Below are 72,089 nucleotides of genomic sequence, written 5' to 3' on the forward strand. Positions count from 1 at the left end.
TGGATGTGGATCATTTGGGTATATGCCTAAGAGGGGGATTTCCGGGTACTGTGGTAAGCTAATTCTCATTTTCCTGAGGAACCACCATACTGATCTCTGAAATGGCTGTATGAGTTTGCACTCCCACAGCAGTGGAGGAGTGTTCCCATTTCTCCATATCCTCTCCAAAATGAGTCATCATTGGTGTTTCTAATTTTAGCCATTCTGGCAGGGGTAAGATGGTATCTCAAAGTTGTTTTGATTTGCATTTCCCTGATAGCTAAGGATGAGGAGCACTTTAAGTGTCTTTCAGCCTTGTTGATTTCCTCTGTTGAGAATTCTTTCTTCAGTTCTCTACCCCTTCTTTTAATGGGGTTAGTAGGTGTTTTCTTGACTAGTTTCTTGAGTTCTTTGTATATTTTGGAGATCAGAACTTTGTCAGATATAGGATTAGTGAAAATCATTTCCCAGTCTGTGGGCTGCCGTTTGGTCTTATCCACTGTGTCCTTGGCCTTACAGAAGCTTCTAAGTTTGAAGACGTCCCATTTATTAATTGCTGCTCTCAGTGTCTGTGCCGCTGGAGTTATGTTAATGAAGCAGTCTCCTATACTAATTTGTAAAAGGGTACCTCCTACTTTCTCTTTTAAGAGGTTCAGTGTGGCTGGATTGATGTTGAGGTCTTTGATCCATTTGGACCTGAGTTTTGTGCAAGGCGACAGACATGCGTCTATCTGCAGTCTTCTACACAACCTCATCCAATTGTGCCAGCACCATTTGTTGAAGATCCTGTCTGTCCTTGCCCCGTTGTATAATTTTAGCTGTTTTGTCGAAAATCAGGTGTTCATAGGTGTGTGGGGTAATATCAGGATTTTCAATTTGATTCCATTGGTCTACCTGTCTATTTTTATGCCAATACCAGGCTTTTTTCAGAACTAGAGCTCTGTAGTAGAGCTTAAAGTCAGGAATGGTGATGGCTCCTGAAGTTCTTTTATTGTATAGGGTTGTTTTGGCTATCCTGGGTCTTTTGTTTTTCCATATAAAGTTGATTATTATCCTTTCAAGATCGGTGAGGAATTGTGGTGGATTTTAATGGGGATTGAATTGAATCTGTAGATTGCTTTTGGCATGATTACCAATTTTACCATGTTTATCCTACCTATCCAAGAGCATGGGAGATCTTTCCATTTTCTGGTATCTTCTTTAATTTCTTTCTTAGAGCCACAAAGTTCTTATTATATAGGTCTTTTATTTGTTTGGTAAGCATTACACCAAGTTATTTTATGTTGCTTGTGGCTATTGTAAAGGGTGATGTTTCTCTGATTTCTTTCTCTGTCTCTTTGTCGTCTGAAAAAAAGTAGGGCTACTGATTTTTTTGAGTTTATCTTGTATCCTGCTAGTTTGCTGAAGGTGTTTATCAGCTGTAGGAGTTCCCTGGTAGAGTTTATTGGGTCGCTTATGTAAACTAACATATCATCTGCAAATAGAGACAGTTTGACTTCTTCCTTTCTGGTTTGGATCCCCTTGATCTATTTTTGTTTTCTTATAGCATTAGCTAGAACTTCTGGTATGATATTGAAGAGATATGGAGACAGAGAGCAGCATTGTCTTGTTCCTGATTTTAGAGGAATTGGCTTAAGTTTCTCTCCATTCAGTTTGATGTTGGCAGTTGCTTTGCTGTATATTGCTCTTATTATGTTTAGGTATGTTCCTGTTATCCCTGACCTCTTCAAGTCCTTTATCATGAAAGGGTGTTGAATTTTGCCGAACGCTGTTTCAGCATCTAGGAAGATAATCATATCTTTTCATTTTTTCTTTATCAGTTTTTTTATATGGTGGATCACGTTGATAGATTCTCGTATGTTAAACCATCCCTGTATTCCAGGGATGAAGCCTATTTGGGCATGGTGGATGATTTCTCTCATGTATACTTGAATTCAGTTTGCCAGTATTTTATTGAATATTTTAGGCATTGATCTTCATCAGGCATAATGGTCTGTAGTTTTCTTTCTTAGTTGTGTCTTTGTGAGGCTTGTATACCAAGATTATTGCATAATATGACTCTTTTTTAAGTATATACAGGAAAAAATTATAGCATGTCTAATTGATTAAAAAATTCCAGAGCAATTATCATTCTAAATACAAAAAGTGGACAGGGAAAGGCTTGCAAGGCCTCAATCTTACACAAAAACTACCGGCAACTAAGAAATGCTGAGAGTAGAAGAATCATGCTCCCCAGGCAAGAGCACACCTACTGGTTATTCAATACCATATGACCAGTTCTGAAAATATACATACATGTAGCATTAAGGACACTAAGCAGGATGTGTGTGAGTGTGTGTGTGTAAATATATGCATATAATAACAATTAATGAAAGAATTCCACAAATTTGAAAGATTCCTATCGATGGTATAGGAGATGGCTTAGAGGGAGAAAAGAGAAGGGGAAATGATATAATTATAGTATCTCAAAACTAAAGAAAAATACATAAAAGCTGCAGATAAAATTTCTGAAAGTAAGTAGATGTTAGTGACTTACAAATAGTAGAGAGAACTATTTTAGGCTAGTTATTAGAAAAAAATATGTAAAACAGATAAGAATGGAAATAAATGAGTCTAGAAAAATATGTAAGTGACAAAGGAGACCTGTCTATCCACGGGGGACCACCGGTAATTTCCATCTGCTTGGTCTCTGACCCTGCCTCCAGTCCTCTGCTGGAGTTCCGGGTCCCTCCCAGAGATCTGCCTAACTCTGCAGGTCCACTCTTAGTTCCTGCTGGCAAGATCCTTGACCCCCAAATCTGGGCCTCTGCTAAAGAAAGAGGCCTCAGCTGTAGAGTTCCAGTTTCCAGTGAAATCCAACTATCCTGCAAAACCTTCCCAAGTCCCAGCTCAGCCCTTGTCCTCTTCTGCCAGCTATTGGCCAGAGGTGATTCTGGGCCCAATCAGGGCTGCCTGTCCCCTAAATCCTCTTTCCCCTCCCTCTCCAGACGGAACTCCCTGAGTTGGCCCCTGATCCTGGTGCTCTTGTCTCAGTTCCCCATCAAGAGCACCCTTGGAGCTCTGATAAACCCACACCCATCCCCACCACCAGCCTACCCCCATACCCTGTGCCCTACCCTACCCACGATCCTGCTGATCTGGTTGAGCACTGGGACAGAGGATGGAGCCAACAGTCCACCCTACTTCGGAGACTTCTTAGAGCAACTCTGAACAAAGGAGACCTGACAATCCACACGGGACCACCTGAAATTTCCACCTGCTTGGTCTCTGACACCACCTCCAGTCCTCTGCTGGAGTCCTGGGCCCCTCCCAGAGATCTGCCTATCTCTGCGGGACGACTGTGAGTACCTGCTGGCATCTTCTACTGGATCCTCATCCTTTATCCCATTGCTGGTTCCCTGTCTGCAGAGAAACCTCCTAGAAAGCTTGGACCACACGGAGCTACAGTTATTGAATCTCAGACACACATAAACACTTCAGGGAAGTACCATAGAGAGAGGGGGAGACCCCACCAATACCTACTGGAAGAAGCTATGGGAAGAAGGCAATACAAGAGAACACCTAACAACAGAAACACAAGCATGGCACCACCTGAATCTAGGGAATCTACACCAAATAGAATGGAACACAACAACAAAGCAGAGGAAGCAGAAGGGAACGACTTAAAAATTACCATCATAAAAATGATAGAGGCCCTCAAAGAAGATGTGAGAAAATCCCTTAAAGAAATGGAGGAAAAAACAAACAAAAAAGTGGAAGAAATGAACAAATTCCTTAAGGAAATTACAGAAAGCCAAGAAAAAACAATTAAGCAGGTGAAGGAAACAGTTCAAGACTTGAAAACTGAAATAGCTAAAATAAAGGCAACACAAACTGAAGGAATGCTGGAAATAGAAAAGCTGGGCAACAAATCGGAAACTACAGACACAAGCATAACCAACCGAATTCAAGAGATGGAAGAGAGAATCTCAGGAGCAGAAGATAAACTAGAAGAAATAGATTCATCGACCAAAGAAAATCATATATCCAACAAATCCTTAACACAAAACATCCAGGAAATGTGGGACACCATGAAAAGGCCAAACCTAAGAATAATAGGCATAGGCGAAGGTGAGGAAGCCCAGCTCAAAGGTGCCGAAAACATATTCAACAAAATCATCGAGGAAAACTTTCCAAATCTGATGAAGGACATGCCTATGAAAATACAAGAAGCGTACAGAACCCCAAATAGGCTGGACCAAAGAAAAAAGACCCCTCAACATATAATAATCAAAACACCTAGCATACAGAATAAAGAAAGAATATTAAGAGCAGCGAAGGAAAAAGGACAGGTAACATATAAAGGCAGACCTATAAAAATTACACCTGACTTCTCCATGGAAACCCTCAAGGCCAGAAGGTCCTGGATAGATGTTCTAAAAGTATTAAGAGAACACGAATGCCAGCCTAGGCTACTATGTCCAGCAAAACTCTCAATCAATATAGATGGAGAGAACAAGATATTTAATGACAAAACCAGATTTTCGCAATATGTATCTACAAATCCAGCCCTACAGAAAGTATTGGAAGGAAAACTCCAACCCAAGGAGGGTAACTACACCCACAAAAATGTAGGCAACAGATAATCCAACTACACCAGAAACCAAGGGTGAAGCAGAACAAATATATTCACAATACCACTGCCAACAACAAACCTAAATCAAACAAGCATCAACAATCAATGGTCCTTACTCACCCTCAATATTAATGGTCTTAACTCACCTATAAAAAGACACAGGCTAACAGAATGGATACGAAGACAGAATCCATCCTTCTGCTGCATACAAGAAACACACCTTAGCTTCAAAGATAGACATTACCTCAGGGTAAAGGGTTGGGAAGAGATTTTCCAATCAAATGGAAATTAGAAGCAAGCGGCATAGCTATCCTAATATCTAACAAGTTAGACTTCAAACCAAAATTAGTCAAAAGAGATGCAGACAGTCATTTCATATTCATCTCTGGAGAAATCCATCAACACAAATTCTCAGTTCTGAACATGTATGCCCCTAATACAAAGGCACCCACATTCGTAAAAGAAACACTACTAAAACTCAAAGCTCATATAAAACCTCAAACATTTATAGTGGGAGACTTCAATACACCACTCTCAACACTAGACAGGACCACAAATCAGAAACACAACAAAGAAACAAAAGAATTAACAGAAGTTATATCTCACCTGGGGTTAACAGACATCTATAGAACATTCCACCCAAAGACAAAAGAATATACATTCTTCTCTGTTCCACATGGAACCTTCTCTAAAATCGACCACATACTAGGTGACATAACAAACCTCAACAGATACAAGAGAATAGGAATAGTCCCCTTTGTCTTATCCGACCACCATGCTTTACAGTTGGAGTTCAACAACAACACAAATAGCAGAAAACCTGAAAACACTTGGAAACTGAACAATGTGCAATTGCACCATTCCTGGGTCAAAGAAGAAATAAAGAAAGAAATTAAAGACTTTCTAATATTCAACGAGAATGAGGATACAACATACCCGAATTTATGGGACACCTTGAAAGAAGTGCTACGAGGGAAGTTCATTGCACTAAGTGCCCATATGAAGAAAACAGATGATAGTCACATAAGAGAATTAACAGCCCAACTGAAAACCTTAGAACAGAGAGAAGCGAATTCACCCCACAGGAGTAGATGCCAGGAAATAATCAACTTGAGGGCTGAAATCAACAAAATAGAAACCAGCAAAACAATACAAAAATCAATGCAACAAAGAGTTGGTGTTTTGAGAAAATCAACAAGATAGAAAAATCTTTATGCAAATTAACGAAAAAGCAGAGAAAGAACATGCAAATTAACAAAATCAGAAACGAAATGGGGAACATAACAACGGTCATAGAGGAAATCCAGACAATTTTCAGGTCATTCTTTGAAAATCTGTATTCCTCAAAAATTGAAAATTCAAAGGAAATGCAAAATTTTCTGGATAACTATCACTTACCAAAATTAAATCAAGAACAGACAAACAACGGAAATAAACCTATAACCCGCAATGAAATAGAAGCAGTCATCGAAAGCCTTCCAACCAAAAAAAGCCCAGGGCCAGATGGATTCAGAGCAGAATTCTACCAGACATTCAAGGAACAACTAATAGCACTACTCCTCAAACTGTTCCACAAGATAGAAACAGAAGGTTCATTGCCAAACTCTTTTTATGAGGCCACAATAAATTTGGTGCCCAAACCTCACAAAGATACAACTAAGAAAGAAAACTACAGACCAATATCCCTGATGAACATCTATGCAAAAATACTCAATAAAATACTGTCAAACCAAATTCATGAATACATCAGAGAAATCATCCACCATGCCAAAGTAGGCTTCATATCTGGAATGCAGGGATGGTTTAACATATGAAAATCTATCAATGTGATCCAGCATATAAACAAACAGAAAAAGAAACCATATGATTATCTCCCTAGATGCTGAAAAAGCCTTCGACAAAATTCAACACCCTTTCATGATAGAGGTATTGGAGAGGTCAGGGATAACAGGAACATACCTAAACATAGTAAGAGCAATATACAGCAAACCAACTGCCAACATCAAACTGAATGGAGAGAAACTTAAGCCAATTCCTCTAAAATCAGGAACAAGACAATGCTGTTCTCTGTCTCCATATCTCTTCAATATCATACCAGAAGTTCTAGCTAATGCTATAAGACAACAAAAATATATCAAGGGGATCCAAAACAGAAAGGAAGAAGTCAAACTGTCTCTATTTGCAGATGATATGTTAGTTTACATAAGCGACCCAATAAACTCTACCAGGGAACTCCTACAGCTGATAAACACCTTCAGCAAACTAGCAGGATACAAGATAAACTCAAAAAAATCAGTAGCCCTACTTTTTTCAGACGACAAAGAGACAGAGAAAGAAATCAGAGAAACATCACCCTTTACAATAGCCACAAGCAACATAAAATAACTTGGTGTAATGCTTACCAAACAAGTAAAAGACCCATATAATAAGAACTTTGTGGCTCTAAATAAAGAAATTAAAGAAGATACCAGAAAATGGAAAGATCTCCCATGCTCTTGGATAGGTAGGATAAACATGGTAAAATTGGTAATCATGCCAAAAGCAATCTACAGTTTCAATGCAATGCCCATTAAAATCTCACCTCAGTTCTCACTGATCTTGAAAGGATAATAATCAACTTTATATGGAAAAACAAAAGACCCAGGATAGCCAAAACAACCCTATACAATAAAAGAACTTCAGGAGCCATCACCATTCCTGACTTTAAGCTCTACTACAGAGCTCTAGTTCTGAAAAACGCCTGGTATTGGCATAAAAATAGACAGGTAGACCAATGGAATCAAATTGAAAATCCTGATATTAACCCACACACCTATGAACACCTGATTTTCGACAAAACAGCTAAAATTATACAATGGGACAAGGACAGACAGCATCTTCAACAAATGGTGCTGGCACAATTGGATGAGGGTATGTAGAAGACTGCAGATAGATCCATGTCTGTCGCCTTGCACAAAACTCAGGTCCAAATGGATCAAAGACCTCAACATCAATCCAGCCACATTGAACCTCTTAGAAGAGAAAGTAGGAGGTACCCTTGAACAAATTGGTATAGGAGACTGCTTCATGAACATAACTAATGCTGCACAGACACTGAGAGCAGCAATTAATAAATGGGACGTCTTCAAACTTAGAAGCTTCTGTAAGGCCAAGGACACAGTGGATAAGACCAAATGGGAGCCCACAGACTGGAAAAAGATTTTCACTAATCCTATACCCAACAAAGGGCTGATCTCCAAAATATACAAAAACTCAAGAAACTAGTCAAGAAAACACCTACTAACCCCATTAAAAGAAGGGGTAGAGAATTGAAGAAAGAATTCTCAACAGAGGGAATCAACAAGGCTGAAAGACACTTAAAGTGCTCCTCATCCTTAGCTATCAGGGAAATGCAAATCAACATAACTTTGAGATACCATCTTACCCCTGCCAGAATGGCTAAAATTAGAAACACCAATGGTGACTTACATTGGAGCAGATGTGGAGAAAGGGGAATACTCCTCCACTGCTGGTGGGAGTGCAATCTCATACAGCCATTTCAGAGATCAGTATGGCTGTTCCTCAGGAAAATGGGAATTAGTTTATCACAGGAACCGGAAATCCCCCTCTTAGGCATATACCCAAAGGATTCACATCCATGCAACAAAGACATCTGTTCAACTATGTTCATAGCAGTACTATTTGTAATAGCAAGAACCTGGAAGTAACCTAGATGTCCCTCAATTGAAGAATGGTTAATGAAGATGTGGCATATCTATACAATGGAATACTACTCTGCAGAAAAAAATAATGGTATCTTGAAATTCGCAGGCAAGTGGATGGCACTTGAAGAAACCATCCTGAAAGAGGTAACCCAGTCACAAAAATCGGAACACAGTATGTACTCACTCTTATATGGATTTTAGAAATAGATCAAAATATCACCAACCTATAATTCACACCACCAGAGTTACTAGGATACAGGGTGTATTCTAAGAGATTCATATAAAGTCCCTCACAGAACTGGGAAGGGACAAGTCCCCCAGAGATCAGGGGAAGTGGGGGAGCAGCGAGTGGAGAGAGAAGTAGGAGTAATGAGGGGGAGGAAAGGAAAACATGTGCGACCAGGAAGATTGAGCCTGATTAGGAATAGAATACAGGAGAGAGAGAGAGAGAGAGAGAGAGAACATAAAAGTGGGAGCCAATATTGGTTTGAAGATAAAATTTAACACAAAGAAAGGTCTAGAGAACTACAAGTCTTCTGCCAACTAACAATTTTTGCTTCCATGGAAAGGCTATCATAAATTCCCTTCCCAGAGAGTGAGATCAACAACTAACTTATCTGTGGAGGCCTCAGCTAATGCCTGTTGGATAGGATCAAACACGCATACATAAACACTGAGTAGAAGTGGAACCCAGATGCAGATGTTGAGGATAAGACCATGCGGCAGAAACACATACTGTCAACTTACCTGAACATGGAGGAGCTAATTGCCACTAGACTGATAGCTGGGAAGCCAGCATGTGACTGACTCAGGCACCCCTGTATATGGTTCTCAGGCAGAAGGACTGAGCAGTGTAAGGGAACTCAGATGTGGATCCAGGATGTATCTCTCATGCACAAAAGGACTTTGCAAACACATCCCCCATGGAGGGATAACTGCCTTAATCTAGAGACAGGAGAGAAGCCCTAGTCCTTACTTCACATGATCTGTGAGACCTACATGACCCCAACTGGATGGCATTCCCCTACATATGGAATTGGGGTGGGGGATGGGAGGGGAGGGTGTTTAGGGTGCATGTGAGAGGGCAGAGAGTGTAAATGGGAGGGAGTTAGAGAAGGAGGGAGGGAGAGGGAACTGGGATCGACATATAAAATAATAAATTAAATAAAAAAATGCTTTGGCTCCAAAATTTAAGTTCAAGGACAAGTTACTGGGGGAAAGGATTTCTATTTTTGTTTCCACAGAAAATGATAAGCTGTGCATTCCTTCCAGACTAATGTGGTTTGATCAATCCAGACCTCCTGAAACAGAGTATGTTGTGATCCTACATTCAAAACAGCTGGACAAAGCAGCCTTACAGACTACAGCCAGGATTTCTGAATCTTCTTCGAATCCTCCATGACAGTTCCCCTTACCAGCAGGAAGTAGTTTGGAAAGAACGACGCCCAAATTCCCAAATATTGTCTATAAATATTTGTTTTCATTTAAATGGGATTTGTTATATAAAATAAATTTAAAAAATTAAAAAAAAGAAAAATACATACGTTTTCAACATAGAAACATTTAGAAAGTAATTAGGAAATATTTGAAATATTATTAATATAGTAAAACAATAAATGATAATCAGTATAAAGACTCTACCTACAGAATTTCAGGCAACAAACTGAAATCATAAAATTCTCAGTTTGTAGTCAGAAGAGACTAATGACAATACTGTATCTTGAAAATAATTTAATGACCAATAATCAAGGAAAGAAAATTTATACGAACTTGAAAAATGTCCCAGACAAGGCAAATTGAACTACACAGTATACCAAATGTGAACAAAGGGCTGACCATTTCCAGAAAATTCTCCCAAATCTTACACCAACATTAGAAATTACTTCTCTATTTTAATAGGTGCAAACAACAGATGAGCATACACTAACTTAAAAACAACTATTTGAAACTACTTACTTAAGAGACAGAATATCTTCTGAAAATGTATCGTACATATAATGCATCAGTACATTAATGAAAATGGGTTGTATCCAAGGAATAAAATTAAGTTAACATTTTGGAAAACACTTTTTATTGGTAATGACTGTCATAAAAATGTTGAAAATTCATTTGTCCATGTATAGTAATCATTTTTTTTACATATTTTCAAATTCTGAAAACAAATTCATGATAAAACACTTAAAATCTTTTATTAGGAGGCAATTTTCATTTCAGAAATATACAATGAATGTATTACAAAATAAAACACTGCATACATGCTGAATACATTCAGAAATGATTCATGTATAACTTCAACTTAATTATTGATAAGTAAAGAAAATGAACAATTCGTAGTAAAATAGCACAAGTATGTAAAAGTAAAGAAGATATCAATATAATGAAAAAAGGTAGTAATAATAACAATGCAATCTCCTATTTGTTTAAATAAAAGAATTGATATGACTTCTGGTGCTTTAGAGAACTGATAAAAACATAAATTTGAAAACAAAATATCTTTAAAAACCATTGCCGGTCTGGCCAGTAGTGGCACAGGCCTTTAACTTGGGAGTCAGAGGCAGGCTGATCTCTATGAGTTCAATGCCCGCCCGGTCTACAAAGTGAATTTCAGGAGAGCCAGGACTGTTTCACAGAGAAACCCTGTCTGAGGATTGGTGCTGGGAAATCTGGATACTCACATGTAGAATATTGAATCTAAATCCCTATTTCAAACATTGTGCAAAAATTAACTCCAACTAGGTCAGTGACCTTAATGTGACACATTATATCTTGTAATTGCTAGAAAAATAATCTTAGCAAAACCAATTAAAGAAATAGGTATTGGAAACACATTTCTGGGAGAAAAGTATAAAAGCTGTGGAAATAATAGCATGCATCACTAAGGGATGCTATTAGATATAAAAACGATTGTAATAAAGGAAAAAGATTACAAGGCTGATGAGAACACAAAATGGGAGAAAATATTTGCCAGATATTTATATATCTGAAAAGGAATTAATCTGTCAAATACATAAGTAGTCAGAAAAAGCATCCCCAGTCTACATCCATACCACCCTGAATGTACTCAGTCACATAAGCTAAGTAGGGTCGGGCCTGGTTAGTACTTGGATGGGAGAAAAAGCAAGTAATAAATTTCCCCAAATGGAAAAATAAATAAAAAATAATACAATAAATAAATAGACTAAATTGAATAGACACTCAAGAAAAAGTTGTAAATGCTAATAAAAAGTTCTATATTTACATCATTGAGAAAAAGAGGAACAACATTAAAATTTGAGTTTATTTCACCCTTGACAAAATATCTATTATCATAGAACTAGACATAACAATTTCTGACAAAAAGAATAAAATCATGCACTGTTGGTGGTAATGAAAATCAGTCTAGTCTGTTTGAAAATCAGGACAGCATTTTCTCAAAATCTTTCTGTAGGGATCAGAATTATTTCAGGTATACCAAGAAAGAGTATATATACACAAATCTAAGTAAGCATACAATAAAGATACCATCTTAAACTTCTTTGTCATTGCACTTCCCACGATACCACAAAATGAAGAAGCAACTTGTGTGCCCATCAAAAAAGGAATGGAAAAATCAAAATATTCTATGGTGAACTTTTAGAAGAAATTCACACTCTTTTCCTAATGAAGCATATATTCTTTAGATTCTTACTTAGTACCATGTGAATACATGTTGAAAGTAGTATGCTAAGTTAATGTATATAATCATGAAAAAAATACATATTGTATGACTCATTTTATTTTTGTGAAAAATGTCCAGAGCAGGCAAATCTATAAAAGGTAGAGAAGAATACTGATTGCTTAGACATAAAGTAGATGAACATGCATGGCTGCTAATGATTACGGTTTTCATATGGGATTGGTTAAATAGCTTTATTTTGATATTGGTATGAATATATGACATTATGTTTTGTAAAAACAATGTCTTTATACTTTGTAAAAAACACTCTGTTGTATATTTTTATACTTGAATAATATGACTTTTAGGTAAATAAAGCTGTTAAAAATAAAAAAAAAACTTATCTTTTTCCCATTTTTAGAAATGCATTATGTAGTTTTATTCATCTATCAAGAAGATGACTATACAATTGGCAGGAAATTGTACATAACAAGATCAACATGTTAACTAAAATAAATAAGACTCAAAATACAAGTACAATATATTTTCTCTCATGGAAAATTTGAAAATAACGAAGGAATTGAAAGAAAAAGAATACTGTGAGAAGTCTAAGTTCAAGGTAGGGGAGAGATATGATGAAAATAGATTATACTCATGTATAAAAACATCAAAATGAAATTCATTATTTGTATAATTAATACTTGCTGCTAATGCTAAAGTTAATGTATAGTCACAAAAATGTAACTGGTTCCAAAAACAATTTGATAGCATTGTTTAGAAATCTGCCATACAATGTTTCCTTCAGGGATGTCAGAAGCTTAAATAAAATAAACATGTAATTGTAATATGTAATATACAGTATAGCTATAATGCATCATCAATGTCCAAAATATACTTAATAGAAAGCCAAACATAAAGGTACACACTTGAGAGTTATCTGTTAAAATCTTACTAGTAGACTGTAAAATGAGTTTCCAATAGAAATATATAGTTCATTCATCACAGAAGAAATGATAATAAAAATATTATTTACCTTAAATTCTTAGTTTTAAAAAATACTTTTGTATAACAGTGATTTTTCTGTATGTATGTCTGTATACCATGTTTGTTCAGTGTCACCAAAAGCCAAAAAAGACTGTCAGATTCACTGGGAATGAAAAAAAATGGTGGTTATAAACAGACTTGGGTGCTGGGAATGGGTCAAACCCAGGTCCTCTGGAATAGCAGCTAGTGCTCATAACCACTGAACTATCTTTTCCACCCCAATTACCTAAAATTAATTACTCATCTGTTGCCTTACACATTGCTGTGAAAATTAAAACCAAACTCGCCCTGTGGTTTCCCATGATTGAAATCTACCAGGAATAAGGAGACAAATTAAAATAGTATGAACAATAAGAGCAAGACCTCTATATCTGTATAGAACTAGAATATGTGTTTGAATCCACCTGAAGAAAGGCAGGTCAAAGAGAGAATTGTCTGTAGGAAATTTTGAAATGTGGCTTGTTTTCCCCAATATGCAATATAGAGGACAGTGCATTTTAAAGTAATATCTGAAACCAGTAGAAATTCATTGCTAAAAATTTTGAACATATTCTTATATCTGTCACAGGATATAGACATAATTGTTAAAATAATGATTTCCCTTCACACCTCTAATTACAAAGTACCTCACAGTCTCCTATGCTACCTTCACTGTGACTCTATGTTAGAACTAACTATCATATAAAGCATACCAAGATTTCTTGAAAACAATCTCATGGATTAAAATATTCATCTGAATGTCCAGGCTCAAAAAGATATATGGAAATTTACTGAGTATCTTCAAATAATCAAAGTAAGAATTATTTTAATTCTAGCAAGGTGGCACAGGTCTGTAACTCCAGCACTCAAGAAACAGGCAGTTGGTACTCTAAGGTACATCATGAGTTTTCCAGAGCAGCCTGAGCTACATAATGAGTTGTTGTTCCCCCACAAACAACAGAAGATATAATATTCAATCAGGAAATGATGACATACGGGGACACTGAGGCAGGAAAGTCACAAAAGCTCATTAGTTCTAGTGAAATCTAAGATTCATAGAAAGACAATTCTCCAAGATAAAAGAGTAAAGGGAAAGAGGTGAGGATTGAGAAAAGGGGTGGTGGAAGGGGACAGGAAAAGAAAGGGAAGGAAAAGGGAAAGACTGAAGAGGAGAAAGGAGAACTGAGAGAGAAGGTTGTAAATAGCTGCCTAGGGCAGTGCAGGAGTGAGAGAGGAGTCATGAATCACAGTAAATATTCAGGGTTCCAAGTACAAAATAGCAAAGGCAGCACAGAGTCCTTTCAATGTTTTATGGTTAAGACATGAACAAGGATCGTATAATCCAAATTGTTTTATTTTACTTTCTTCTCAGGATTCTGATGAACATAAGATTTTTCTGGAGACCTTGCTTATGTTAAGATAGCCCAGCTTCACAGACAAAGTCAACATGAATTGATGTGAGTTATCTGGGGACTTTATTCTCCTGGAACAAAAAAGGATGAGAACAGTTCCTCCTATGGAGTTCTATTCAGAGAACAAGGTGGGCGGGTGCACGGGGGGGGGGGGTCGGGTGTGTGTGTGTGACAGAGAATCGGAAGTGAGGGACCCTAACTTCCGGTTAACTGGCCTGTTGGTGTACACTTGTTTAAGCTTGGTGTACGCGCCTCCTATCAGGTAAAAGGATCTCCGCTGATGTTATATATTGTTTGGAGGGAATTTTCTAGGTCAAAACTATGACAACTATAAACCTATTGTGAAGCCCCTAAACCATAGCTCACCCTTGCCCATGAAAAGGAAGCCAGCCACACAGGCCTGCTTCTGCTATGGTTTCCAGAGTTCAGGACATGGCAGTTAGGCCACGATACCAGTCACTTTCCGCTCATTTCTTGGAGAGTGAAGGCCTCTTTCAGAGGCTGGAGCACTAAGTAAATATAGAAATATAGAAGTTATGGTTTATGAGGCGGGAGGCCAATCATGAAAATTGGGAAGATTGACCCATGCTGTATGGAGGAACTGATGAACAGAATCGTTCCCTTGTATGGTGGGTCAGACAAGCTTAAAGTCTGCGAGGTTAACTCACTTGTCATTTGGAGAACAGCCAAGTGGGAAAATTATGGAGTGTATTTTAGGATGTTCTCAGTGAGGAGAATCTGGGAAAGAAATGGGGGCTTCACAGAAGCATAGGTATATTTGGTGTCTGCTGAATGGCATCAGATATCATGGGTGAAGCTTGTCTTATTTTCTTCCTGTGTGCTACTAGTGAAGTTCATAGAGTTAAGTTTAAAGAGGCAGTGGAAAGTGGGGACCCAGACATAGTTAAAAATGTGCATAAGGGTTCTGAATGTAAACAAAAAGGTTTCTGATATTTATCAAATGGGGCTCTAGTGAAAACACGTTTCTCTCACTAGGATGATATAACCTGGGGTTCAATGCAGTGGGCTAATAGACTCTGATTTCCTCCATAGGTTTCTTAGGAAGTGGACTGACCAGGACAAACAGCACTGTGAGCACTCAAAAAGAAGCCCCCAGGGAGCATTCATTCATTAAAGGGAAGTTTCTCACTACCTAGTGATGGTATGCCACTCACAGTGTTATTCTATTCCCTCCAGATTTTTTCAGCACTCCTGCCTGCTGTCCCTGAGACAACTCATCATGCCTAGAGGCAACAAGAGCAAGGGCCGCTCCAGGGCCAAAAGGCAGCAGGCCCGAGGAGAGAGCCAGAGTATCCAGGATACTCAGCCCTCTGCAGAGGAGGAAGCAGCAGCGCCCCCTCTTGGCCAAGGAGATGCCCCCAGCTGCCCTGATGTATGCATTCCTCAGGGGTCCCAGGAGGCTGCACCCCATGGATCTCCTGAGTTAGATGTCCTTTGCTCAGGCTATGATGTTGGTGCTGAAGGTTCTGATGTTGGTGCTGAGGCTTCTGTTGCAGGTGCTGAGGAGAGAAGTGATGTCGGTGCTGAGGCATCTGTTGCAGATGATGATGAAAAAAGTGCACGTGCCACCAAGATAGCAGCCGCCATTCAGTCTGCACGCAGAGATCCACTTACCAGGAAGGCCAATGTGTTGATAGAGTTCATGTTGGAGAAATTTAAGGTGAAAAAGCCCTTCACACAGGCAGATATGCTAAGGGTGATCAGCAAGAAGTACAAGGCACATTTTCCTGAGATCCTTAGGAGAATCTCTGTGCGCCTGGAGCTGGTCTTTGGCCTTGAGTTAAAGGAAGTTGATCCCAGTTCTCAGTCATATATGCTTGTGGGCAAGCTGGGTCTCTCCACCGAGGGAAGCCTGAGTGGCAGTAGTGGGTTGCCCAAGACAGGGCTCCTGATGACCCTCCTGGGTGTGATTTTCATGAAGGGGAACCGTGCTACTGAGGAAGATGTTTGGGAATTCCTGAAAGTTGTTGGGATATATCCTGGGAAGAGTCATGTAATCTTTGGGGAGCCCCGGGAATTTATCACCAAAGATTTGGTGGAGGAAAATTATGTGATATACAGCCAGGTTCCTGGCAGTAATCCCCCAAGCTATGAGTTCAGATGGGGTCCCAGAGCCTATGCTGAAACCACCAAGATGAAAGTCCTGGAAGTTGTAGCTAAGATCAATAATACTTCCCCCAGTTTCTTTCCTAGTATGTATGAAGAGGCTATGCTTGATGAGGCTAATAGAGCAGCAAGGAGATTTACAGATGTGCCTGGCAATGCTGTTGATTCCAGGGATATCAGGGATGTTAGGGCTCATCGCAGGTGCATGGCTCACAGTTCCTGCCACATTTAGTTCGATTGAGATACAGTTTTCACTGTACTGAAGAGTAGACAGTCTTCTCAGTAATGGAATATTCTATGGGCTAGAAATAATAAAGTTTGTATCTTATTATTCTGTAATACATGAGTAAAGTATATATATTTTCCTTTGCTATTTGGCAAATGTTTCTTTAATTGAGGGTTAGCTTACTTCATTATCTGCTTTGTAACATTGTACCTGACATACTTGTTGTTTTCATGTTTAAGACTAAGAGTTTGGCTATTTTCAAACAAACTGGTAAATCTTCAAATGCAAATGTGTTATTGGAACAATAATTATCCTGGAAATGTGGAATTGCTTTATGGTGAAACAGAAGTCACAAGGTTAATTCAAATTGGTTGTATTTTGCCTTTTCTTGTAATGCTAAATGAAATAAACTTGGATTCAAAATATATTAGAAAATACATTGTAATAGATATCGCAGGAAAAAAGGCTGGGGGACAAGGATATCACAAGAAATCTCACAGAAACAACTAATCTGGGCTCATAGAACTTCCATAGTCTGAACAAACAACCAGAGAACCTGGATTGGTCAGCCTGCCAGCTTCACTCCCCTGTTGTCACTCCCACCCTTACAAGCTCCCCAGTGCTGCCTCAGGCTGCCCACCTAATGCAGGCTGTTCTGCTCTCAGGCTCTCAGGTCTAGCTCACTCACACTCACACTCACAACACCAGGGTTAGCGCCACTCTGTTGCCCAGGAGAGGTGCAGGGCCCTCCCTTCCATTTGCTGTAGGAGTCATAGGAGCTGTGTTAGCAAGAACACAAGAATAGTTTTTCTGTTCTTATACCCTAAGGACTGGCTCACCTATGACCCTGACAACAGGATTAGCTCTAGTGTGGTTCCCTGGTGAGTTACAGTGTCTGTTCTCCTTTGTGCTGAAGTTGTTTAGGGGCAGAACTAGTTCTCCCACTCTAGTAATCCTGGGGCCAGTTCTCTCAACTAATACAGGGAGCAAGTGTGTGTGTGTGTGTGTGGGGTGGGTATTTTTCTGTCACCCAGGTCACCACAAGGCAGACAAGGGGGAGGAAGGGTCAGCTCTCCTACTCTCATGCCCTTAGGGTGGGCTTGCCTGCATCATTGCCAACAGGGTTAGCTCTAATGCCCAGGAGGAATGCAAGGCCTGTTCTCCCTTGTGCTGTAGGCAGTGATGTTTTGCTTTGGTGGAGATGTTGCAAAGGTGGAGGGGTAGGGGAACATGGGTGGGATTGGGATGATGTGAAAAACCACAAAGAATCAATAAAAGTTAATAAAATAAAAAAGACAGTTCAGCAGGTTTTTAAAATAAAAGTAAGTTAATAAAAAGCTAGTTGTAAGGTGGGACATGGAACTAATATTTTTTTCTAAAAGAATACTGATGAATATTTAAAAAAATACTCACCATCTTTAGCCACCAGGGAAATGAACATTAAAACAAATTGAGATTTCATCTAACCCCAGTTAGATTGTCAAAGGATGAAAAGTGGAGATACTCATTAACTTTCTAAAGTATGAACTGAAGACACTATAGAAATCAGAGTAAAGGGTCCACAAAACAACGAGAAATAAATTGCCATAGTATTCATCTATACCAATCCTAGGGACACACACACACACACACACACACACACACACACACACACACACTCACACACACACACACTCAAATATTAAAAGGATCCTAATTTTAATACAGAGATAACTTGCTCATTCATGTTCATTGTTGCTCTAGTCATAATAGTAAGAAAATAGAAATAGCCTAGGTGTCCATCAACTGATGAATAGAAAATAAAAATGTACCATATATATATATATATATGTGGTACATATACATACATATATGTGTGTGTGTGTGTGTGTGAATTATATTCCTCTATAAAGAAAAAAATGAAATTAAGAAATTAGCAGGTATACTGGAGCTAGAAATAAATATTCTGAGTGAGGTAAACCAGACCCAGAATGGCCAACATGGTATGTTTTCTATCAGATGTGGATGCTTTGGATCTTAAGTATATTTGTTTAAATTAGAATGCTCATAGAAGTCAGGAAACTAGTAAGGGAATATGTAGGGGATATCAAGAGAAAGGAATAGAACACAGGTGGTATAAAAGGAGAGAAGTGGGTAATGGAACAGGAAAGGCTAAATGGGGTGGAGAGGAGAGGGCAGGGTAGAGAAGGGAGTATGCACAGTGATAACTAACACTAAAGATCTTTGAAAAAATCATATGGAAGCCTACTGTAGTAACTTCTTAAAATATAGCTATATGCATCTATAAATATAATTTATCTTAAGTTACCACCAGAAGAGGCACAATGCTTTCCCCAGACAAAAATAAAGAGGATAGTATACTCATAATATACCATGTTGTTAGACAATGAGGTCATAGAGACCTCTACAAATTCACCAGACTTCTGTGACTGTTTTTGTTTGCCCTCCAGAACTCAATTAAATCATGGCACAAGGAGAAATCAAGCTGGCAATAACTTGGAAATTTCATCACTACCAACTATATTTCAGAGAGCTGGAAGGTAGTTTGTATGCTATAGGAGGACAAAATACACACACACGTACACAGACACACACACACACACACACACACACACACACACAAACGCACACGCACACACTTCTAAATCCTATGAGTTAAAATAATGACTAGCCTGGTAAGATTTGCCATTGGTCCAATAGTGGCATGAATGTGATGAGACTAACCCACTGCTTTCTATCTGTATCTAAGGTTCAATCCACAAGACTGAACTCATCCCAGGTTCCCTTAAAAAGACCAAGAACACTTGACTGGGAAGGTGATGAGCCTCAGGGAAGAAATTATTACAATTGTTTAGGTAAATGTACATAACACTAAATTGCCTCCTGAGTACTTATCTTTATTAATTGTGAATGACTATGTCTCTCAACACTCATTATAGAAGCTTCTTTTTGCAGCAGATGACAATTAACACAGAGACTCCAATTGACCAATATGCAGAGAATAAGTGACTGTAGAGTGCTTAGTTTCAAATGATTCATCTATTTCACATTCCTTACACTCAGTGCTTAGGGTCTATAAGACTGGGAGGAAGTAGACATCTGCAGCAAAACAGTATTGGTAGGACATAACAATATTGCACACATGAATTCAAGCTGGCTGGGTATGCATGCACAAGTGTGTTTGAGATCAAGACATCCAAAACCCCAAGACAGATAGGAGGGTGCCTAGCTGGAAAAGAGCAGATAAGTAATGGCTGGTTAGAGAGAGGAAGTCAATTTTTATCTGGGATGCAACCCCCAAGAAGCTACTCATGATCCACTAGATGACCCTACATCCATGCAAATAGGTCGACTCATTGGTTGGGAGGAGGGAGAGAACACATGACATTGTGAAAGAAAAATAGTTGGAGGGATAGTTATAATTGCACAGCAGGAAATGGTGGGTGGATTTAATAAGGCTGTCTTAGAATTCCATTGCTGTAAGTAAACAACTGATATCCACAAATTGGAACAGAAAGAAAATATTTAATAAGGGCTGCCTTACAGTTCAGAGGTTTAGTTCATCATTGTAATAGTGGAAAGTATGGTAGCACACAGGACAACATGATGCTAGAGAGGTAGGATCTGGATGGGAAGGCAGCAGCAAGAACATGAACCACTGGGTCTGGCTTGAGTTTCTGAAATCTCAAAGCCTATCTTAGTGACACACTTCCTCCAACAAAGCCACACCTACTTCAACAAGGCCACTCCTCCTAACAATGACACTCTCTATGAATGTATGAGGGCTATTTTCATTCAAATCACTAACCACCACATTATATGGGTGCAAGAAATTCTCAAATAGTAGAAAAAGCATAAAAAAATAAAATAAACTTAAAATAAAAATAATTATAAGAGGACAAATTAAAGCTGAGAGTTGAGATGGGGTGCCTGTGGTGGAGCTTGAGGAATGTGAGAGGTGGATAAAAGAAAAATAATTTGTATACTATAAGATATTTTTCAAAGGATAAATAAAAATAAATAAAAAGAGCCAGATTCTGTTCTACTAAAGGAATATTTTCATAATAAATTCAAGGACAAAACAAGGCTGTCCACTCTCTCCATATCTCTTCAATGTCGTACTAGAAGTTCTAGCTAATGCTATAAGACAACAAAAATAGATCAAGGGGATCCAAAACAGAAAGGAAGAAGTCAAACTGTCTCTATTTGCAGATGATATGATAGTTTTCATAAGTGACCCAATAAACTCTACCAGGGAACTCCTACAGCTGATAAACACCTTCAGCAAACTAGCAGGATACAAGATAAACTCAAAAAAATCAGTAGTCCTACTTTTTTCAGACGACAAAGAGATAGAGAAAAAAATCAGAGAAACATCACCCTTTAAAATAGCCACAAGCACATAAAGTATCTTGGTGCAATGCTTACCAAACAAGTAATAGAACTATATAATAAGAACTTTGTGGCTCCAAAGAAAGAAATTAAAGAAGATACCAGAAAATGGAAAGATCTCCCATGCTCTAGGATAGATAGGATAAACATAGTAAAAATGGCAATCTTGCCAAAAACAATCTATAGATTGAATGCAATCCCCATAAAAATCCCACAATTCCTCACCGATCTTGAAAGGATAATAATCAACTTTATATGGAAAAACAAAAGACCCAGGATAGCCAAAACAACCCTATACAATAAAAGAACTTCAGGAGCCATCACCATTCCTGACTTTAAGCTCTACTACAGAGCTCTAGTTCTGAAAACAGCCTGGTATTGGCATAAAAATAGACAGATATACCAATGGAATCAAATTGAAAATCCTAATATTAACCCACACACCTATGAAAACCCGATTTTCGACAAAACAGCTAAAATTATACAATGGGGCGAGGACAGCATCTTCAATAAGTGGTGCTGGCACAATTGGATGAGGGTGTTTAGAAGACTGCAGATAGACCCTTGTCAGTGGCCATGCACAAAACTCAGGTCCAAATGGATCAAAACCTCAACATCAATCCAGCCACATTGAACATCTTAGAAGAGAAAGTAGGAGGTACTCTTGAACAAATTTGTATAGGAGACTACTTCATGAACATAACTCCAGGGGCACAGACATTGAGAGAAACAATTAATAAATGGGACCTCTTCAAACATAGAAGCTACTGTAAGGCAAAGGACACATTGGACAAGACCAAACAACAGCCCACAGACTGGGAAAAGATTTTCACCAATCCTATATCGACAAAGTTCTGATCTCCAAAATATACAAAGAACTCAAGAAAGTAGTCGATAAAACACCAAATAACCCTATTAAAAAAATGGGGTATAGAACTAAAGAAAGAATTCTCAATAGAGGAAATCAAGAAGGCTGAAAGACACTTAAGGAAATGCTCCACATCCTTAGCTATCAGGGAAATGCAAATCAAAACAACTTTGAGATACCATCTTACTCCTGCCAGAATGGCTAAAATTAGAAACACCAATGATGACTCATGTTGGAGAGGATGTGGAGAAAGGAGAACACTCCTCCACTGCTGGTGGGAGTGCAAACTCATACAGCCATTTTGGAGATCAGTATGGTGGTTCCTCAGGAAAATGGGAATTAGTTTACCACAGGACCCGGCAATCCCCCTCTTAGGCATATACCCAAAGGATTCACATCCATGCAACAAAGACATCTGTTCAAATATGTTCATAGCAGCACTCTTAGTAATAGCAAGAACCTGGAAGCAACCTAGATGCCCCTCAATTGAAGAATGGTTAATGAAGATGTGGCACATCTACACAATGGGATACTACTCTGCAGAAAAAAATAATGGTACCTTGAAATTCGCAGGCAAGTGGATGGCACTTGAAGAAACCATCCTGGAAGAGGTAACCCAGTCACAAAATGTGGAACACAGTATGTACTCACTCATATATAGACTTTAGACCTAGATCAAAGGATCACCAACCTATAATTCAAACCACCAGAAGAACTAGGATACAAGTTGTATTCTAAGAGATTCATATAAAGTACCTCACAGAACTGGTAAGGGACAAGTCCCCCAAAGCTCAGGGGAAGTGGGGGGCAGCTAATGTAGAGAGAAGTAGGAGAAAACGAGGGGGAGGAAAGGAAAACATGGGCGACCAGGAAGATTGAGCCTGGTTAGGAATAGAAGACAGGAAAGAGAGAGAGAGAGGACATAAAAGAGGAAGCCAATATTGGTTTGAAGATAAAACTGAACACAAAGAAAGGTCTAGAGAACTACAAGACTTCTGCCAACTAACAATTTGAGCTTCCGTGGAAAGGGTACCATAAATGCCCTTCCCAGAGACTGAGATCAACAACTAACTTATCCATGGAGCCCTCAACTAATGCCTGTTTGGAAACAGGAGCAAACACCCATACATAAACACTGAGTCGAAGTAGAACTCAGATGCAGATGGAGATGACAAGACCATACAGCAGAAACACATAGAGACAGCTTACCTGAACAAGGAGGAGCTAAGGGCCACTAGACTGATAGCTGGGAAGCCAGCATGGGACTGACTCAGGCCCCCGTGAATATTGGTTTCAGCCAGAAGGACTGAGCAGTGTAAGGGACCTCAGACATTGTAGCCAGGATGTATCCCTGATGCACAAAAGGACTTTGCAAACACATCCCCCATGGAGGGATAAGTGCCTTAATCTAGAGACAGGAGAGAAGCCCTAGTCCCTACTTCACATGATCTGTGAGACCTACATGACCCCAACTGGATGGCATTCCCCTACATATGGAATTGGGGTGGGGGGATGGGAGGGGAGGGTGTTTAGGGTGCATGTGGGAGGGCAGAGAGGGTAAATGGGAGGGAGGGAGAGAAGGAGGGAGGGAGAGGGAACTGGGATCGAAATTTAAAATAATAAATTAAATAAAAAATGCTTTGGCTCCAAAATTTAAGTTCAAGGACAAGTTACTGGGGAAAAGGATTCCTATTTTTGTTTCCACAGAAAATGAAAAGATGTAGATTCCTTCCTGACTAATGTGGTTTTATCAAGCCAGACCACCTGAAACAGAGTACCAGGTGATCCTACATTCAAAACAGCTGGACAAAGCAGCCTTATAGACTATAGCCAGGATTTCTGAATCTTGTTTGATCCCCCCGTGACAGCGTCCCTTACCAGCAGGAAATAGTTTGGAAAGAACGATGCTCAAAATCCCAAATATTGTCTATAAATGTTTGTTTTCATTTAAATGGACTTGGTTATATAAAATAAAAAAAAGAGCCAGATTCTGTTCTATTAAAGGAATATTTTCATCAGTTTATTAAAGTATAGTTTGTCAAACCATAATAAAGGTCTTGATACTGGAGCAATGATGTATCGAGTACGGTTTTTGCTCCTGACAGCACCGTACATTTTCCCGAAAATATGTTGGACACTGTTGTTGCTCCTGATGGAGTTCAATCTCGCCTCAGCTAATGGCCTGTTGGGCATAGAATTGCCCCCACCTTGACCACTGATTTGGACATGCAGTCCTATGTGCTTGCAGGAGACAAATATATAAGACTGCTTGACCTTGCCAAGTCAGGGTAAGACAGCCATTCTATTTCCCTGCTGTTGTTGTGGTCTGTCAAGTTCTCTTGGCCTTAGCCAAATCTGGGTGTACCAACGTCGCTGTGAGACCTAGGGTGACTGTTCAGTTGGCTTGCTGTTTCTGTCCTTGCTGCACCGTTTTGGAAGTTGTCCATCTGCATTTCCTGTCTACTCTAGTATTGTTATTTTCCTTCTCAGGTCTTGATGAGGTTAAAGATTAAACTATCACAACTATTATTCTCTCTTCCTAGTTAGATATATTAGGTACTAGACTTACATTTTCCAGCTTAGGACAACTCTATTGTAAACTCCATTATGCCCTCACCCTAGGACTAGATATGTAGGTCATTTTGTTCTCGATTTTCCTTTTCTTAGAACACACTTGTTATTCACTGTTTTGTATATAGTTTTGTATTAAGCCTAAATCTTTTCTTTAGACTAAAAGGGGAATTGTAGTGAGGTAGTCCTTCTGTAGCACTGACCACGCCCATTGGGGGGTGGAGCTATGGGCGGAGGTGACCTGAGGAAGCAGGTCGGAGGGGGCCAGGAAGGCGCTCTTTTTCTGGCGTGACTCGGACAGGAGAGGATCGGGTTAAATTTCCTGGTGTTCATCTGTCTAGGTTGTAAGTTATTTCTCCCTAAATAAACATCTATTCGGCTTATTTGTTTATCCTGATCCTTATTTACCGCAATACAATGATGAAATAAAAATAAAAAGAACAATTTGTACTCAAAGCATTAATAAGAGGGGATGTTTTCTTTGTTTTAATATTGCAAGATTGATTTGCCCACAGCCAAAGAAGAACAAAGGAATTATATATCATTACCTAACTCATAAATACTAGTTTTATTGGATAAACAGCTTTTTCCCTCATCTTGAACCTCAGAATTACTTATCCTTAAATATATTTGACAGTTAAATTCTGTAAGGAAGATAGTTACTATGTTGGATAAAAATCATCTAAGTATTAACTGTAATTACTTAAAGATTCAGTATTTGTGTAAATTTGTCAGGTGATTTACTTCCATCTATACTGAAATACTACATAGGGGGGTTTATAAAAATGTATTCCCTCACACATAAATAAATTATAATTTTCTTAAGTTCATAAAATGCATATAAGAGACACTGGCTTATAATTTCTCTCAAATTGAGACCTTTGCATTTTTCCTAGCCTGAAGCAAACACTGTGTCATTCATTTGCTGCCTATTACATCAAAATGTATTTCTGGTAATAAATGCATGACTTAAAACTGAAATACTTATTTGGAATACAGGGCCTAAGTAATAAGCAATAAAGACAGGGGACAAGCCAGGAGGATTGTGTTAGAGTTCATACCAATCTAGGCTGCTTTAAAAGGCTAACCTTAAAAGAAAAGACAGAGAAACTGTTTGATGTTACCATTTTCTACACAGCCAATAACAGTAAACAGTAAACAGAAAATAGTTGCAGCCTCTTCCCTTTAGAAAGTACATATAACTATGTAGAAATTACATGAGAGACCATGTCTTACTGATGAAGAAGATATAGATTACTATGATTTGTATGTGACAGCATAGCTCTTGTGTTGGGATTTCTGCTTAGTACTTCAGCTTTTCCATCATATTTTCCAGATACCTCTGTCCTCTGCAAGATATACAGAAAAATATTGACCAAGGTTAGAAGTAATATGGTATTTTCCTAGAAGCCTTACATAGAAGTTATAGGACTCTTATGTGTGATGATATATTATCTATCGTTTAATAAAGCTTATCTGGGGTTTCAGGATGCAAAGCCAGTCACAAGCTATAGAGGCCAGGCAGTGGTAATAGTCTCAGGATTAAGAGGTAGATGTATCTCTGTTAGTTCAAGGCCACACTGAGTATGAGAAATTGATCAAGTCCTAAAAGCCCACACAAAAGTGATCTAAGCACCTTGGATCAAATTTCTTTAATCCCACCACTAGGGAGATGGAGAGTTATAGCTGGACAGAGAAAGGAATAAAAGGCAGGAAGAGATAGAAACTGAGTGCTTTGACATCTGAGTATTCATGGAGAAAGTATTGCCATTTCAGCCTGGTAGAGGTAAGATCTAATGATTTAGCTGCTTTGCTTTTCTGATCTTCAACTTGCAACTTGAACCCCAATATTGGTAACTAGGTGTTTTATTTATGGTATTGCACTTATGAGTGTGAAAGAAAGCAAGAGTGTCCTCTTAATAAAAGGAGTCATAATGATCCCAGAGAAGGTCTGTTTCCATCTCTGATAGGATAAGACCAGGTTCTTAGGCCAATCTCCAAATTCTCAAAGTCTAGTGTCCTAAATGGCATAAAAACTGTTCTAGTTCCATGTCTCTCCATAACCCCATAGTGGCTCCCTGTTATAAAGATATCTCTTTCTTTGCCTCCCCACTCTGTCCTTCCTTCATATTCACCTTCCCCCTTCCCTACCTTTCTCCCTCAATCCTCCTCTTCCCCTCCCCCATGCTCCCAATATACTCAGGAGATCTTGTCTACTACCCCTTCCCTGGGGGGAATCCATGTATGTTCTTTTTAAGGTTGTCCTCCTTATCTAACTTCTCTGGGGTTATAGATTGTAGTCTGGTTATCCTTTGCTTTATATCTAATATCCAGTTATGAGTGAGAACACACTATGTTTGTCTTTCTGGATCTGGGTTACCTCGCTCAGGATTTTTTTTTTTTTTTAGTTCTACCCATTTTCCCACAAACTTGAAGATATCATTGTTTTTTAGTTTTGACTAATACTCTATTGTGTAAATGTACCACATTTTCTTTATTTATTCTTCTTCAGTTGAGCGACATCTGGGTTGCTTCTGGGTTATGGATATTAGGAATATATTTCCAGGAATCCACAGGATGACTCCAGCTAAGTCTCTAAGCAATAGTGGAGAGAGTGGCTGAACTGGCCTTCCCCTCTAAACAGATTGATGACTACCTTAATTGTCATCATAGAACCTTCATTTAGTAACTGATAGAAGCAGATGCAGAGAACCACAGCTAAGCACTAAGTTGAGCTCCCTGAGTTCAAAGAGAGGGAGGAGCAATGATATGAGCAAAATGGTCAAAACCATGATTGAGAAACACACAGAAACAATTGACCTGAGTTAATGAGAGCTCAGGGACTCTGGACTAACAGCTAGGGAATCTTCATATGACCAAACTAGGCCCTCTAAATGCATGTGACAGGTGTGGCTTAGGCAGTTTATGGGACCACTGGCATAGGGACCAGAGCACATTCCCTATGGAGGGATACCTTGCTCAGCCTAGATACAGGGGGAAGAGGGGTTTGGTCCTGTCTCAATGTGATGGGCCAGACTTTTTTGGCTACCCATGGTAGGCTTCATCCTCTCTGAGGAGTGGATGGGGTGAAGTGGGGGGAAGATGGGGAAAGCAAGAGGAGGGGAGGGAGGAGAAACATGGATTGTCATGTAAAATAAAAAAAAAAAATCCTGAGTGTTACAGATTATCTTCACCCATGTTTCTTATACCTGTGAGATTAGTCAGACATAGATCTTCAATCACTTGCTATACTTCTTTTTAAAAATATTTTCACATTATATTGTTTTTTATCTTATTTTATATATTGATCCCAGTTCCCTCTCTCACTCCATCCACCCCTCTCTCCCTCCCATGTCCCCTGACAACCCTCCCATCCCATTCTCCCCAACTCCACAGGGAGGGTGGTGCTTTCCAAAAGGGATCAACAAAATCTGTGTAGTCATTTGGAGTAGGTACTAGGCCCTCCCTCCTGCCTCTTATTGCTATACTTCTTAAGCTAAGTATCAACTATGTATCTGCCCTTTGGGAAACAGAGAGGCAAATCTAGTTTCTGATTATAGAATTTTATAATCCAAAAAAATGCTTACATGTCCTTCTATAAATTGCAAGGGAGTAAGAGGAAATAAAGAAAAGAAAGTTAAATTTCTTAAAAGAAGTCAGTTTGAATTTTGAGAAATTTTAAGGGAAGAAAACATTATATGATTTGAACTTATGCTAAATGGATTAGGCAGACATACACAGGAATGTAATGAACCTATAAAACACTATTTATTTAGTGAGACCTCTGTAACAGATTTTACTTCTTGATTTTCTTGTGGTCAGGATCTCCAAGATTCAGCTGCTAGCATAATTTGTACCTTATGTGGTTCCATTTTACATACTTCTATCATGGTGCATCCTCACATGGTATAGAGACTGAGGTAAAAGATTTTTCAGTCTGTTCTTATTGGAATAATTATTCTAATACAGCTACTTTAACCACATGATTACATTTAAGCATTATATACTTCCAAAGTTGTTCCCTAATACTATTTCTTTAAAGGTTATGTTTTTTTTTTTTTTTCAATATGCGCTGGTAAAGTTCCATAGACTTCTAATCAAGCTACTTAGGAGGCTGGTGCAAGAGGATTACACCATCTTGAGCTACTTAGCAAGACATAGTTCAGTATGTATACATTATCAAGACTGTTTATAAACATTGAAAATCATAATAAAAAAGACTGGAGGTATCATGGTTTAATAAGTATTAGGATAAACAAACAGGCCGAATAGATGTTTATTCAGGGAGAAATAACTTACAAAATAGACAGATGAACACCAGCAGATTCCTAGGCACAAGGATGCCTCCAGAACCTCTCCTGTCCATGTCCACAAGCAAGAGATTGCTCCTGAGCTCCTCCTCAGATCTAGTTCCCCTGGTAACTTCTGCCCCTGTCTCCACCCCCAATGGACATGATCAATTCCACAGATGTGGACAAAGTGAATATCTTACTACATAGGTGTGTTATTGACAGTATAATTGCCTAGTATATAAAAGGCCTAGGTTGAATTTCATGCCACCAAAATAAAAGGAATCACCCCCATATATGAATTTTGGAGAAAAATAAGCACTATCTCCATATCATAGCTCATTGAACAATGATCAACTAAATTCTCATATTGTTATGGTAATAAGTGATGGGGCTAGGCTATATTGCATATCTGGATTCTTCTGTAGCCCATGCTATTCACTTTCTCCCACTGTAGAGCTGACCTTTTGAAACTGTATTCAATTTTATTCCTTTTTTGTCCCTAACACAAATGATGAAAATAAATATGTCCAATGCTGGGGTTATCTGTATCTGTAATTATAAGGTCACCAAAATATATGAGAGATATGAAAAATTCAAAGAAATAAAGACTATTGGAAACACAAATTTGGAGGTTATATACAGAAAATAAGCTTACAAAATAATATAATTTAGCCTCTTCCTTGTAGTACTTAAATCTTTAAGAAGAGAAACAACCTAAGTGATAAAGTCTCTCCAATTGTATAAATAGATATGGATATATTTTATCTAATAGCGTCTCCTATTCTATACCCTTAGTATGTTTTGTTTCAGACTTCTCATCTCCAATCATTCTAAAAATGCAGACTTTTTTTCAGTTTTCCAAGTATTGATACTGGTGAAGATCTTGCAGGAGTTTAGTTTAATTTTCTAGGATTTTTCATCAGAGACAAGACCCATAATGATACACAGGCTTTCTACCAGCATGAGATCTACAAAAAGAATCTAAGAATGAACCTCTTAAGATATAGCACCATAAAAAAATAGCTTGAAATTCAAACAAGTATCAAATGTAAATTTTTCTATGACGTGGGATACTGTACATTCCAGAAAAGAGATGGTACTAGAAATGGTACATACATCTTTCCAGAATTTTTTTCCCTTGGTTATAACAGTTTCTTCTTTTTAGGGTGCTTCTGAGTTATTGAAGACCTGAGGAGTTTTCTTAACAACCCCCAAAAAATCAAGAGACAAGTCCTAGTTTCTGTCACAGTTAAAAAAATCAAATGATACTGAAATACTTTAGAAGAGAGACCCATACCAAAGCCTCACCCTGAGTTTGCAGTTTGTACCCACCTATGAAGATATCATTGTCATATGTATAAACCATACCTCTGTACTCATTCTCATCTCACCTCAAAAGAAAGCCCTACTACAAGTTGTGCTCTTGTTATTCAGTGTTGACCCACCTTACAGTAGAGCTTCTTTGTCCCAAACTGTTTAGCATCCTTAGTCATAGGCTTGTGTCACTTAAGAAGAATTCCTTTGCCCATCAAGCACTATCACCCTTGTTCATAGTATTACCTAACCTCAGTGGACAGGACCACTCATCGTGGTAGATAGCAATCTAGAAGATAGCATCGTGGAAGATAGCAATACTCAAATATTATCCTGGTTGTCAGTACAAATCTCAGAAGAGAGCCCTGTGGTCCATGATACTGTTAAAGCTAGGGCATTGTTTTCATTCTTGACCCAGCTCAAGACAACCCTCCCACCCACACACATACACAACACAAAACTATATCATTGTAATCAATTTTGGTTACTCTTAGAGGACAACTACATTCAACAAGTCATGTCCTGGCTCTTAGGCTGGGATAAATTCAGAGGGTGAATCTTTCCCATGAAGCCCTATTCCTAGTCTTGGTTGTGGATTGCCTCTGAAGAAATGCCCCCTACATACACACACAGATGCATAGACATGTATGTACACACACACACACACACACACACACACACACACACACACACACAACAAACATCGGTGTATTATTCTAAGTCTTGATTAACCCTTATATAAATGGGTCAGCTGAGGCATGTCCTCATTTTCATGTCAGGGGAATCAAGAAGCTGAGTTTGAATACAAATATGGAGTCTTGGTTCAAATAATGAAGGGGAAATGGGAAAAAATTGCCATTTGCTCCAGTAAATATGCATCATTAGGTGAAGATACCTCAGTGATCCTATTTATGTATCCTAGAAGCACAAGCATGCCTATTGGGTGAATATAAATACCATCTTATTTGATGGTATAAGTGATTTAAGAGCTTCTTCTGGGGATAGGGCAGGCTCAGGTCCCCAAAATTCAGAGAATAATGCCATATAGGTAATAAGAAAGAATTTTCATGGATTTTAAAGTCAGTTCTGAGGTAATTGTCCATTTCAGAAAAGTTGGGAAGCTTGGTGCCTGGACTGTCTATATGTGGCCTCATTTTTTGGCCTGCTCTACTACATTTTCTAAATGTTACACTGTGATCTCAGTGGAAAAGTTGGCCTCTAAATACTGCACGGAAGTAGAATTTGCCACTTACCTGGTGGTCCTCTTTTTATCATGGGTGCGTATCGTGTATGGATGGTAAATTATGAGATATATCACTAATACAAATATCTCTTCATTTCTCAGTCCTTTACTCTTTACACTCTTTGCTATGTCTTCTTTATTTATTCTTTTTCGAACATAGATCATGTAATTCTTAATCCTTTCTTTAGAGATTTGTTTATTTCTATCAAGTAAAAATGCAGGAAATTTCATTATATTAATTGATATAACCCAGGCTCAGAAAGGAAAATACTGTGTGTTTTCTCCTATATGCAAATCCTAGTGTCTATTAAATATGTGTATCTAGGTGGTATCTGTGTGACATTAAGTATGAATAAAGTCCAGAAAACTAGAAAACTATCCTTGAGGCTGGAAAACTAAGTAGTTTTAAGAGTAGGAGATAGGTAAGGCAATAGAACAAAGTCAAAGGGGACTACTAGCATTTAAAGGGAGGAGGAAGAATAGGAGGTAAGGAAAAATAAACCAGTATTTAATAAGTATGAGATTTTTATACATATTTAATGTATGTGCACCTGATATATATGCATACACACACACACACACACACACACACACACACACATGTTGGCTTGTATTCTAATTAAACAATATAAGTGAAAACAATTTTTGAGTCTTGAGGACAATTTTATTAGAATTTAAAAGAAAAACTCTGTGATAAGTAAGCTTTAAGTCTTGGCAGCTACATGCGGAGTAAGGTAGAGCAAAGAAAGAGAAGAAAAAAAAAAACATTGCTGCTTTAGTTAAGGCAATATGGGAGCCAAACAAATTGGAGACAAACAGCTTTAATGAAAAAGTAAAGCCCTAAGTGTTATATTCTCCCCTCTGATCAGGTGATCCCCAAGTTATTTAGGGAGAAGACTAGGGATCAGAGGCCTCAAAAAGTTCTGCCATTTTGGCCTCTAGCCACAATAAGACCAAGGAAAGGTTTTCAGATTATTGCTGAGGATACAAATCAAGGTCTCTCAATCCACATCCTAACTGGCTGAAACTAACTGTCATTTATGGATTGGTGTGTCAAAGAAATCTGACTTATTCCTGCTGGTTAGGATTTTCAGGTATGGTGGTTGGAGCATGCCTTAAATGGTATGTATATGAATTAAATCAGGAGGCATTGGTCTTTGCTTTGCTATCTACAAAAGGATAAGGAGAAGATGGCATTGCAATGGGTGCTTCTTTATCAATATCAGTGTTGTTTAAGAGTACTGTGAATTTTGTTTCTATGACCTGTTATATAACAAAGGTGATGATAAAATATGATAGACAAGAGAGATAGTTGAAAAGAAATAACTGTTAAGAATGTTGGCATAGTCATTTAATTCTAGTAGAGAAATTACTGAATTTAAAATTTCCAAGGCCAGTCCATTTAGGGAACAGGAAATTCCCGAATTTAAACTTTCAAATACAGCTATTTAAATTTTAAATTTATTTATATCATGAGAAGTTAGATCTGTGTATAGGATGAAAACAGGCTAGCCTTTCAACAGACATTAAAAGTTCTCACTATCTCCATTCACTTGATTCCACTGTTATTTGTTTGTTCTGTTGTTCTTTTTCTTTTCCACGAAGACCTTTATTTGAGCGATCCACAAAAAGGACATGTCTTCACTTTCATAGCTTCTTGATGGATATATATATATATAGTTGTTTTGCATGACCTTGGCTACTTCCATTGCAAACTCCTCCAGAGTAACATGGACTCACCATTCTCACAGAGTATGCATGCTGGTTTCTGTGCACACACCATTTACTTCAGCCACTGGAGCTTCCAGGAATCAATTTGGCATTTGTTTTTCAGGTTGATACCCCTGGTAAAGTTCATTTTCTGAGAGTAGATTGTCAAAATGTCCAGTGAGTTCTCCTTATTGGGAGCTTGGAATACAATTTTTTCTGTTGATTCTCCAAGGACAATGCAGGGCAGAGTCCAGGATGTCAATTTAGTAGCAGCCATGATAACCTTGGCAGTCTTAGTGGCCTCAAAAACATTCATCTGGTTTTGAGCAGTTCCAGCATTGTCAGCTGGACTTTTCTGTCCCCTATAACTTCTCTCTACCAGTGAAGGGCCAGTGACCCTTTTTGCCCCTTCCTTGAAGAATTTCTGTACCAGTTCAGAGCCAGAGACACAAATATATATACAGTTCATATTATGAGCCCCATTGCAGGCTGACAACTCATTGCAGTGCCTAGGACTCCATACAGAAGCATTCCCTTTGGCTATGCAATGCTCATTGTTTCAAAGAGCTCAGGGTGCTTCACAGGGAGCTTGATCACTTCTTTGACCTTTTTGATCTGCTTGTCCAGACCACCTGTCATCTCATAAGTTGAGTCTGGCACCTTTTCCACCATCATTAGTGACATCAGATGGTACACTTTATTAGGGAGGAGTTTATTCAGAGTGTAGCTGTCATTCCTTGGAGCAACATGGCAGTTGGGCAACCACATCAGTGATGTTGATGTTCTTGTTCACGTCAAGAATGATTTTGCCCTCAGGATGGACCTTGACATACACTATTTTCTATTTCTTTTTAATAACATTTTTATTTAAATTTGCAACAAGCTTGTTTTACAAGTCAATACCATTTCCCTCACCTGTCCCTCCTCCCCCTTTTTCTTATTCATAGCCCACACTACTTCTCTAACATAAGAGCCCTGTTACTGCAGCAGCTATAGTTCCTACAGCAGGTGAACAATTGCATTAGCTCATTCCTCTGTGATATTTTCTTTGACAAGCAACTGGAGCTCCTCAGTCTTGGGCAGGTAATAATGGTAGACTCCACTGTCTGCCTCACCTCTCAAATTTCATCTGCTCTGACCCATCAAGTGCTATCTTCCCTCTTTCAGCAGTGACTACCAACATCCAAGTCACCCTTCACTGTTCTATTTTTAAGAAGCAGCAATCTGAACTCCTGTGACTCTGAAGTGTTTCACAGTTCTTTCACCACAAGATGTCCAAATAGGGATGATCAATGGATCCACATTGCTATTTGATGGAGGTAATAATAAAATTCTTTAAATAGTAAGAGTATAAACTACAGTAAATTATTTATGAACCAAATAGTAGGATTTTAAGCAACAGGTAACTATTTTATGATTAAGGTTTCAGTTCTGAGTATTCATTGGAATCCTATTGGATTAACCTTTTTTTAAAGAGAAAAAAGCCTTTCTTAAGTCAAAGAACATGATGTTTTAAATTTAGTTTGCTTTATGAGTCAGGATCTTACTCTATATCCCAAACTATCCTCCTGCCATCTCCATGCTGCTATGTCAGGACACATTGTGTGAGGTGCCACTCGATCTTGGGAAAAATACAGGAAGTTCATCACCAAAGATCTGGTTCAGCCAAATTACCTGGAATACAACAGGGTACCTAGCAGTCATCTCCAAATCTATGAGCTCCCGTGGGGTCCTAGAATTCATGCAAAAAATCATAAATAAGAAAGTTCTGGATGTTTTATCTATGATCAATGATACCATCCCTATTTCCATCTCTGGTGTACATAACAAGGATCTGGAGGATTTTTTTTTTGTTAGAATAACAAGGAGGGCTGCAGCTTGTTCTGGCAATGTTGCTAATGCAAATGTTCATCCCAGCTACTCCTGCATCTAATTGTGCCTGTGGTGGAAATTTCTATTCCCCCTTCTTTATTTAAAAAAAAAAAATCATTTTAAATTGTAAATGTAAGTAGTTTTGCAATTGTGTATCATTTAGTTTACACATTTGCTGCTTTGAATCAAGTATACAAATTGGAGAGTGAGCTGCTGTGGTTCACCTGCAATCTCAACACTTGGAGGCAGAGGCAGGAAAATTGGAGTTTGAAGCCAATCTGGGCAACTTCATGCATGTCAGATCAGTCTGAGCTACAATGTGGCACCCCATAGGGAAAAGTAAAAGCTGTTTGTTTGAAATGTGAAGTATGCAAGAAAGAATACTTTTTTTAATTCTCTTATGGTCCAGGAACAAATGAGTGAGGGTACAGATGTCTCTGTTGTTAATAGCACTTGCCAAGCATCTGATGACCTGAGTCCAGTTCCTAGACGCCATAGTAGAAGGAGAGAGCAGATGCCTCAAAATTGTCTTCTGCCCTCTTCACATGGTCAATGGCATATTGTGCCTGCACACACACATATTCGCACATGCACACACATAACAACACACACGCGTGCACGTGCACGCGCGCGTGCACACACACACACACACACACACACACACACACACACACAAAGAGAGAGAGAGGCGAATAAGTAAAATTATAAAAAGACTTAAGATGGCACTGGACACTATGAGATGCTATAATTTCCGTGTCTTGAAATAGCCATGTGGCAAGGAAGATGGTGGGCATGAGGGACAGTATCATAATTAGTTTTTGACAATTTGGCACAAGCCTAGACACCTTTGAAGTGGGAATTGACACTGGGGAATTGCCTCCATTAGATTAATCTATGGATGTGTTTGTGGGGAATCTTCTTGATTACTAATTAATGTAGGAAGGGCTTATTCCATAGACAGAGTTAGTCCTAGGTAGGTTGATGTAGGCTGTATAATTAAGGTAGCTAAATGGGAGCCTGAAAATAAGCCAGTGGGTACCAGTTCATCTCTGCTTTAGCTTCTTAATCCAGATTCCTGCCTTGATAATAAGCTATAATTATCAACTGGAATATACCCTCTCCTTCCCTAAGTTGCTTTTTAGGCATGATGTTTATCACATCAACAGAACATAAATTAAAACAGACAGTTAAAAAGAAATATTTGTGACATACAATTGTAGGCAAGATGCAGAGATGGAAAGATCATAAGTTCAAGACCAATGTGAACTACATAGCAACCTTTCCTAAATAAACCACCAAAATTTAGAAAGAAAATAAGAATGAAAGATAAAGATAATGAGTGAAGTCTATATGACTTTAGTTCAGTGACATTAAAATGTAAACTTTCAAAGGTAAGTCCATTTGGGAAACTAGAAATTCATCAATGGGGCTGAAGTTTAAACTTGCCTGTATCATGGCTGGGGAGATACCTCACTGGAAAAAGTACTTTTGGCACAATTGTACAATGACTGTAGTTCATATCCTATATTTCATGCAAAAGCCAGCCAGGCTAGGTAGAAACCTGTAATTCCAACAGTTAACAGGCAGAATCAAAGCGTGCTTGGAACAATCTAGCTAGCTAGACTATTAATAATTAGCAGGTTTTGTGAGATCATGCCTCAATAAATAAAACAGAGAATGCTTAAGGAATATATCTGAGATAAGCTTGTACCTCTATAGTGGTATATCCACACATCATGCATGTGCATCCATGCATGTACACCATTAATTAATTAATCAATGTATATCATGGGAAGATAGGGTTGTGAGACTGAATAATAGCTCCAGTGTTTCAAATGAATTGCCAATCTGAGTTTCCTACCTCACCATTTCATAGACTACCTCAATTTTAACAGGAAAAACTTTTCAATCTTTGATTCTGAATGTTTCATATGCTGTGTTCTCTCTCCATGTTTGAAACAGAAGCATAGAATCTCAAATACTGTTAACTTAAGGGAAATAATTGCTAAATATCAAAGTAAATAATAGAAATTGTGAAGTAAATGCAATCATGATAGATGTTCAGTTTTTTCAATATTCTGTTATATTATATTTAGTTAACAACTTGAAAAAGAAAAGAACTTCTTACAAAGCTGTTTCTCCAGTAATAATGTTTCTATTTTGTACAAACTTTTTATTCTTTCCTTTTGAAACAAAGTCTCAATCTTTAAATTGGCCTAGAACTTATATTGGAACTGATCCCAGCCTAGAAACTTTTGAGTTTATATTTTACATATGAACATATATTGAGTAATTTCTTCACCAATGTTAATATTTCTGGGAGACCAAGAAGTTTCTTTTGCATATGCCTAATAAGTTCATAATTAAGTTATTCTGAAAACAACACAAAATTAATAATGACATTGATATTTTATATTTATATTGCATCTGCAGTTATGAAGTCTATACAATGTTTAACTCATTATTATTCTTGGGAGTCTCTAATACAACCAAAATTGATCAGTAACAGTTTTATGAATAAAATAATCTATAGACATTGCTGATTGCATGCATTACAATTATTATAAAATAAAATATTTTATAAAATAAAATATTTTAATAATATATTTCAAACATTATTCCTTTTATTTTTGGTATGATAATATAATTTACCATATTCACTTTCCTTTTCCTTCAGACAAACTTTCCCATATATGCCTCCTTGCTGTTTTTCAAATTCATAGGCTGTTTTGTCATCGATCATTGTTACATGTATATGACATATATCCATATATATTCCTAGACATAATGTACTTCAAGTCTATATAATGTCATACACACACACACACACACACACACATATATATATGTGAATATATATATATATATATATATATATATATATATATATATATATTCACATATATATATGTGAATATATATATATATATATATATATATATATATATATATATTCAGATCAGAACATCTGATATTGGATATCAAATGGTCAAATGGGTGTGCTCTTCCCTAGGGAGTCTATTTCTACTGATGGGTGCTAACTTTATATATAGTGGCTTTATTTATGTCTTCTAGTTAGATGTTGCTTCATCAGAGGCAAGAATAACTATATCATCTTTTGTTTTTAGCATTTGTTTTGTAGGTATTTTTTTCCTTTGATTCTCAATCTATGCCTGTTTCAGTCAAAGCTTTTTTTTTGTGTTTTATTTTTGCTTTTTGCTTTGTTTTACTTGAGATACAAATAATTCTTTTTTCAAATCTAGCCAGTCTGTGTGTTTAAATGTGAGTTTAGGAAACTTGCATTTGAGGATATAATGGATAGTGGTTACATGGTCTATTATTTCATATTATAGAAAAAGTGCTGAGATAAAACTAAAGACATAGAAAATACAGTCAATATTATTACAGCAGAAAACTCCCAAATCTAGAGAAAAATATTCAGAAGAAAGTCATGTCACACCCCAAATAAACTTGAGGAGGGAAGGATCCATAAAATAGTATAGTCAAGATTCCAAAACTATGACATAAATCAGTAAGATTAAAATTTGTAAGGAAATATGTAAACTATGGAACAAGGGGGAACTTTTTAGAATAAAATTAGATCTTCTGTCACTAATCAAATAAAAAAGAAGTAAAATAGAGAAAACATCTACTCAGCAAACACTGCTTTATCTAGAAACATTATTTTAAAATATAATAATGAAATAAGGACATTTCAAGAGAAGCTAAAAAGTCTTAGTCATAGGAATATGTGAAAGAATAAATTTAATTATAGTAATAAATAACAACTGAGAAATAAATAAGTATGTATCATATCCTAACAACAAACTATCAAAACCTTAATAGAAATAGAGGAAATAACACAATCCAGTAGACTAGAAAAAATGACCAATAAAATCAACAACAAAAGTTAGTAAATAATATTCATTAATTACCTTACCTAGGTAAATGCTCTATAATTATACTACACTGTCATACACACATCAGGTTTGCTCAGGTGTCCTTGAATCTGCTCAATTTACCAACAAAGAGGTTCAGACTTCCTGTATGGGTTGAAAAACTAGATTCAATTATTTGTTGTTTGAAAGGAACACAAATAATTGATAAACAGACTGTCAAAAGTGAAATTGAATCTTTTAAATGAATGGAATTTAAAACAACAGTTTATCATAACAACTATTAAAAAGAGAACTAATATGATATAGCAAATATAATTATTAACAGAATGATTGACCTCTCAATGTCATAAAACATATATAAAGTGGCATAAGAGGTCTGGTAAGTTTTGATGTAATAATAGTTGTGTAGTTCTAATACCCCACAATTATTTTCAAAAAGTTCATCCAAATGAAAAATCAAGAAAGAAATTTTACAGATAATTGAAACCCTAGAATAAGTATAACTAAAAAGTATCGATAAAATTTTTCATTCATCTGATGTAGAACAAAAATACTCAAAATTAAGAAGGTCAGACACTGTATTAAAGTTCTCTAGTGGAATATGTATGTATATATGTATGTGTGTGTGTGTGTTTGTGTGTGTTTTGCATGACTTATATGAATGGCTTACAAGCTGTGTTCCAGCTGTCTACCAATGGGTAGTCCAAGAATCCAGTAGTTCTTCAGTCTATGAGGCTGGATTTCACAGCTGGCCTTCAGTATATACTGGAATCCAGAAGAAGTAGGTTATAATGACAGTAAAGGAATGGATTTGCTAGTGAGAGTAAGAGAATGCAGGTTAAAAAAGAGAGAGCTTCCATCTTCCATGTCTTTGCATGGGCTGACACTAGAATCTGTGGCCCAGAGTAAAGGTAGATCTTCCCACCTCACAACATCTGAATTAAAACTGGAACTTCCAACCACATAGATACAAAATAAAAGTGGGTCTCCCAATTTCAAATTATTTAATTAAGAAAAAAATTCCTCACAGCTGTGCCCAGCCATTTGGGGTTTAGTTAATTGCAGATATAGTCAAGTTGTCATTACAGAGATATAGCTAAGACACTTCTAAATTGGAACATTCATAACTTTGGGTGCTTGAATTAAACAAAAAAAGTTCTCAAATTATAAAAAAATCTAACTGCAACTGAATATTTTAGCAAATCAAGAACAAGTCAAACCCAAAAGTAATGTGTGTCAAAAATATTAAACATGAGGGACTTGATCAATGAAAAGAGACTAAGGAATGGTGCATGAAATCAAACACGTTTTTAAAGTTTGAGATAAAAATTGGGTGTGTAATGGATTTCATTTAGATCAAGAGAACATTATTATAGAAAATTTTGATAAACTAAGGTAGGGCTAGAATCCTAACAAACACCAGAACAGAGGGGTATTCTGATGTAGAGAGGATTCCAAAATAATCCCACATAATTACAGAGAGCTGATTTCCAACAAATACTTCAAATACAGATAACCTCTTTAACAAATGGTGCTAATCTTATATATCCTCTTGTAGAATAACTAAACTAGACCCGTACATCTCACTCTGAACAAAAAAATTCAGCTCAAAATAGAACACCTTATTTTAAAACCTGAAAGTCTGAAATTGCTAGAGGTAAAGAGGTAAAATAACTCAAGGTGTGAGTAGGCTTAGAATAGCATGGGAAATAATGCCAATAATTTAAAAAACAGAATAATGTGAAATTAAGAAACTTCTGCAGAGCAAGGAAGTAATCATCCATGTGAAAAGAGAGTGTATTAAATGAAAAAATATTTGCTACTGTATATTATACCCACAACATCTGAAGAAATGTAAAACTTAATCACTACAAAAGAAATCATCCAATAAATAAGTAATCCAACGGTTGAGCAGAAAAATTTCAAGGAAAGGAATTCAAGTGACCAATAAATCCTTGAAAAAAGTATTCAGTATCCTGAGTTATATAATTGTAAATTAAAAATTGTGTTGATATTCCATCTCTCCCTAATCAGCATGATGATCACAAAGATATCAGATGAGAATAAATGCTAGCAGGAATGTGAAGAAAGAGAAATACTTATTCTTTTGCTGTTGAGAATGTCAAATTTCACAGTGACTTTAGAAATAAGTTACTCAAAACTTTGAAAATAAACCTTCCAAATGACCATGTTATATATTACTCCTGGATATATACTCAAGTAGGTAAAGATGAAGGTAGTAGGGGTAGGAGATGGATTAAAACAGCATAATGAAGTGTATTACTTTGGGTGCTAACCTAAAACTTAAAGAGAGAAATTATCCAGACACAGAAAGATAATATTTCAGGGTTTCTTTCATATGTGAAATTTAAAATTATATATATGAAAGCAGAAAAGATACATAAACACACACACACACACACACACACACACACACACACACACACACACACAGAAGAGGAATCATTAGGGACCAGCAGTTGTCTTGAACAGGTAAAGTTGAAAGATGGAGACAGTGGTTAAAACAGTCTAGATGTACATGATCAATACATTCTGTTTATCCATAGAAAAATATTAAAATGGATCTTATTAATGTGCACCATTATCTTATATGAAATTATAATGAGAATACAAAGAATTCTATTAATTTATTTTAAATTTCATATATATATACATATATATATATATTGACATATTTATATATGTGTGTTCATACACATAGGCATGTATGTTTTGTTTTTTTTGAGACAGGGTTTCTTTGTGTAGTCCTGGATGTACTAGAACTTACTTTGTAGAGAAGGCTGGCCTGGAAATGAGAGATCTCTAAGAGATCTGTCTGTCTTTGCCTCCCATGTTCTGGGATGAAAGGCATGCATCAGCATCGCTTGGATTAAGCAGCAATCGAGAATTGGTCCAAAATAGGTCTTATGTTGTTGATTCATAATTTGAAAAATCAAAAGATGCTGGATATTATTAAAACCCTGTTTAAAATTAGTCTGTTCTCTGTATTCTGAACAGAATAAATAAATTCTTATAGTTGCCAATTAAACTCATTAATTTCGTGGCATTCAATTATATTTGGTGTTAATGTGTGGAATCGTTCTCTTAAACCGGTTACACATGAAGATTTATGTTAATTCTTTCAACATGTAGATAAATACATCAGCATGCATCCTTTGAAGTCACATAAATTAAAGATTTCTATGTATAAAAATGTTTAGCATTTCATAACAAAAAATAAAGAATGAGAGAAATATACTTGGATACTAAAAATATAATAAAGATCAATGAACTTCAACTGTCTTCATTCTTAATTGCATCCAATAGAATAAAAAACTATGGGCAATATTAGCAAAATACTCATAAAAGTAAACAATAATTGATAAATTAAAAATACATTCTATTTTTCAATTAAGTCTTTTTGCTTTAATTAAAAACTAGAAAGATGTTAAGCAATCTATCTGTCAATTTAGGAACAAAATATGAACTTGTAAATTAATTCCACTTCTTTTGTTATAAATGATTTTGAAATGCCAAGAGAATTCGTTTGATGATTGTTGGATTCTTTTTTTAAAATTGCATTATTAAAACTCAAATTTCATCTGATATGTATTTTGTTTATCTGCTTTCAAAGCCTTTACTACTGTTATAGAAAGTAATGTACTAATTATTCTCTAAATTACTCTGACAGTTAAGTTGACATCTGTATCAAATTAAATACTAAATGAAGATACCAAAAACTCACAAGACATAAGAAATGGGTATGTGAACTCTATTTTCAAACTTCATGAGTGAAAAAAATATAAGTATGCTGAAATCACCAATATACTGTTGTTTTGGGTTACCAAGAGTAACTAAAATATATGAATTATCTATAGTTTTTATCATCTACGGAGCAATGTTAATCTATGATTTACATTTATAAAATTTCTAAATAGATTTTGGAATTTATGTTTAATTTAGAGTTTGCTTTTAAAACAACCATTTTTATTTCAGTTAACAATCCCAGTGGAGGGTTAAAGTCAACATAACTGTATACATTTTCTGACTTTGTTTTTAGATGAAATAATTTTCTATTTCACTTTAGAGTATCTTGAGTACTTTAATCTATGGATCACAGCCACTACAAATATAAGCTGGGTATTTTTTCTCCTTCTGTTACTGCTGCTACTGAGGATTGAACCTAGGGATTGTACATAAGCTAAGCAAGCTCCTGAGCTTCATCCTTATTATAATGTTTTTATAATTTTCCCTATTACAATGTTTTTGTAAACAATAGATGTGATGGTTTAGCAAATATACAATAATGACGGCTGAGAATGATCATGCTGTGACTTCATTAAACACATTTTAATTTTCTTATTGCTAAGAATTCAGGAGAAACCAACCATTCATGCAACACTACATGTAATGTACAAAGGAATGAAAGCAGAAGTTCAAAAGTGATATGTATCAAACACCCAAGGCACATTACAGTATATTTTTCATGGTAATGATGTATTTCCTTCAGTGAAGTACACTCTACATCAGTCCAGTTACTTGTTCATATGTATCTAGAACAACCTTGTAAGAAGTATTTGCTTACTGCTATTGACACTCAAATAGCCTGTACTTTTGCTTTTTTTTTTTTTTTTTTTTTTTTTTTGTTAATTTTATTTTTAGTTAAGATTGCTTGGCCAAACTTTGGTTTCTTTCTGTCTAGATCTTTTACCTGAAATTAACCTGTTTCTCTTTATCTACCTTTTGCCTAGGGGCATTTTAATTTTCTTTCTTTCTGTATATCTTACTTTCACTGTTACTCATATCTGGCTGGCAGATGTCTGGCTTCCAAGCCTGGACTTTCTTCTCTTTATTATCTTTTGTGCCTCTTTTTCTTAAGCCTAGATTTCCCCTCCTATTTATTGTCTCCCTTGCCAGCCCTGATTATCCTCTTTTTCTGCCCAGCTATTGACCATTCAACTTTTTATTAGTAGACTGATTAGATAGGCTAGGTGAAACAAATGCAACACACATTTAAATAATTAATCACACAACCTTACATTGTTAAACAAATGTAGCATAAACAACTGCAACAAACCCATAACCAATTAAAGTAATATTCCACAGTACAAACAAATATAACACCTCTTACCTCAGTTAAAATAATATTCAACAACATTTCCACATTTTGCTAAAAAGAAAGGGTTTTAACTTTAACATAGTGAAGCTATATATAACATGCACAAGTATCAAGTAAGGATTACATTGGTAATATCCAGTCCATTTTCATTTGGCAAATTTGGATAAATCACTCTATTATCTGTTCTATTTTGATGAGTCTGTAGCTCTGTACCTAATTTACATTTTATCATAACTAAGGAAAACTATATCTAGCTAGTCTTCGACTCAATCAAAGAATCCAGAAGGATATATTACTGAGTAAACAGGAAGTGTAGTGCAAGGCACATCCAAAATTATAGAAATTACAGACATCTGGCTAGACAGTCAGCCAATGTTCTTTTGCAACATTGGGGCACCCAGTATCATCTCAAAATCAATAGAAACACTGTTTTATTGTATTCTTTTAAATTGTTTCCTGCTTTATTTGGCTTTCCTCATCCATCTTTTTCCTTCTTCCTCCAGTAATAGCATGAGTATAATCCCCCTTTTACTATTTGCTAGATGAGTAATATATCATAGTCTAAATCCTCATTTGTTCTGCATAAGTAATCATACATGTCATTTTACATAATGTGAATAATTTTGGCACTCTTAATATTAAAATGATTGTGCTACATTATATGCACATTTTCCTTTTTGACCACAAAAGAATACCTCATCAAATTCACGCAATATAACTTCTGGCACAAACCTTTAATCCAAACATTTGGAAGGGAGAGTGAGATAGATCAATGTGAGACTAATATCTGCCGTCTTGTCTACAAAGTGAGTTTCAGGACTGTCATGTTTATATAGAGAGAATATCTCTAAAACAAAACAAAAAACCCACAAACATAACAAAAACACAAACACAAAAACAAAACCACCACAAGAAATTACTAGATATCTCTTTCTCAGGCACTGTCAATACTTGCTTTCCTATAGGAGTATGATAGCTCATTTCAGCTATGACTTTGAGTATCCTTTCACATGTGTATTGGCTTTTGTAGAACTCTCAGTGAGATGTCTACTGACATATTTTGCATCACACATATTTTTAATGTCAATTTGTTAAAGCATTTTCTATTTTATTTTATAGGAATTAAGCAAATATTGTGCTTCTTTTTTCTTAAAGTCCAAACTATGAATTGATTAATGGTATATTTTGGCATATTTGATATTTGAAAATACCTTTACCTTTTATTTTATAATTTATTTCTTTCTTCTGCCATTATATAAATTTATCAATTTCATTTCTACCATTGCTTATATTATTATTATTATCCAATTATATAGGATTTTTCAATATGTTTGATGATTTTAAATTTAATATGTGTATTTATTAACTATATGGAATCCATGTTAATTTATTACAATGGGAGGATACCAACTTTTTTCCTGGTGTACTATAGAGTATATATACTTTTTTCATAACATCCATATTCCCTCTTCTAGCCATGATGTCAGTTACGGTCTTAAATAATATTAGAAATATCTGTATTTGTTCCCTATTAAATTTTCTGCATTTGTCTACATTGTAAGACACATGATTGAATGAATGCCCACTCTCTAGCTGCATTCCATAAGAAATATTTTAGTTTGTTGGAAAAAGAGTAATTGTTAATCTCAAAGTGCTGCTTGAAATATAGTGGAAGATTACCTAAATTAGAAATTGTTATAGTAATGATGTGGCAGTAACTATATAAGGTGCACCTAGTGAAAAAAAATTAATGGAGATGTTTTCCATCTGCCAGAATAACTAAGAAACTTAATGTTTTTTCTATTTTTATTAGCATCATCCTTTTGATAAGAAGTTCAATCTCTCAATGTGCTTTAATGCATCCTTTAATGTTTTCTTGTTGCAGTTGTTGTTTAGTTCCAAGTTGTGTCTTTGGTAATACTGTTTGCTGTAGTGAGATATTTACTTTGTCTCCTTCTGTGGCACTGACCACGCCCATTGGGGGTGGAGCCATGGGCAGAAGGAGGTCTGAGGAAGAGCCTGGGAATGCTCTCTTGGTGGCTAACTTGGACAGGAGAGCATCAGGTGGAACTTGCTGGTGTTCATCTGTCTAGGTTGTAAATTATTTCTCCCTGAATAAACATCTATTCAGCTTATTTGATTACCCTGATCCTTATTTAACCGCAATATCTTGTGTCAGAAGCGGGATTGGGATTTTCACGGGACCTGGGTTTCACCTAGGCTGCAGACACCATTCCCCTCCCCCACCATCCCCAAAGGGCAGGGTCCCTTGCCTAACCAGGTGGACTCACCAAAGCTTTGGGACATTTTCCTCTGCCCTACAACTCCTTTGCCTCCACAGCGGGCCTGAGAAGGCACTCACTGCTTCTCATTTTTTGCCTATTTACACACTGTGCATTCATGCAGAGCCCCTTGGTGCCCACCCTGCTTGTGCGTTTCCTGCAATTAGCCCTGTGGTCCCAGAAATTTCATGAGGCTCCTTTTACTCATTTGTCTAACAAAATTACGCTTGCCATAGTTTGTTAAGAGCTATTCTACAGGGACCGGGATCAAAAGGATCGTCTGCTGCTGGACGATATTTGGCGGTACACTTCCGGGCAGAACTGTGATCAGATGGGTCCTCTGCAGCTGGACGCTATTTGATGGTACACCTCCAGGCATAACTACCACAAGCTGAGATCTACAACTAAAACCATCAAAGTTCCAGGACAGCAGAATTACATCTAAGGTAATTGTAATATCCTTTTCAATTTAAGCTAATATAATATTAGAGATCAATTGTTCCATACCTATGGCAGATAATTTTACAATACAGGACTTTAGGAATTATTTTACTTCATATATAGAAGGAATTTTAGCAGAAGAAAATTATGACTGGATCAATATGTACTTTTATTTTGTAATAGCAATGGGTTTCATCATTAACATGATATACTTAAAGAAATGGTTTGAGATTACAGCAAACAATAAGGAACTTGTACAAACCATAGGAGATTTAGTAACAAGGATTTGAAACATTGAAAATGATAGAATTCAAAGCATAGAATGCTTAGAAAAAAAGGTTCAGAATATTGAAGATGGCATTGGAGAGCTGACATGTAGAATACAAATCGTGGAACATAAAAATGACCAAGTAGAAAACAGAATTTGTTCCATGTCTGATGCCTCAATAACCAGAACAGAAACAATGCAATGCATTAACACACTAGTAGAAACAGCTCATTCCTGGTCAGAGGAAGCTACTAATAAGTTTAAAAAAATGGAACATCATATAGAAAGACTAGATGATAGAATCTCTTCAATGTCTGAGGATAATGGCAAGCTCGCAGATAGAACATTGTTTCTGGAAGGCAGTTTACATGCCATTCAGATAATATCTAAGGATGATTATATTAAAAACATGGAATCATTTTTAATTGGAGAAAGTAAGAAACTGACTGATGCAATGAAGTCTCTAGAAAGTTATTTGATTCAAGAAGTTCAGACACTCAAAGAAACAATTGTGAATAGATTTCAGGCTTTAGAAGACCTTCAGTCTGATACATCAGAAGAAGAACTACAGGTAACAGGGCATGAAAAAGACTTAAAATTTTCCACACCATTTAGGGTCAGGGGAGTTTTCCCTGTATCTATTAATGAAAAACCAGCAACGAAAAAACACCCAAAATGTGTCTTTGCATATCAGTGGGAACCAATATGTATGAAAGATTTAAAAGGTATAAAGGAAGTAGTAGTCTCTTATGGCATGCACTCACCATATGTGAAGCAATTAGTAGAATCATGGGCAAGGAATAACAAGGTAACCCCTAAGCATGGAGATCAACTAATATCAGCTGTCCTTGAAAAGTCCTCTCAATTAGAATGGAGGGCTTTATTGAGAGAGGAAGCAAAAGCTCTTGAACTTCAGAGTTTAAATAAAGTTTATAAAGCTCCCCAAGTTAAAATTCTTGGTGAGGATCTTTATGCTGACCTAGAAAGCCAAGCTGCCTATGATGAACATATCTTGTCTCTATGCAGTACAGCAGCTCTGAATGCTTGGGATAAGGTTCATGAATTAGGGGAGAGGATAGAATCCTATACCAAGATGAGGCAAGGACCTAGAGAATGTTTTAGTGTATTTCTAGAAAGATTATCTACAGCAGTACAATTAGAGGTAGCACACATAGACTTTAGGCGAATACTCTTAGAATCTTTAGCTTATGAGAATGTGAATCCTCAATGCAAACAGGTGCTTTGGCCTTTAAAAATGTGATCAGCACCCTTGGATGAATGGGTCCTATAAGCAACCAACATTGAGTATAATGACAATAAGACTGAAGCGTGGGTAGAACAAGCCATATCTAAAGGACTGAGGAGACATCAAGATAACAGAGTTCTTAACTATGGTGACTTAGAAGCTTGGGTAGGAGTAGCCATCACCTAAGGTTTGAAGAGATATCAACATGTCAGACGTTTTAACTGTGGTAAGATAGGACACCTAAAAAGAAATTGTAGGCAAAGCTTCCCTAGAAATAACATTCCCAGGAATGAATCAAACAGAAGGCCTCAGCCTCCTGGGTTATATAGATGTGGCAAAGGCAGACAATGGACAAATGAGTATAGATCGACCAGAGACAAGCAAGGAAACCCTTTATCATCGGGATACTCCTTGAGGGGCTTCTCGAAGGCCCCCACGTCTCAGGTGGTCCGAACAATCCCAGTCACAATGGAAGACAATCTCCCACAGGATAATTAGAAAATTCTGTGCCTATTATAAAAACTCATACCGCTCTGGATGACAAATGAGTGATGGAAGTTGAATCAAACTTGACAGAAGGAAATAAAAAATGTATATTTTGGCAAACCTCTATAAATATTCAAAGGCCTAGATTGATAGTTAAAATGAATAATAGACTGTTCGATGGGTTACTTGAAAAAGGGGCGGATGTAACTATCATAACTAATAAATCTTGGCCTTGAAGATGGCCCCTGCATGAGGTAAATGTTCAATTCGTAGGGACTGGAACCCTGTCTCAGGTAACACAAAGCAGGAGAGGGATTGAATGTATAGGACCAGAAGGACAGAGAGGAAGGTTGAGACCATATGTGGCTGATGTAGTGATAAATTTATGGGATCGTGATCTATTACAGCAATGGAATACACAGATTAACTTTCCTCCAGTATTAGCTAGGAACCATAAACGATCTCATGATTGTAGAAAAAATATTATAAAGTACTATACAAGACAGATACCAAATATCCAGGCTGTACAAAAACATAATACAAGTGCTGAACAAATAGAGGAAACAAAACCCCTACCTTTAAAATGGCTAACAGAGGAACCTGTCTGGGTAGGACAATGGCCTATGACCTCTGAGAAGTTAGAAGCTTTAGAAAGCCTGGTTCAGGAACAGCTAAATGCTGGACATATCGAGGAATCAACCAGCCCTTGGAATTCTCCTGTATTTGTTATCAAAAAGAAATCTGGTAAATGGAGAATGCTTACAGACCTGAGAGCCATCAACAAAGTTATCCAGCCAATGGGCACTCTACAGCCTGGAATGCCCTTGCCTTCTTTGATACCCAAAGAAAGGCCTATTATAGTTATTGATTTAAAGGATTGCTTCTTCACTATACCTTTACAAGAACAAGATAAAGAGAAATTTGCCTTCATAATACCTAATTACAATAATTCTCAACTGGTGAAGAGATATCAATGGAAGGTTTTGCCACAGGGAATGCTAAATAGCCCCATCCTGTGCCAATATTTTGTACAAAACCTGCTAGAAATGATTCGTGATCAATTTCCACAATCCACAATCTATCATTACATGGATGATATATTGTTAGCTGACTCTAAAGGAGAAATATTAGAAAACATGTTTGAGAAAGTAAAGGAAGTTTTACCTCGCTTGGGATTACAAATTGCACCTGAAAAAACACAAAAAGGAGAGTCTATCAACTACTTAGGATATAAAATAGGTCTACAGAAAATTAGACCACAAAAAGTACAGATCAGGAGAGATCACTGCCAGAATCTTAATGATCTTCAAAAATTACTAGGAGAGATTTCTCAACTGCAATCCATTATTGGAGTAGAAGCGCTTGATTTGAAAAACTTGAAAATGGCCCTAAAAGAGACAAGGACTTAAATAGTCCATGAATACTATCAGCTGAAGCTGAAAAGGAATTAGAATGGGTAGAAAAGAGGATACTAGAAGCACATGTGGACCTTGTGGATCCAAACCTAGACTGTATTCTGGTTATATTACCATCTAGAGAATATCCTTCAGGGATTTTGATGCAGAGAGAAGATATCATATTAGAATGGATATTCCCACCACATAAACAGAATAAAAAATTAACAACATATGTAGAAAAAAAATCTCTGACTTGATTATAAAAGTAAATTAAAACTTCATCAGCTACCAGGAAGGGACCCAGCAGAAATTATAGTACCCTTAACTAATGAGGAAATTTCCTCCTTATGGAAAGATAATGAATATTGGCAGAGAGATTGAAGTAACTTTTTGGGAATGATTAGCAACAATTATCCCAAAACTGAGAGAATCAAATTCATAAAGAAAACTATTTGGATCCTTCCATGCATTGTAAGAAAAACACCTATTTCTGGAGTTCATACATTCTACACTGATGTAAGTCAGGATAAAAATCAGGAAAAAATTAGCAAAGTGGTTCATAGCCCTTACAATTCTGCACAAAAGTCAAAATTGTATGCTATTCTCATGGTACTTATGGATTTTACAGAACCCCTCAATATAGTTACAGACTCTCAATATGCAGAGAGAGTTGTTTTACACATTGAGACTACAGAATTAACTTCATTGTTTATAAAGTTACAAGATACTATCAGAAAGAGGATTCATCCTATATATATATAACACACGTCAGATCCTATACGGGTCTGCCAGGTCCTCTAGCACAAGGCAATGATGAAATTGATCATTTATTGATACGGAGTGTGCTAGAAGCCTCAGAGTTTCATGAGAAACACCACGTGAACAGCAAAGGTTTAAGAAAGGATTTTTCTATCACTTGGCAACAAGCCAAGGAAATAGTAAGGAAATGTCCTACTTGCTCATTCTATGAACAAACTCCTTTACCAGCAGGCACTAACCCTAAAGGTATAAATAGGAATGAAATATGGCAAATGAATGTGTTTCATTTTGCAAAATTTGGAAAATTAAAATATGTACATCACACTATAGATACATTTTCAGGGTTTCAATGGGCCACTGCTCTGAGCTCTGAAAAGGCTGATTCTGTTATCACATGCCTATTAGAGGTAATAGCCATTATGGGCATACCTGCACAAATAAAAACTGACAATGCTCCAGCATATGTCTCCAGCAAATTGAAACAGTTTTTTGGGTATTATAACATAAAGCACATAACTGGTATACCACACAATCCTACAGGACAAGCAGTGGTTGAGAGATCCAATCGTACTTTAAAAGAAATGCTCCATAAACAGGCAGGAGGAACCAAGACACCCAAACACAGATTACATAATACTTTATTAACATTAAACTTTCTTAATGCTGATGAAAAAGGAAAAACAGCTGCAGAAAGACACTGGACAATAGAAAAAACTTCTGAACTAAATCAGCCAGTGTACTTCATGGATGTATTGACCTCAGAATGGAAAGCAGAATATGTGTTATGTTGGGGTAGGGGTTTTGCATTTGTATCTACAGGAGAAGAAAAACTATGGATACCATCTAAGTTAATCAAGATCCGAGTTGAACAAGAGAAACATCTTAATGAATAGAAATGACAAGTCATCCAACAAATTAGGTCCCAGGTGATGTGTGCAGACCTCTCAAAATGAGGGGAAGTGTTATGTTGTTCCTACAGGTAATCAGAGACAACCTATATTTAAACAGTCAAAAAATACTGAACATGTAGGTACCTACAGAAGAGAAGACACCTCTCCAGAAATAATCACTTAATGAAGCAGAATCTGATGTATGGTAACAATATTTAATTCCAGTAAACTATTTCTATACAGAAATCTATTTCTCTCTACTATCTAGTATTCCTAAAGTCCCAATTCATGTAAACCAATGCTGGCTTTGGAGTTGGATTTGGCTTTCCTTCTCTAAATACAAGCATGTTGTTAAGATTAAATTCATGCTTTCTGCCTTAAATCAAGAAGCCAATTGGTGTAAGGCAGAAGAAAACAAAATCTGGGTAATTATTTCTTATACGCATTTTTCTCTCTGAAATCCTAATTTTCTCACATACATTTTAATGCTTATTGTTGCCTTTGCATTATGCATACCTTAAAACTTGAAAATTTTACTTTAATATTGATGTTTAAGTTTTCCACAAGGAATAATAACAATTCCTAACAGCAGTATTTGAACTCTCTGGAAAGCCGATGGGGCCCCATGTCATTGTTTCCACTTGACTCAACCTGATGCATCTGGACTACAAACATCACCCTAAAACCGGTTTGAGACTGTTTTGCTCAAGACAGCTCATGACTAGCTAGCTGTAATGATGCTCCTTCTTATTACACCCTGGCCAGATTTTCAAATAGAACTACAGTCAAGCATTTTCTGCCACACAGTGACTAGCTACATATGTCACAGCCAGTTCTGTTGAGATGTTTGTTTGCTAAAAATTTTCTTCTTACAGGATACCAGGGAGCAATCATCATCCCATTTCAGCAGGAAGTAACCTTAAGATAATGACGCCCCCTTTCCCTACCCTTGGAATTTGGGGATAATAATCATCTTCTTTGGGGTGGTTTTAGTTATTTAGGGTTGGGTATGGAAGGTGATGCTTACATTCGGGTTTATCTTTTAGACAGGAATAGGGTATAGTTGGGAAAGGCATGGTTTTTAGATGGGATATAGGTAGATTAGCCTATTTTCTTGCGAATTTGAGTAAGAGTGAGTTAATAGTATTTTTCAGCTTACATTGTTATATATTCTTATATGTGGTAAGCTATGTAAAATTAAGTATATATTTGTTATATTGTGTGAAATCTTTCCACTTACGATGTTTTATGCATATTATTTTTACCATATTCTATGTATGTATACTTTTACTTATGTTCAAGACATTTAGTATATTGATACAATTTATGCACATTTATTCTTGCCACATTCTATGTATGTATACTTTTATTCAAGACATTTTGTATATTGATAAAATTTGGGACATTTACCATGCTGCCCTTTATAGTTCTACCTCTTGTTTTGACATTTTCACTCTACCTCTATTTTAGGGATTTATATGTGTGTATATGTATATAGTTTATATTGTTAAGGTATTTGTTCCTTCTTTACTCAGAGAAGTTTCTATCAGTTTTTTTTTTAGCTAAGTTCCTGAGTATTACAGATTATCTTCACTCACATTTCCTGTACCTATGAGATTAGTCAGATATAGATGCTTAATCTTCAATCACTTCATATACATGCATAACATGGCATTTAAATTTTTTAATATTAGTACTCCGTTGGCATGAGACACTCTTGCTCTTGACAGCACCATGCACTTTCCCGACAATATGTTGGACACTGTTGTTGCTCCTGCTGGAGTTCATTCTCACCTCAGCTAATGGCCTGTTGGGCAAATAACTGCCCCCCACCTTGACCACTGATTTGGACATGCAGTCCTATGTGCTTGCAGGAGACAAATATAGAAGACTGCTGGACCTTGCCAAGTCAGGTAAGACAACCATTCTACCTCCCTGCTGTTGTTGTGGTCTGTCAAGTTCTCTTGACCTTAGCCAAAACTGGGTGTACCAACATTGCTGTGAGACCTAGGGTGACTGTCCAGGTAGCTTGCTGTTTCTGTCCATGCTGCATCTTTTGGAAGTTGCCAATCCACACTTCCTGTCTACCCTAGTATCGTTATTTTCCTTCTCAGGTCTTGATGGATTTGAAGATTAAACTATCACAACTATTATTCTCTCTTCCTAGTTAGATATATTATGTACTACACTTACGTTTTCCAGCTTAGGACAACTCTATTGTAAACTCCATTATGACTTCACCCTAGGGCTAGATATGTAGGTCGTTTTGTTCTCGATTTTCCTTTTCTTAGAGCACACTTGTTATTCACTGTTTTGTATATAGTTTTGTATCAAGCCTAAATCTTTTCTTTAGACTAAAAGGGGAACTGTAGTGAGATATTTACTTTGTCTCCTTTTGTGGCACTGACCACGCCCATTGAGGGGTAGAGCCATGGGCAGAAGTGACCTGTGGAAGGAGGTCTGAGGAAGAGCCGGGGAATGCTCTCTTGCTGGCGGGACTGTGACAGGAGAGTATCAGTTGGAACTTGCTGGTGTTTATCTGTCTAGGTTGAAAGTTATTTCCCCCTGAATAAACATCTATTCGGCCTATTTGTTTATCCTGATCCTTATTTAACAGCATTTTCAGGCTGATATTCCCAATATAGGATGTTACTTCATTTGTTTTCGAAATTGATAAATGTTACATAACATTCTTTGTACAAGTTGTGGGAAAGTTTGAGTAAATTTCTATATCACAATTCATCCATGCACTTTACTCATGTGATTTGTCTAAAATGAGAATTCTCTGGTGATATCAGTGAGTACATCTGTATGAATTTTTGCACGAGACATTGAGCTTCCTACTTAATTTGATTCTTTGTGACTGTCATTCTCTATGTTCTGCTGGATGAAACAAAGTCCTTGGACTCAGTTGAATGTAAGACTGATTTAGGGGCTGTAAAGTTTCCACAGTGAACTCTATGTGGTAATGGGGAAAACTTGAGACGCAAATGCTTTAAAATTATATGAATACATATGATTTTGGCTGCTTATACAAAGATAGTCTGTGAATATTTCCTGTAACTTTTTTAATGGGAAAAATTTCATGCAGTATATTCTGATTATGGTTTCTCCTGCCTTAATTGTTCTCAGCTACTCCCCATCTATCCACCCACCAAACTCCACAGCCTTCCTATCTCTCTTTAGAAAAGAAACAGGCAAACAACAACAACAACAACAAAAACAAAGCATCATTAAAAAAAAAACAGAGCCGATTTTCTGTTCCGTGAATAGTGTAATATTTCTTTTGCTTTTCATTTAATTTTCATTGAATTATTAGAATAATTTGTGGGAACTATCATCTCCATTCATGAGCATACTGTCACTGTCACTATCCACTCACGTGCAAAAGTTGTATTTTTGATGATATTATTTTCTAATTATTTTCATGAATATATCACATACCATTTCTCTGGATAATTTCCATAAAAGCTTAATGATTTTTAAAATTGTACCAGATGCCTAATTCATTTCAAATTAATATAAAACTAGAAATGTTATTATTGATTTTGATATTTAAAATATTAAAATATTAGGAATATTTCATTGTCTTTGTGTTTTGTTTCCTTTATGTACATATTTATTTTGTAATTGCTTTATTATCTCCATTATTAAATGCAAAAAAACTCTTATTAAAATGGTTTATATTATTATAATATGAAATTCAAGCCTGTATACAAAACTACAACTCAGTGTGACAGACCACGTTCAAAGTGTAAATTAAAACATATTCTGTAATATTCAAACTTTCATATATTTAAAAATAAAATCTTGATGAACTAATTTAAGCTTAACAGAAGTGATTACTAAGCTGATTATGTGATGCTGTTAAATTTTATGTGAAAGACAAAGAATATTTTAGTGTGTGCATTTTTATCCTTTCCTCTTTTCCCTTTGTCTCTCTATTTTCTTATCTCTATTTTCTCCTTTATCTCTACTTCCCCTATCTTCCTTCTTCCTTTCCTCTTTGAAAAATGAACCTTTTCTATCTAAATACTTTTGTTTGTTTTTTTTTTTTTTTTTTTTTTTTTTTTTTTTTTTTTAGATATAAAGCTGTTGGCCTGTTTCTAATGTTTCTTGTTGGCTCGTTCTGTCTTAAGTATTAACTCCCTTCTATAAATCTTAGTATTTTCACGTGGTCTTATCTTACCAGAGAGAGGGTACAGGCCTCTGTTCTCTGGAGTCTCTATATGTTGACTCCTCCCTATTACTTCCTTGAATCCTCCTTGTCTTCTAGTCCTGCCTATCTTGCTTTCCTATTGGCCAACAGTGATTTATTCATTAACCAATAAGAGAAACATATTTACAGAATGACATCTCCCATCATCTGCTCTTTTCTATCTAAAATAAAAAGAAGGGTTTTAACCTTAACAGCAAAATATATAACAAATACAAGACATGAATTTACAAAAAGTATTTTCTCAAATATTTCTTCACTGGCATCCTCAGCCAGCTGTGGATTCTGTATATTAGGGTTTGTTTCATACAGTTCTACTGTTATTTTAGGCTGTTTCTTATATCTGAATTTGAAATAGCACTTTCTTTTATTTTGTATTTAACCCTTAAACAAATGTTAAAATTGTTTTTATACAAGTGCAAAATCTGCTTTTTAACATGAATACATGAAGCTGTCAGGTGGTTTTATCTTTATCTTAAATCTTCAAGGTTTCATAAGTTTAGTTTAAATGGTAAATATCAGTCCAATTCCTGTCATGAAACTATTCAAGTTGTCAATTTTCATCATTGCTAATGTGTGAGTATTATATTTGGAAGCCACTGATTTCATGGTTGGAACCTGCTTTTTGATTCTGCAATGAATCTCAATCAAGAAGTAATTTCCATATGAAGATATAAAAATGAATAAAACAGTGTAATAGTTTACCAGAAGGCATGAAAAGCCTTTTATGGATAATTAGTATTTTAGAAAGCTTTATTTGTTTTTATTTTATGTGTATGTGTAGATGCTTGTAGTCCATGTATGAGTGCCTTATGACCTCAGAGGCAAGAAGAGGGTACGGAAACCCTTGGAAGAGGAGTTACACATGATTATGGACTACTTGATGTGAGTGCCCAAGACTTCAATAAGAGCAGCAAGTAATATTAACTACTGAACCTTCTTTTCTGCACACTGCCACAAAATGTTGAGAATAAGTTTAATTTTCTTATTCTACTTTTGGTGTCACAGTATTTTAGATCACATTAATTAAGGAAAAGTTCTCAGTTTCATAAAACATATACCCTAAATAATTACTTAAGTTTATCAATGCTTATAACCAACAGCTTACACTTTATACAATATTTCACCCCAATTGGACAGTGTCTCATTTTTTTTTACTTCCTCTGCTATCTTAAAATTTTGAATGTTTCATTAACAGTTTATAGCAGCATGGTAACAGAAATACTTTTTAAATAAAAATGAAGGAATTATTTCCTTTATCAATCACAAGAGTAAAATAAAAGTAAATAAAAGTGACAAAATGTAATTTCCTAAGAGTAAAATTTGGCAGAATGCACACATTAGATAAAGAAGAAAATGGGAAAATTTATACACTTAAAGTGCTCAACACCCTTAGCCATCAAGGAAATGCAAATCAAAACAACTCCGAGATCCTATCTTACTCCAGTCAGAATGGCTAAAATAAAAACAAAACAAAACAAAACAAAACAAAACAAAAAAAAAAAAAACAAAAAAACACCAAAGACAGTTTATGCTGGAGAGGATGTGGAGAAAAGGGTACACACCTCCACTCCTGGTGGGAGTGCAAACTTAGTACAGCCACTATGGAAATAAGTACGTCAGTTCCTCATGAAAATGGGAATCAGGCTACCTCAAGATCCAGTTATTCCACTGGATGCAGTAATTCCATGATTTCCTAATAATAGCACATGGAGCTTAAATTTGTTAATGTTACAAAGTCAACACGTGAAATAGCCAGGAATGAATGAAATATAATTTGTATATACATTGTTCTATGTATTTCTGTCTTATATAATCTCTAAGGGCTAACACACACACACACACATACACACAAACACACACACACACACACACACACACACACACACATGCCATATGTGTGTATATGTAGTCATTGTGGCAGCCTGAGTAGGCCAGCTCCCAGGACTGTAGCCAGGGTTGCATTAAGTAAACCTTAAATGCAGGGTGAATTGTAAGGAGTAAGGATTTTCCTGCCCACTGCCAGTCTTGTCCCACCACTGCGCCAGCCCCAAATAACGCAGTTATTTGTTTCTTATTGGCTAGCTCTGTCTTAAGTATTAACCCATTTCTATGTATTTCCACGTGATCTTACTGAGAGCGGAGGAATGGTGGTTCTGTTCTTTCCAGACTCTCCATCTTGACTCCTCCTTACTACTTCCTTGTTCCTCCTTGTCTCTTAGTCCCTCCTATCTTCCTTTCCTATTGGACAACAGTGCTTTATTCATTAACCAGTATGAGAATCATATACAAAATGACATCTCCCATCAGTGAATAATCTATCTTAAGGTCTTTAGGGAATCGTTTGAATGCGCTGAAAATTTATCTCTCTGAGGACTAGCCTTTTTCCATCTGAAGGTAATAAGAAAATACATTCTTGCTGATGGTTACTTAAGAAAAAAGGAACAATCAAATGCTGTCCTAATGGTAACCTTCTCTTTCACTTTATCCTGAACAATATCTTTCTTTACAATCTCTCTACACTGTTACATCTCCTTAAATGTAGTTATGTGTCTCATTTTACATAATACATCGTTCTCCTACATATACTTCTCTACACACAGCTATACCAATTTTCACAGTTACATTCTCCACTTAGCTACATGCCCTCACACTTCTTTACACAACTGCATCTCTCACTTTTTTTAAATTTATTTTTTCTTATTTTACATATCGATCCCAATTCTCCCTCCCTCACCTTGTCCCTCCCTCTCATGCCACCCGACTATCCTCCCATTGTATTCCCCGCTCCCCCCACCCCCCATTCCACACAGAGGGTGATGCCTTCCAGGAGGGATCAGCAAACTCTGTCAAGTCATTTCAAGTAGAGAATAGGCTGTCCCTCCTGCTTCTATGTTAAGGGAGTATCCCTCCATGGGGAATGTGCTCCCAAAGTCCTTTTGTGCACCAGGGATACATTCTGGTTCCACTGTCAGAGATCCCTTAGACTGCCCAGGCCTTCTAACTGAGACCCATGTTCAGGGGGTCTTAGTGGGTCCAATGCTAGATTCCCAGCTATCAGTCTGGGGGCCCGTTAGCTCCTCCTTGTTCAGGTCAGCTGTCTCTGTGGGTTTCTGTAGCCTGTTCTTGTCCCCATTTTCTTATCACTCCTCCCTCTCTGCAACAGGAATCCAGGAGATCTGCTCAGTGTTTAGTTGTGGGTATCTGCTTCTGTTTCCATCAGCTACTAGATGAGGGCTCTATGATGGTAGATAGTCATCAATCTCATTATCAGGGAAGAGCATAAAAGTAGCCTCTCCACTGTTGCTGATTGTTAGTTGGGGTCATCCTTGTAGATCTCTGAACATTTCTCTAGAGTCAGTTTTCTCTTCAAATGTATAATGGTTCCCTCTTTTACACTCTCTGTCTGTCTGTCTGTCTGTCTGTCTGTCTGTCTTATCTATTGCTCCCCTGACTCTATCTTCCTAGTCCCACATGCTTTCCTCTCCTCCTCTTCCTCCCCTTCTCTTTCTCATAGCTCCCACTCTACTCTCCACTCACTGCCCTCCCCAACTCCCAATATGCTCAGGATATCTTGTTCTTTACCCCTTCTGTGAGGGACCTGATATGATAGCTCTCTTTTATAAAGACACATCTTCCATATCTCTCTGATCACTCAGCTATATCTCTTTACATTTCTCTCACACTTCTTACATTTGTCACTCTTTTCTCTTTCCATATTCAGCTACAGCTCTCTTGCAGTATACAAAAGCTTGTGCGTGCGTGCACACACACACACACACACACACACACAGCTCTCAAATCTCTCCTACTCATTCCTACATCTCTCACACTTCTCTCCCCATCACACTTCTCCTCTCACAGCAAAAGTCTCTGAACAAATATTAATCACATCTTCAGGGTCCTACAACATTTCTTGAGTACATAATAAGAAACAGAGCCATAATGATCACATAGTTTCTCTCTGACTAAGGAGTCACCCTGACCGGCCAGGCAGTGAATAAAGTTAAGCATGCATGTCTGAGTGATCAGGGTTCCCAGACGGAAAGGACATTAAAAGTCAGGACTTAAACAATAAACAGTTGTCTGAATCTTGAAATTGGGGAGTACTTGCAGAAAGTCCATTGCTGAGAAAGTTATGTCTACAAAAGCTCCTCTATTCCTGACCTTGAATTAGCAATAAACACTTGGGAAATTGACCTTGTGTATTTGTCTCTAGGGACAACCAGATATCCATCTCCAGGGGCAACCAGTTTGGTGAATTTGTTCTGAAGTCTTAGTGACTGAAAATACTATTACTTTCCTATGTCAGGCTGAGTAATGAAAAAATATCTTAGTATCATTTCTATTCATCAGAATTATATAGATTAAGCATTTTCCTGTTCATAATAATAATCATCTTCCTGTCCATTCTCAGCTATATGTGTGCTCAATAGATGGAATATTTATATGAGATAAATAAACAAACAGTGGGTAAAATATCCATATTTGTTTTAGTGGTTCATGAGAAAAATTACAAACATACAGTTATCTACAGCAAGTGACACTACAGCCTTAACAAATGGGATTCCCCAACAGAGTCACACATCTGATAGACTGGCATGTAAAATACTAGTCGTTCCATGGCCTCTGCCATTTATTACAAATGAATGTAATAAACATTATAAAAGTGATTATGTACATACACAAATATTTAAATATTAAAGCCTGTATAATATGTAAAGGAATATATATATATAAATATATGAATACACGAGTGTACCAGTTTCATACTTTATGAAGTTAAAGTAAATACATATATATTATGAAAATATTCCAAAGCATATATGAAAAAATACAATTTTTTATATAGTACAAATATGATTTAATACAATATTAATATTAATGTTCATAAATTAGCTAAATTAAAGAAAAATTAAGTGTAATTTAAAACATTTCTTACATTATTAACAACAAATATGGACTGCCAAAAACTTTAGAGAAATCACCTGATATAGGTGAATAATAACAAATCAATATCCTTAAGCAATTCAACTTATCAATACATTCCAGTACATTAAAGTCTTACTTCAGAAAACTGGATTCTGAACTGAAGCAGCATAAATACCTTAGAAAAGACCTAGGTTAAGTCCGGAATGCTAAATTGGCACTTTTAAGTAGAACTTAAATATATTGAAGTGTGAAAAAAGATGGAACCTCAAAGAAGAAATAAAACTTTCCTTATTTAGAAGAATGGGGCATGAAAGACATGTTGCTAGTTTATGCTTCTCCTCTTTTGTGTATGGCTAAACATTACTTGTAAGAGTGGATGGTTTCTATCTTGAGACATAAGCATACAGCAAACCAGTGGAGGCTACTGGGGAGACTCGTCATTTTGATCAGTCTTATTTGCTAATGAATTTTCATCAAAGTTAAGTTTGTATTCATGCCTGTGTTTGAGAGATTTGTTTCATGATTAATACACTTTAAATGGATGACTTTCAGGTTTGTAAGAAAGGCATCCATGGATTCGAACATAGACAGGAACCTTGGAAACTATATTTTAAGAAAAGGGATATTCTCTTGCAAATCTTCTAATTAAATGTTCTATATGATCTGTGAACAGGCCCATCAGAGGCCAATATCTAGGAACAGGCCTATCAAAGGCCTATATCCAGGAAGAAATATGTTCAACTTATTCAAAGGAGATTTATTGTTTTTCAATGCCACAAGGCAAAACTTTATATTTGTAATTTAGTAGTAAGAGAGATTGTGACTAGCCCATTACACAGGCATTACTTTGCTACAACATAAAGTGTAGGATGATGAATTCACAGCCAAGGGACAAGAAAGGCTGGAATCAATAGGATTTTTAAAATAAAGTGGCTATGGACAAAGTTTTCTCCAAATCCCTGGGTGACATAAAAGACATTTCCATGATAATTTCCATAATTTGACTTTGGATTCCTGAAGACATTATAATCCTGTTATCACAAATTAGAGATATTATGCAAAAAGTAATTTTCTAAGATAGACAGGGTAATTAAGCTGTTCAAAGTAGATTTTTAATGCAGTTTTGGTCACTTTAATCTCATTTTGATAATTAGACTAAAAAAAATAATTAAGATTTTGTAGGATGAGAGGAAATAGGGAGCATATAGTTCAGGTTTTCTTAGCTTAGACATCAATTTGATTATTTAAAGCTACTCTGTGACTCCAGATCCTTCCTATCTTCATCTTGTTCTGAACCCTTAAATATCCATATGATTCATTATTTTTCAAAATCTTATTTATAATGTTTGCTTTAAAAACTATTTAAATTTCACAAAAATATAGCATAAAAGAAGAGTGGGGAGAGTATGAGGGTAACAAAGGTAGAGGCCCAAAAGAAAGTTAGAGATAGTTTTATCATATTTGCTTGAGAACTTAACACCAACAGTTTTCTTTTCTTTTTTTTTTTTAGATATTTATTTATTTATTTTATATAACAAAATCCATTTAAATGAAAACAAACATTTATAGACAACATTTGGGAATTTGGGCATCGTTCTTTCCAAACACCTTCCTGCTGGAAAGGGGCTCTGTCAAGGGGATTCAAAGAAGATGCAGAAATCCTGGCTGTAGTCTATACTGCTGCTTTGTCCAGCTGTTTTGAATGTAGGATCACCTGGTACTCTGTTTTAGGCCCTCTAGCTTGATCAAACCACATTAGTCTGGAAGGAATCCACATCTTTTCATTTTCTGTGAAAAAAAAAAATAGAAATCCTTTTCCCCAGTAACTTGTCCTTCAACTTAAATTTTGAAGTCAAAGCATTTTTTTAATTTAATTTATTATTTTATATGTCGATCCCAGTTCCCTCTCCATCCCTTCCTCCCTTCCTCCCTCCCTTTCCCCCTCCCTCCTTCCCTCCCTTTTACCCTCTGTGCCCTCTCACATGCACTCTAACCACCCTCCCCTCCCATCCTCCCACCCCAATTCCATATGTAGGGAAATGCCATCCACTTGGGGTCATGTAGATCTGACAGGTCATGTGATGTAGGGACTAGGGCTTCTCTCCTGTCTCTAGATTAAGGCAGTTATCCCTCCATGGGGGATGTGTTCACAAGGTCCTTTTGTGCACCAGGGATTCATCCCGGCTCCACTGTTTGAGGTCCCTTAGACTGCTCAGTCCTTCTGGCTGAGACCCATATTCAGGGGGCCTGAGTCAGTCCCATGTGGCCTTCCCAGCTATCAGTCTGGTGGCCCCTTCGCTACTCCATGTTCAGGTAAGCTGTCTATATGTGTTTCTGCTGCCTGGTCTTGTCCTCTCCATCTACATCTAGGTTCTACTTCCACTCAGTGTTTATGTATAGGTGTTTGCTCCTGTTTCCAACAGGCATTTGTTGAGGGCTCCATGGATAAGTTAGTTGTTGACCGCAATCTCCAGGAAGGGGATTTGTGGTAGCCTTTCCACTGAAGCTCAAATTGTTAGTTGGCAGCAGTCTTGTAGGTCTCTAGACATTTTTTTTGCGTTCAATTTTATCGTCAAACCATTATTGGCTCCTTCTTATATGTTCTCTCTCTCTCTCTCTCTCTCTCTCTCTCTCTCTCTCTCTCTCTCTCTCCTGTCTTCTATTCCTATCCTAACCGGGCTCATTCTTCCTGGTCACACATGTTTTCTTTTCCTCCTGCTAGTTTTCTCCTACGTCTCTTTCCATTGGCAGACCCCAACCCCTGTGCTCTGGGGGAGTTGTCCCTTCCCAGTTCTGTGAGGGACTTTATATGAATCTCTTAGAATACACTTTGTATCCTAGTTCCTCTGGTGGTGTGAATTATAGGCTGGTGATCCTTTGATATAGATGTAAAATCCATATATGAGTGAGTACATACTGTGTTCCTCTTTTTGTGACTGGGTTACCTCATTCAGGATGGTTTCTTCAATTGCCATCCATTTGCCTGTGAATTTCAAGATACCATTATGTTTTTCTCCAGAGTAGTATTCCATTGTGTAGATGTGCCACATCTTCATTAACCATTCTGCAACTGAGGGGCATCTAGGTTGCTTCCAGGTTCTTGCTATTACAAATAGTGCTGCTATGAACATATTTGAACAGATGTCTTTGTTGCATGGATGTGGATCCTTTGGGTATATGCCTAAGAGGGAGATTGTCGGGTCCTGTGGTAAACTAATTCCCATTTTCCTAAGGAACCGCCATACTGATCTCTGAAATGGCTGTATGAGTTTGCACTCCCACCTGCAGTGGAGGAGTGTTCCCATTTCTCCAAATCCTCTTCACCATGAGTCATCATTGGTGTTGCTAATTTTAGCCAATCTGGTAGGAGTAAGATGGTATCTCAAAGTTGTTTTGATTTGCATTTCCCTGATAGCTAAGGATGTGGAGCATTTTCTTAAGTGTCTTTCAGCCTTTTGGATTTCCTCTGTTGAGAATTGTTTCTTCAATTCTGTACCCCATTTTAATGGGGTTAGCTAGTGTTTTCTTGACTACTTTCTTGAGTTCTTTGTATATTTTGGAGATCAGCCCTTTGTCAGATATAGGATTGGTGAAAATCTTTTCCCAGTCTGTGGGCTGCCGTTTGGTTTTGTCCACTGTGTTCTTTGCCTTACAGAAGCTTCTAAGTTTGAAGAGATCCCATTTATTGTTTCTCTCAGTGTCTGTGCCCCTGGATATATGTTCAGGAAGCGGTCTCCTATTCCAATTTGTTCAAGGGTACCTCCTACTTTATCTTCTAAGAGTTTCAATGTGATTGGATTGATGTTGAGGTCTTTGATCCATTTGGACTTGAGTTTTGTGCATGGTGACAGATATGGTTCTATCTGCAGTCTTCTACACACCCTCATCCAATTGTGCCAGCACCATTAGTTGAAGATGCTGTCTTTGACCCATTGTATAATTTTAGCTGTTTTGTCGAAAATCAGGTGTTCATAGGTGTGTGGGTTAATATCAGGATTTTCAATTCAATTCCATTGTTCTATCTGTCTATTTTTGTGCCAATACCAGGTTGTTTTCACAACTATAGCTCTGTAGTAGAGCTTAAAGTCAGGAATGGTGATGCCTCCTGAATTCTTTAATTGTATACGGTTGTTTTGGCTATCCTGGGTCTTTTGTTTTTCCATATAAAGTTGATTATTATCCTTTCATGGTCGGTGGAGAATTGTGATGGGATTTTAATGGGGATTGCATTGAATCTGTAGATTGCTTTTGGCAAGATTGTCATTTTTACTGTGTTTATCCTACCTATCCAAGAGCGTGGGAGATCTTTCCATTTTCTCGTATCTTCATTAATTTCTTTCTTTAGAACCACAAAGGTCTTATTATATAGGTCCTTTACTTGTTTGATAAGAGTTACACCAAGATACTTTATGTTGCTTGTGGCTATTGTAAAGGGTGAGGTTTCTCTGATTTCTTTCTCTGCCTCTTTGTCGTCTGAAAAAAATAGGGCTACTGATTTTTTTTTTTGACTTTATCTTGTATCCTGCTCATTTGCTGAAGGTGTTTATCTGCTGTAGGAGTACCCTGGTAGAGTTTATTGGGTCTCTTATGTAAACTATCATATCATCTGCAAATAGAAACAGTTTGACTTCTTCCTTTACAATTTGGATCCCCTTGATCTCCTTTTGTTTTCTTATAGCATTAGCTAGAACTTCTAGTATGATATTGAAGAGATATATATAGAGAGAGCAGCCTTGTCTTTTTCCTGATTTTAGAGGAATTGGCTTAAGTTTCTCTCCATTCAGTTTGATGTTGGCAGTTGGTTTGCTGGATATTGTTCTTATTATGTTTAGGTATGTTCCTGTTATCCCTGACCTCTCCAAGACCTTTATCATGAAAGGGTGTTGAATTTTGTCAAAGGCTATTTCAGCATCTAGGGAGATACTCATATTGTTTTCTTTTTCAGTTTGTTTATATGGTGGATCACATTGATAGATTTTCGTGTGTTAAACCATACCTGCATTCCAGGTATGAAGCCTACTTGGTCATGGTTGATGATTTCTCTGATGTATTCTTGAATTCGTTTTGCCAGTATTTTATTGAGTATTTTTGCATCGAGTTTCATCAGGGATATTGGTCTGTAATTTTCTTTCTTAGTTGTGTCTTTGTGAGGTTTGGGTACCAAAGTTATTGTGGCCTCATAAAAAGAGTTTGGCAATGAACTTTCTGTTTCTATTTTGTGGAACAGTTTGAGGAGTAGTGGTATTAGTTGTTCCTTGAATGCCTGGTAGAATTCTGTGCTGAATCCATCTGGCCCTGGACTTTTTTTTGTTGGAAGGCTTTCGATGAATGCTTCTATTTCATTGTGGCTTATAGGTGTATTTGTGTTGTTTGTCTGTTCTTGATTTAATTTTTGTAAGTGATAGTTTTCAAGGAACTTGTCCATTTCTTTTGAATTTTAAATTTTTGTGGAATACAGATTTTCAAAGTATGACCTGAAAATTGTCTGGATTTCCTCTGTGTCTGTTGTTATGTTCCCCATTTCGTTTCTGATTTTGTTAATTTGCATGTTCTCTCTCTGCTTTTTCGTTAATTTGGATAAAGGTTTGTCTATCTTGTAGATTTTCTCAAAAAACAAACTCTTTGTTGCATTGATTATTTTGTATTGTTTTTCTGGTTTCTATTTTGTTGATTTCAGCCCTCAAGTTGATTATTTCCTGGCGTCTACTCCTGTGGGGTGAATTCGCTTCTCTCTTTTCTAAGGTTTTCAGTTGGGCTGTTAATTCTCTTATGTGACTATCCTCTGTTTTCTTCATATGGGAACTTAGTGCAATGAACTTCCCTCATAGCACTGCTTTCAAGGTGTCCCATAAGTTCGGGTATGTTGTATCCTCTTCTCGTTGAATATTAGAAAGTCTTTAATTTCTTTCTTTATTTCTTCTTTGACCCAGGAGTGGTGCATTTGCACATTGTTCAGTTTCCATGTGTTTGCAGGTTTTCTGCTATTTGTGTTGTTGTTGAATTCCAATTTTAAAGCATGGTGGTCCGATAAGATACAGGGGACTATTCCTATTCTCTTGTATCTGTTGAGGTTTGTTATGTCACCTAGTATGTGGTCGATTTTAGAGAAGGTTCCATGTGGAGCAGAGAAGAAGGTACATTCTTTTGTCTTTGGATGGAATGTTCTATAGATGTCTGTTAACCCCAGTTGAGACATAACTTCTGTTAATTCTTTTATTTCTTTGTTGAGTTTCTGATTTGTGGTCCTGTCTAGTGTTGAGAGTTGTGTATTGAAGTCTCCCACTATAAGTGTGTGATGTTTTATATGAGCTTTGAGTTTTAGTAGTGTTTCTTTTACGAATGTGGGTGACTTTGTATTAAGGGCATAGATGTTCAGAACTGAGACTTTGTGATGATGGATTTCTCCTGCAGTGAATATGAAATGAACGTCTTCATCTCTTTTGACTAATTTTTGTTTGAAGTCTAACTTGTTAGATATTAGGATAGCTACGCCTTCTTGCTTCTTTTTTCCATTTGATTGGAAAATCTCTTCCCAACCCTTTACCCTGAGGTAATGTCTATCTTTGAAGCTAAGATGTGTTTCTTGTATGCAGCAGAAGGATGGATTCTGTCTTCGTATCCATTCTGTTAGCCTGTGTCTTTTTATAGGTGAGTTAAGACCATTAATATTGAGGGTGAGTAAGGACCATTGATTGTTGATGCTTGTTTGGTTTAGGTTTGTTGTTGGCAGTGGTATTGTGAATATGTTTGTTCTGCTTCACCCTAGGTTTCTGGTGTAGTTGGATTATCTGTTGCCTACATTTTTGTGGGTATAGTTACCTTCATTTGGTTGGAGTTTTCCTTCCAATACTTTCTGTAGGGCTGGATTTGTAGATACTTATTGGGAAAATCTGGTTTTGTCATTAAATATCTTGTTCTCTCCATCTATATTGATTGAGAGTTTTTCTGGATATAGTAGCTTAGGCAGGCATCCGTGTTCTCTTAATACTTTTAGAACATCTATCCAGGATCTTCTGGCCTTGAGGGTTTCCATGGAGAAGTCAGGTGTAATTTTGATAGGTCTGCCTTTATATGTTACCTGTCCTTTTTCCTTCGCTGCTCTTAAAATTCTTTCTTTATTCTGTATGCTAGGTGTTTTGATTATTATATGTTGAGGGGTCTTTTTTCTTTGGTCCAGCCTATTTGGCGTTCGGTATGCTTCTTGTACTTTCATGGGCATGTCCTTCTTCAGATTTGGAAAGTTTTCCTCGATGATTTTGTTGAATATGTTTTCGGCACCTTTGAGCTGGGCTTCCTCACCTTCGCCTATGCCTATTATTCTTAGCTTTGGCCTTTTCATGGTGTCCCACATTTCCTGGATGTTTTGTGTTAAGGATTTGTTGGATTTATGGTTTTCTTTGGTCGATGAATCTATTTCTTCTAGTTTATCTTCTGTGTCTCAGATTCTCTCTTCCATCTCTTGAATTCTATTGGTTATGCTTGCATCTGTAGTTGCCGATTTTTTTTCCCAGCTTTTCAATTTCCAGCATTCCTTCTGTTTGTGTTGCCTTTATTTTCTCTATTTCAGTTTTCAAGTCTTGCACCGTTTCCTTCACCTGGTTAATTGTTTTTCTTGGCTTTCTGTACTTTCCTTAAGGAATTTGTTCATTTCTTCCACTTTTTTGTTTGTTTTTTCCTCCATTTCTTTAAGGGATTTTCTCACATCTTCTTTGAGGGCCTCTATCATTTTTATGATGGTAATTTTAAGTCGTACCCTTCTGCTTTGTTGTTGTGTTCCATTCTAGTTGGTGTAGATTCCCTAGATTCTGGTGGTGTCATGTTTGTCTTTCTGTTGTTAGGTGTTCTCTTGTATTGCCTTCTTCCCATAGTTTTTTCCAGTGGGTGTTGGTGATGTCTCCCTCCTCTCTCTATGGTACTTCCCTGATGGGCTTATGTGGTTCTGAGATTCAATATCTCTAGCTCTGTGTGGTCCAAGCTCTCTAGGAGGTTTCTCTACAGACAGAGATCCAGGGATGTGGTAAAGGATGAGGATCCAGAAGAAGATGCCAGCAGGTACTCACAGTGGTCCTCTGGCCAATAGCTCTGGCCAATAGCTGGCAGAAGAGGGTAAGGGCTGATCTGGAACTTGAGAAGGTTTTGCAGGGTAGTGGGATCTCACTGGAAACTAGTACTCTCCAGCTGAGACCTCGTTCTTTGTCAGAGGCCAGGATTTGGGGGTCAAGGATCTTGCCTGCAGGAACTCCGAGTCTATATCTTGCATTTTCAATTAAGTATCTGATTTAATTCTTACAAATAAAAATGGGTAGATGAATTTGTGAACATACATTGTAGTTCTCTTTTCAAATCCTTTTGGTCTTATTTTATCATGCTCTATTCATTCTTTTAAATAGTAAATAAGGATGCTAGATATATAAATTGATCCTTTGTGATATTTTATGCATATTCATAATCTACTATTCATAAGACAAATTACTAAATGCTTGAATCCACAGATACCCTTAATATGCATTTAATCCTACATGCATATTAGTAAATTTACCAGTCAGTGTTCGCACACACATTTAATCCCAACACTTGGGAGGGAGAAGCATGCGGATCTCTGTGAGTTTGAGGTCAGCCTGATCTACACAGTGAGTACCAGGACAGGCTCCAAAGCGACACAGAGAAACTCTGTCTAGAAAAAAGAAGGGGGGGAGCGGTATTTAATACAGGGCAATGTTGGTGTATACCTTTAATCCCTGCACTCCAGAAGTACAGGCATATGTATCTCTGTAAGTTCCAGGCAAGCTTGGTCTACAGAGCAAGTTTCAGGACAGGCTCCAAAGCTAACAGAGAAGCCATTTCTCATAAAGAAAGAAAGAAAAAGGAAAATATAGCCTATGCCCATGTATATCTATATAAGTTAAGGAAAACACTGTGTTAACTATTATCACATTTGTTACTATTTGTTCAGTAATTAGTTTTTCTCTCTTAGAATATAGTTTCTGTTAATGCATGAACTGTTTTTAATGTGTTGCAAGGTCGTTTTGTGCACCAGGAATACCTCCTGGTTCCACTGTCTGTGATCCCTTAGACTGTCCAGGCTTTCTAGCTGAGACCCATGTTCAGGGGATCTGAGTCAGTCCCATGCTGTATTCCCAGCTATCAGTATGGGGGCCAATTATAAGTCAATTAACTCCCACAAGGCTCTATCTTTTAAACAGAGATACAGGTCTTATCACCCTTCAATTCCTTTAAACTGGAAACAAAAGTCCTAATACACAAACTTCTGGGGATAACTCATATTTAAACCATAGTTATATCTCATTAAAACTTATAAAAATATTATGATTACAATGAATCTTGATAATTTGATATGTCTTGTTTTGGAATTATAGTTTCTCTTCATGCCTCAAAAGTAATAGCATTATTTGTTCACCTTTTGGATAATGAAACATCATTTTTTAATTGACAGTTTAAATGCTGAACAGCCCCATTGTAATGTAAGGCAAAGTATGACTCCTCAGTTTTCCTAAATGAAGAAGTCTATGAGTATAATGATACTTACCAAACAACAACCATAGATTCAAAATAAAACCAAGTCATTGATGTGCTTCTCATTCAGAGGATGAATTTTTAACTCTTGTAGTTGACTATGGACTACATGTCAACTTCTGTGATAAATAGATCTTAATGAATGTTATGCTGTGGTATTTTCAGTCTTTATGGATTTGAGCTTGATCATGGAGCTCAAAAAGCATTAATGTGAAAGTTTACAAATTTACTAAGTAAAGCACAATATCTGTTACATTTACTGATTTTGAAATATACAAGGCAAAAATCAAATCACCAATATGTAAGTATCTTTATCAAGGCCATGTATCACAACATCCTTAGTTTGGAATAAAAAAACCTAAATGATTTGATTATTGAAATTACTTCAATGATATTTACACTGAAAAACATAAGTATCTAACAAAAATAAAAGATTAAATCACTGTTTATTGATTTGAAGGGATGTCAATCAGCATCACAGTATCCATACAAGTAATATTGTACAGACTAATCATGTATTTAGTGCATGTGTGTGTGTGTGTGTGTTATATTAAATAATAAACAACAATTATTTTTTTAAGATGCCATGAGTTTGAAAGATATTAGACAGAAGTATAGGGGAGGGTTTATAGGGAGGAAAGAAAGGGGATACATATTGTAATTATATAATAATTTCAAACAATAAAATAGTTTGGAAGTTTCTTATAAAACTTGAAATGGAATTTCATATAAATCCAGTGATTGTCATTTTAGATAACAATCCGATGCAAACAAAGTCATATAATAACCTTAATGCAAAGAGGCTAGAAAATATTCAGAAAATAAGTATCTGATAATTATAGTGTAAATTTAAAAATGCAACAGTTTTAATAAAGATTCAGAAAGTTATGGTGGAAAATTGACCCACTCTCACAGTTATCTATGGGACATGTTTTATATAAATACTTTATTACATCAAGATTAAAAGATTGGAAAACCAATTATTCATTTTGGAAGATCATAAAAAGTACCATGGAGAAATGAAAACGAAGGAAGTGGGCCTGATAATAAAACAACCTTATTAAAACTACCTTATGTCAAGAGTATTGATATCCACCTAGACTGAGTTAATGATTACACAAACTTACACATGTGGTGGAATTGTGTAAAGTGAAAACAAACATACTATTATGTACTCTCAAAGAGGAGGACAATCTAACAACTATCAATGGTTGGTGCAAAGGCAATACCTTGCTTGTGGTTATTCAGTATATGTTTACAAGTTACCCTATCAATACAAGCAAATGAAAGATAAACAACAAAGTGAAATTATGTAAGGAAAAAGAGATATGTCAGCATTATTTCCTACAGCCATAAGTATTTCTACAAGCTAAATAGACTATCTTAATTTTCAATTAAGTACATTAGGCAAACTGTGATAAAAGCTATGATGAAAGCTATAATGAAAATATTCTTTTATCTAAGATAGCAGTACTTATTTCTGTAACAAATTCAGATGGAAACAAGATCTAAAAACTCAATATATAAATCACTGGATATTCCTCATGATTTTCAGTGAATGACTTTGCAAAAGTCTGTTATTTCTACTAAATAAACCTTTTTCTATTTTAATTTGTACTCAAATAGGAGAGTGTTAGG

The 72,089-nt window shown here is 36.7% G+C and overlaps 1 protein-coding gene and 1 pseudogene across 1 annotated transcript; one reads left to right on the top strand and one right to left on the bottom strand.

Moving 5' to 3' along the window:
• The first annotated feature begins 15,607 nt into the window (after positions 1 to 15,607).
• On the top strand, positions 15,608 to 18,310 carry LOC127218045 (melanoma-associated antigen B4-like). Its single transcript, XM_051179056.1, has 2 exons — positions 15,608 to 16,695; positions 18,277 to 18,310. The coding sequence occupies exons 1-2, from the start codon at positions 15,608 to 15,610 to the stop codon at positions 18,308 to 18,310; spliced, it is 1,122 nt and encodes a 373-aa protein (XP_051035013.1).
• Positions 18,311 to 33,183: 14,873 nt separating this feature from the next.
• Positions 33,184 to 34,293, bottom strand: LOC127218046 (26S proteasome regulatory subunit 8-like; annotated as a pseudogene).
• Positions 34,294 to 72,089: the final 37,796 nt, after the last annotated feature.

Source organism: Phodopus roborovskii, unplaced genomic scaffold, assembly GCF_943737965.1.
Source record: "Phodopus roborovskii unplaced genomic scaffold, PHOROB, whole genome shotgun sequence".
NCBI lineage: Eukaryota > Metazoa > Chordata > Mammalia > Rodentia > Cricetidae > Phodopus > Phodopus roborovskii.

Coding starts and splice junctions, on each gene's coding strand:
- LOC127218045 (XM_051179056.1), top strand. CDS start 15,608: ATGCCTAGAGGCAACAAGAGCAAGGGCCGCTCCAGGGCCAAAAGGCAG. Junction 16,696..18,276: donor GATGTTAGGGCTCATCGCAG/GTGCATGGCTCA, acceptor ATCAGAGTAAAG/GGTCCACAAAACAACGAGAA.